The 72,089-nt window shown below is 38.0% G+C and overlaps 2 protein-coding genes across 2 annotated transcripts; one reads left to right on the top strand and one right to left on the bottom strand.

Moving 5' to 3' along the window:
• The first annotated feature begins 54,252 nt into the window (after positions 1-54,252).
• On the top strand, positions 54,253-56,222 carry GSTd3 (glutathione S-transferase delta 3). Its single transcript, XM_028314241.1, has 3 exons — positions 54,253-54,504; positions 55,161-55,366; positions 56,023-56,222. The coding sequence occupies exons 1-3, from the start codon at positions 54,268-54,270 to the stop codon at positions 56,132-56,134; spliced, it is 555 nt and encodes a 184-aa protein (XP_028170042.1). The 5' UTR covers positions 54,253-54,267; the 3' UTR covers positions 56,135-56,222.
• A 1,535-nt stretch (positions 56,223-57,757) lies between these two features.
• GSTd2 (glutathione S-transferase delta 2) lies at positions 57,758-71,440 on the bottom strand. Its single transcript, XM_028314240.1, has 5 exons — positions 71,151-71,440; positions 66,310-66,451; positions 59,250-59,450; positions 58,606-58,811; positions 57,758-58,079 (listed from the first exon to the last, which is right to left on the bottom strand). Exons 2-5 carry the CDS (start codon positions 66,445-66,447, stop codon positions 57,977-57,979), a joined length of 648 nt encoding a protein of 215 aa, XP_028170041.1. The 5' UTR covers positions 66,448-66,451; positions 71,151-71,440; the 3' UTR covers positions 57,758-57,976.
• Positions 71,441-72,089: the final 649 nt, after the last annotated feature.

Here is a 72,089-nt window from a genome sequence, read left to right as displayed (position 1 = left end):
TTAGGTGGCGCAACTCAGCCAAGAATTACGTTACACCTAAGTAATTGTTGACACTGTGTAATTTATTGCTGTTTTTTATGATTCGACACTTAGAAAAGTGACCAATTCCAATTTAAACCTAAGCATTTAGTACACGTTGATGAAAACTAACCATACTACATAATCATCATAGTTGCGCTATCATAGAATTATTATCATCTTTTGGTAAATCCATTTTGGTAAAAGCATTTTTCCTTATGAAGTTACTAATTATGACTTCCCATTCAACTGTCAACAACTTTATTTGCCAAAATAAAATATTACATAATAATCTTTAAAGTTAACTAAATTAACCTAGACTAAACCTAATTTAAAAATTAAACAAAATACAAGGCTCCTACTACTTTCCATTTGATTGCAATGTCCAGACAGTAAGTAAGGTAATATTTTACGGTAGAAATAGATGTGTTTCTACAACAAAAATTCATGGTCTGAAGTGTCTACTGTACTTAACGTAGAACACAAACTAGGTACTTATAAATGCTACTAAAGTACTAAATCATCAAGCCACGCTTCCCGGGTTTGGGTGCGTTGACACGTCATTTCCGACCTCATCATGGTAAATGTACCCACAGCAGCACATCAAATTGAACACTGTGACATCTAATGGAGATGGTAATAGATGCTATTTTGCAGCAAATTAAGTATAATCTGACGTGTTAAGATTTCGGCAAGATGTATCTGAAAAATAATTAGACCAATAAACATTTGAAATTGAAAGGTGACCGTTGCACTTATGCCCGTTTTTACCATCAATCCCTAATTGAAAACAAAATTCTTGTTATGTGTTACCACAGGGGTCACTTAAAAATTAGGGATTGATGGTGAAAAATAAATGTCTTTGGGTAATACAATCATCTTTTTTTTCTTTCTTTCAGCCAAATGACGTCCACTGCTGGACAAAGGCCTCCCCCAAGGTTTTCCACAATGAACGGTCCTGCGCTGCCCGCATCCAGGCTCTTCCCATCAATACAATTATATTATCTGGTTATTGAATTTCCTCTGTACTCTACTTAATCAGAGGCAAGGAATTGGCCTACTTTCCTTACGCTAGCCAGACGGGTTGGGGAGGCCTGATGTCATAGTGCCACTTGTGGTCTAAAGGACATCATCCACGTTTCATATATTTTTGGTCCAAAATCAAAAGTGCCGGCCAACAAAAAAAAGTGCTGTATTCTGACAGAATACGTCTGCCTTAGCATTTGTTACTATGACACCGAAGCTGTATCACCACTGTGCGTCGTAGTATTTGAGGTCAAAGTCAGTCGTTTCATATATTTTTAGAACTCAAATACTACGATGCACAGTGGTGCTACAGCTTTGGTGCCATAGTAAAAAATGCTAAGGCGGACGTATTCTATCAGAATACAGCACTTTTATTTTTTGGCCGGCACTTTTGATTTTGGACCAAAATGGATGATGTCCTTTAATAAATATTTTTGATTTTGATTTTTTGATTACGTTCACATACCTACCGCCTTATACGGCATTTATGGAAAAGTTTGAGTGTTTTTACCGTATTCTACTGTACTAAATTAAATACATTGTTCAACTTTTTTTCCACTCTCATTGTACGGAACTCCAGTCACACAATGGGTTCCACTGTCAATACAGAACCCTAAAGAGCGGAAAAACCCATCGCACCTTACAATTAGGGGTCCACAAAGAGCGTCGGAAGCCATCAGTCAGTTCTGGCGCCGGCCACCGGATGACATGTCCTCATGATTTACTGCCTCGTCGGTTTAGGCACAGAATAAGTAATAGTACAGGTACAGAAGGATTACTCCGCAAGACGATTTAAATAAATGCGAGTCTTGCTACGACGCGATACAGTGGAATTCAGCTCGCACAGCACTACGTACCTACAATTTTATTCACCTACAAGTTTTGTCTCTTTCTATCGCGTGCCTCTGAACTCTTCTTACGCTTTTAGGGTTGCTGTCTAGTAGTGTCTAGTAAAAAAATATTTAATCTACTTATTTGTAATGAGGTACGTATGTAGGTAAGTACGCATTCATTATGGAAAACCTTGGGAGTGGCCTTAGTCCAGCAGTGGACGTCATTTTTGGCTGAAACGAACGAACGCATTCTGAGCAGTAGTCATGGTAGGTTAGGTTCCTATACTATCCTAAGAATTATTGATTACCTACATGACTTACCTACCTACCTTTAAGCATCTTTGGGAAGCGAAAAAAAAGATAAATCCGGTAGATTTCTTTTCGAATTTAAACACCCGAACGCCGCACAATAATATTTCTTTCTCTTTATGTCCATTTTTAAATAATACTTCGATCATAGAATTAGGTACTACAACGCACGCCAGCGTCCTGACGGGCGCGCGCGTGACACTCGACTGATATAATACCCGCCGGCGGGGCGCTTCGCTGTAGGTAATTATCGGATGTACCGCGCGGAGTGAGCCAGGCCTGGTTTAGGTGAGGAGCTGGGGTACAGGTGAATTCAGGGATTTTTCCCGGGTAAAAAGTAAGTTTGAATTAGTCCGTCAGTTAACTTATCAATAAATATTCGACAGGTATTTTTCACTTTTTAAAACTAATGCAATATTGGAAGAGATAAAGTGCACCAAAGTTCTAAAGAAGAGGTCTGTGACGTCAAGGAGTGCTTAAAAGTGTAGCACTTTGTGACGTCACGCGGAACTTCATCGGAATATTTGATTAACAGGTGAATAATAATAATAAAAAAGACAATAGTCTTTTTTGCGTTCCCGTTAGTAATTGGGCCAAAAAACGTGAGACATGCAAGTGAAGGCCTTAAGAGTAAAATTATAACAAGCAAATATTAGAATCGTAAGATACTGGCAGAAAGACCCTTAGGGCCTTGCCACACTGGCGGATTAATTCCCATTGACACAGGTTCGTAAAAGGCAATAAGAAATATTACAGCAGGGACAATTATTAATTCACACTTTATACCACTACAAATCTACATGTAGTTCTTAAATTTCAAAAACCTGAACAAGTTGATTCATTCTAAGATATCAGCAGAATGTGTAGCTCCCCTGCGAATATTTCACGTGCCTACATACCGTGTTTCGAATCACGAAAAGGTGTAACTAACAAATTGGCGATATTGAGTTAAATTCACCATGAATGTTTTTAAATAAAAACATTCATTTTTTAACCTCACAAAAGATCGTAGCTGAAATCTTTATCAGAAAGTCAGACAGTTAAAAAGGGCCGAAATGCATATTGCACATTTTCCATACTTCAAATTATCTTTAAGGCGATTAGTGTCCTCAATCCGCGCTAAATGGGCATTTTGTAAAGCCTACTCCTCTTTTACTGCTGGACAGAAATAGTTGAAAAAAATATATGTTATACAACAGTTCAAGGACTACATTTGTGACGTTTGAATTTTCGCTACGTCTCTTTGTTTTGGATTAAAAAAATAAATACGGGACATCGATTTTTTACTTAAATTCCCTACTCCTCCAAAACGGCTATGTTAATTTAAAAGATTTTCGCACGAATAGATTGGGAATTCTTTAATCTTTAAATGACACGTTGCGTTTTTCAATCGAACATTACTTTCATTCATAAATTTTACTTTTGATAAATTCCGAACGTTTTGCTGTTGAGGGGGCCTTCGCGGGGTGCGGGCGGCAGTCGGCCGCTGGCCTTCAGACGGGGAGGTTGTGTCACTCGCTACAAACTGACATTAGCGATCAAAATGAATTTTTTCTTTGGCTAAGTTGCACCACCTGACGTGACCTAACTTTGACCGTAGCTTTGGCGATAACCGGTGTTTTTTGTATGGAGTTAGACAGACTTTTGACGCTTGTCAAAGTTGAAGTAAGATGGTGCATCAGGTAAATGGCAAATCCACCAGCGGTCGCTCGATGACACTAAGACAAATAGTTTTATAAAACGTCAACTAAGTTGGTTAGGTATTTGTATTGTAGATACTTATATACAAATGAACGTATAAAAAGAGTTTATTTTTAAAAGTATAGGTACAGGGTGGAAACGATAAGTGATTTCACTTTTTTTTTAATTATACAAGATATCGAGAAACTGTTTACTGTTCCTGTAAGTGCTTCATGAGCTCTTTAAAACAATAACAATAAATAGGTCAAAGAATAAACTGGATCTATGCGAAAATTCAATGTTTCCGAATTTCATACTAAATGTATGCCGCCAGCCATACCTACCATATTAGAAGTGTTAATTTTTTAAATTTAAAATTTTAATTGAGTAATATATTATTATAATAATCAAACAACAAACTCGTGAATTGCATTCTTATTTAAATTATTTACGGAAAACATGATTTTAGGTTTAACTTGCTACAATATCATCAAGAGATACTAATTAATAAATACTAAATAAACAGATAAAGGGGACGGCATTAAGGCACTCCGAATTCTCAGAAACCATTGATTTCGTGTTTGTTTGTAACTGTATTTAATGTATGAAAGCTGGAAATATAGGTTTTTTGAATAGATTCAGTTCGTTCTCAAACATATTGATGCCATTTGCTAGGTCTCATGAAGCACTTTTTCAGTAAGTAACCATTTGTTCGACATCTTGTATACCTACTATAAGAAATATTCGAGGGAGGTCACTTATCGATTTATTTTTGTCATCGTTATTTGTATTTAATTTAATTAAAATACACTAAGGCTGAGACACACCACCTAACTTTGACCCTAACTGACAATCAGGCGCGGATCCACCGTTGTGGGCACTGTGGGCATGCCTACAACCCTAATTTGCTTGTTTTAATTATGATCTATTGATCGATAGGCTGATGATAAAAACGGCTGACTGATGAGCCTTTAAAAAATCGAGCGTGAGTGAGTTCGTACTCCAATCCAACTCTCACATTGCTAATTTTTGGTGGCTGTGTGCCCACAACCTTTTTTGAGGGCTGGATCCGCGCCTGCTGACAATAACCGGTGTTTTATGTTAGACAGATTTTTGACATCCAAAATTTTGATGTCAATGTTAAAGTAAGACGGTGCAACACGGCCTAACAAATGTATCGTAGACAGTACTTTTTATTTTCTTCATAAAACTTTCTTTTCTTTGTAAAGCTATCTACAAGCTTTTATTTACTTTGACATCTGGAGTTATAAAATCTTGCAACTTAAAATTTACTTACTTCCCGTTTTCCCATTGAGCTGAAAGAAGAACGGTCATCTGTGACCCAGGCCCGACAGAAACGAGACATACCTCATTTTTTTTGTCATGTCTTACTTAGTTAAATTATATATTTTTTATATTCGAAATCTATGTATAACACCAAAATATTACCCTTTGTTTTTGTTCAGGCGTTATACAAAAACTAATACAAAATGNGCCTTAAATGTCGCTCCTGTAAAATTGACAAAAATCAGTTACGTCTTATCGTGATCACCTATCACGTCACGATACGTCACTCAAACAAATAACATTATCACTACTGCTAGTATTATTATTCTGTGGTAATATCACATTGTCTTGAGGCAACTTAAAAAGTACATTCTGTGTTTTTATTATTATTGAGGCAGTTAAATACTGCACAGTATTTAGTAAGTACACCATTTTCTTTATTTTCTTCCATCATACACAAGAATACGCGTGCGTGAGTCAATGCTCGCTCGTATGTGAGGCCTTTTCGAATAGTATCCTGTAGGTGGGCCATCGTGCGTGTTTTGTTATCGATGTAAACTCGCGGAGATGAACAGGCCTGGTATTACTGAGGCAGATGAATAACATAATAAACACTTGAGAATGATACCAATCAAGATGGATCTCAAAATATAGATAAACATGCGTTATGAGATAAAACCTATCTCAAAACGCATGACTATGATATTATTATTACTTAGATAATAGCCATGACACATGACACATGCTGAGCGGTGGCCAATTCTGGTTCTAACTACTTGTACTTACTTTTGTTATCTGTGTGTATTTAAGTTGGAACCAAAATAAATGTTTTTATTTCTATCCTTCTTACATAAAAAGGTTAAATAAACAAATATTCAGAAACTGCAGAATGATTATCAAAAAATATCTTCGTGCATTTGATAAATGTGACATTAGCAGATATTAAATGAAAAGACTTGGTCAACATTAATATGGAAATACAAGCGCCTAAAACAGAATGCTATTTCTATTTACACGAAATCCCGCGGTTTCACGCTATAAGTGGCACATTGAGTATAACTACAGGCCACGACCACTGTTGTTAACTACACAATGACCATGAGTGGAATTGGTGAAATTAATTGTGGGAAATCGCGAGAGCCGACCGCTTAAAGCTGGTGAGATTTACATGGTGCGACGCGACGCGACGTGACGACGAAAAGTGAAGTTTTCCCGAAAGATAGGGTTTTAAAAAGTTATGTTTTCAAATAGTTGATTTTCAATTAATTAGATTTTCGAACTTATTTTAAAGTTAGGTTTTAGAAAAGTTAGTCCTACTATTCCATGTATCATCATCACAAATACACTGGTCATCACAAAAATAGACCCTCCCGCGACAAGCACTTTCAAACGTATTACATGCTTCCCCACTCCCCACTAATATTTGCACCATTTAAAAGCCTAGTTCTAAACTTCATTTCATTAAAGGAAAGGTTTTTACCCCAAAAATGTGTCTGTAGAAGAATCCAGAGTCACTTCTTCAAAAAATAGGTAGTTACGCTTGAGCCAACTTTTATGGCTATAAAACTGTTAAGTTGGGATAAATCGCCTATCAATCTGTTAAAGAGGACACGTGAGATCATTATTTGGTTTTATAACCATAAAAATTGGTCTAATTGATCCCAGAGGTGAGCCCAAAGTGAGGTCTTTTTTCAAGTCACATTTATTGTATAATGTTAATCGTATAAATCGTTTATTAAGAAATTAAATGTGTTTTTCTTTAAAGATATTTATCGGGCTTTCAAATAACACCAATATTGTTGGGGCACCATGATTTTGTCAGTAGAAACGAGTTTTCCTGTAAAACGTAGGTGGGCCGATTTTCGTGATGACCAGAATATTAATTATTACTTTAATGAGAAAAACATCGTACACCAAATTGATGGCCGATGGGGCAGCAAGTTTCTAAAATGGAGGCCACATATCGGAAAACGCAGCGTGGGACATCCTACCCACAAGGTGAACCGACTCCCTCATAAAGGCTGGATGCAGGCCACTACCAACCGGGCGATGTGGAAATCATTGTGGGATGCCTAATGTTCAGCTAACGTCCTGTGGCTGAAATGATGATGAAAAACTCCTCAATAGTCTTCTCGTGTAAACCCATTCAGATTACAGTTTGCGGTGGACCGCCCATTTTGATCTGCCAATTCATAATTCGGGCAAATCTACACACAATAAAACGCATACAGCGCCACATTATTAGCGCATTAAGTAAAACTGGGCAATTTCAGAACTGTTAACGCAGTATGGTGTATAAATTCGAATGTTAGTGAAACATGTAGAGTCTTTCACAACTTTGCATGACAAAACTAGTAATTTTGAAGGTTACTAAACCTTTGTTTTGTCACCTGTCATCTGATTTGCACTGGAGGGAAGTCGAACCCTTACTTCGAACTCCTCCTATGTTCTTCTGATTAATTTCGCTGCGGATCCAATGACAGTTTAACTTTCCCTGGGACAAACTTGACCACTTGAACCAGTGAATGGTTGGGTTTTTATTGGCGGTCAAGCTGTAAATCTTGACTACACAGCATTTGCAGCAGTGGGAACGAGAGGTAGGAATAGTCCCGTTGTGAGTTTGAAAAGTCAATAAACTTATAAAAAACGGTAGGAATTATCGTGTATCCTTCTTCTGGCCATGCCCTTAAAAAGTGACCAAACCAAGAATATTCACAAAAAGATTGTTCAAAGTCTTGAATCAAATAAATTAACTAGAAAACTGATTCGTGTTTGACGAACTAATGATACACACGCGTATTAAATCTAGTTTCGCTTTTCTTTATCAATAAATTGTAGAGTAAATTAATAATCTTTATGGTATAAAATAAAAATAATTTATATTATTGACATTATCGACTTAACAATTTATATCCCAGTGGTCAATAAAAAGTGGCATGTTCCCCAAATGCTCTTACAATAATGACGTAATATCATTACAAAATCTTCATGCTAGCTTTTAGAGTATAACTTCATCAGTTAATTTCACATAGTGTTCCAAAACTTGCTGCAACATAGTTCAAACAGTTAGCTTGCCCCGACTTGACTTTGTGAACTGAGATTCATGCAAGTTTATATTAATGAACTAGATTTGATCATGCCTTTGTATTATGTTCCGGTTCGCTACATTTGAATGGGGTAGAAAAAAATATGGGGTCAGCATTTAATTACTAAGTAAATACAACCTAATTTTAATTACAATAATTATTTTGACTACAGGAAGACTGGAAATGAAAAATATTTAATCGTTTAAACTATAATTATGTTGGAAACAGTACAAAGTGACGTCACAAGAATGATGTGTTGTTTTTTAGCGAGATAAGTGACGTCAGGATATTTTTTATCTATTTGTGTTGATCTCTGAATAAGAATATCGCTGGATGAATTTATAATGTTATGGCTGAATACTGTAGTAAGAAATGATAAAATTGACTATTATTTATTGTAATAAGCAAATTATATGAACCACTGAGCTATGGTAACGTAGTGGGAACCAAAATATAACTTTTCCCAACTTCATACGTTTTGAATGTTTGCACGTACCTACTGATGACCCACTTGTTGAGAGACTTTACTGAGGCCATCGAGCATTGTGCTTAGATCCTCCACGGTCTCAGCCAAGACTACGATATCGTCTGCGAACCGAAGGTGGGTGATGAACTCGCCGTTGATATTTATGCCGAATACGCTCCAGTCCAAAAACTCGAAAACATTTCCCAGAAACATCTATGCAGTGGTAATTGTTGCTATTTTTCAACAAAAATAAATACTCCGATTCGCTCTCGTCAGTGCCATGGTGACGAGTAAATATCATTGATACTCCAACCAGAACCTGAGCGATTGAAGTGTGACAACAAATACAAAACAAATTCAAAACAATAGCCGTTCTAACAGCCTTCAAACTCGGACAAGTTTATAGAAATAGCTGACCATTTTTGCAGCAGCGATTTTGAGCCGCTTTTGTAGGACACAGTATAGAAACGAGACAGTATTTTAGTTTAGTTAGATTTAGTTGAAAAATTTTAGGAATAAACTAAGTCCTGTCTGTCTCAAAATACTCTCGACTCAACGTCCACCACTGTTTTGAAAAAAGCTTACAACTCAACGAGGAAGCTCTTGCCTGCGTCTCACCTGATAAAAATAATGATCAGGCCGGTGATGGAAGCTCTTCACCCGGATTACGTCGTCCTTAACACAGTAAAACTGGCTATCGTACTTTCAACTGACGGAATACTCAGAAGACAACAAGGCTGTTAACATTGTTGTTATAGCTACAGACTTGAGGTAGGATAGTGGTAGCCAGGTGGACCTATAATAAGCCCTACCACCACCCAAACCGAGCCGAATTTTGTCCCAACTGGGAATCGAACTCGGGACGTCTGAGTTTGAAGCAGGTGATCTTACTACTAGCTCAAAGAGGTGGTATATTATAAGTAGTGTCTCAAAAGCCCATGTTCAAATAATAAACGAATTATAATTGTATTTTATTAGCATAACATTTACTGTTAATCTTGACTGTGGCAGTGCGTTTCGGACCGTTGCTTTTAGTAGTCCCGTGTTCGCGAATAACGTTAAAACGTTACGGTTATTTGACTAATCTGTAAAACGTTTCCAGGCATGTTTAAATCAGTAGTTTTTCCAGTGCTTACATCTATTCCTGTTTCACTATTTATGCAAACAAAAATTATAAATACCTTTTTTACAGCATCACTATGTAAAGAGCGTAATACACGATAAAAATATTATAAAGAAAGCTATGTGCATTTTGTGTTTTATGTGTACTATACACATTCAATTCCATGTGTAGCACGGAATGGACGACATCACAACAGACTAAATACTGTTGCATCTTATTTAGTAGCTATACTAAGGCTGAGTTGCACCACCTAACTTTGACCGTAACTATAACGATAACCAGTGTTTATTTGTATGGAGATTAGCAGATTTTTGTCGTTTTTCAAAGTTAAAGTAAGATGGTGCAACTCAGCCTAAGTGTAACTTTTCATCATAAACTCGTTTAATATACTTTATTACTTTACTTTATAACTTTTAAGATATGATTTATAAACTTAATTACCCTAAACCTATTTTTTTTAAAGGTCTGCTCTCAATAAAATATTTATATAGATATGTGGACATTGTTGTTGGTCATAAAATAGTTTAGATAGATAAGTGCGATTCTAGACTAAGACCCATTGTAAGACTGTTTTTTGTCCCAAATAAATGAAAAAAAAAAATAAAAAAAATATACCGGCTTAGGCCCGATTTCTGAATTAAGATTCCCATCTGAAACGTGCTCATCTTGTACTCAATGATGAATTTATTCTAAAAAGTTCGTATTTCATTAGAAGGTGAGCATGCTCAAGCCAATAATCATAGTTCAGAAACCAAGCCTTAGAATCAGTAGCTCTTTAAAAAGTAAAGTAAGCAAAAACTTAACCCTCGCAAAAAACCCCTTTTTTCTGCAGCACTTTTTAAATGACAATCTACATGATTCTTAAACGCTTGTGTTCTTGAATAAATTCAAGTAAAACAAACTCTGATAAATCTTCCTCGTAAAAATGATCTACCCCGGGCAGTGCACCCTCTAATAAAGGTAAGCGTATGCAACGCCATCTGCTGCCGAATTTGAATCACAAACGACCTAATGTTGTGTGTTATTGCTTTAGTTTGCTGTAGCTAAAAGAGAACGGCCCGCTCGTATATACATCTAAATATATAAAAGGAGAAACTGACTGACTGACTGACAGATCAACGCACAGCCTAAACGGCTAAACGTAGGCACTTGAAATTTGGAAGGGACGTAGCTTAGGTACCGTAGAGGTGCACTAAGAAAGGAATTCTCGAAATTCCCACGGGAACGGGAATTAACGGGAAAAACGGGATTCACGCGTACGAAGTCGCGGGCGGCCGCTAGTTACTTTATATTAAAGAAGAAACTCAGTATTCTAAGAAGTAAGAACTCGAAAAAAAAGTATGTCCTATATTTTTTACAGATTTAAGATAAAGAAGACAAAATAATAGATTTATTCTTGCTTTCGTTCGTTTCAGCCAAATGATGTCCACTGGTGGACAAAGGCCTCCTCCAAGGTCCTGCGCTGGCCACATCCAGGCTCTTCCCGCGACCTTTACCAGATCGTCGGTCCACCTAGTATGAAGCCTGCCCACCAGCCCGTGGTCGCCACTCAAGAATTAGAGAGATATTTTTACTTATTACATAGTTATAAACTAGTAAAAAAAATGTTGAGAATTTGAGTAAAATGTGAGAAATCACTAAGGAAATTAGATAAATAATACAAAATAAAACAGTCATATTGATCTTGTGTAGATCTCAAGAAAAAGCGCAAAAAAGATAAAAGAGAAAGGTAGGTATAACGAATTACGAAGTTACAATAAATTACTATTAATTCGACTGGTTCACATTAATTTGCTTTTTGGTATTTAAACATTAGTTGTATGTTTAAGATACTATTAATCTACACGCAAATTTTAGAAAATAACCAAGTTATTTAAATGTCCATTTGAAATGAACTGGCTGTTCTATTTGCCAGCATCAGAGAACAAATTCTTATTCTCTCCAAATATAAGTAGCACTTATCTCCGTATCGTACGGTTTACTTTCGAGTAACTCAAGTGCTTTTATATTTAGGGTACATATAGTATAATTTTGCGCGATTCTTTCTACCAAGGGTCCAAATTAAATGCAGCGGGCAGAAATTATTTACACCCCAAATTGTGGGAGAAATGTCTGGGGGTGTAATGTGATTTGTCGGTGCATAATTTATGGCACCCTTCGATGGGTTCCAAAGGGAATTTGCCATTGGCTGTGTATTGGCATTTGGAGCATATTTTATGAACCCGCAAAATGAAAATAAGAAGGTACTTGAAAGAAATTTAAAGCTTTATTTACCGTTTAGTTATTCGTACAAACTTTAATAAAACTCGTAAGATCATCAAACCGTACTAAAACACTTTTTTGTTCAAAACAATCAGAAAACTTTTTACTTCGACCTGCCACGTGTATCCTTTTTATTCTATAAAGAAAACAAGAAGAAGAAAGTAAAAGTTTCTGTAATATTTAGGACAGAAACTTATGCCTTTAATCGATTTATACCTAGTAGCCCTACAAAAAATTAAAACAGAAGGTATGAAAAGAATAAGTATGAACCTACTTAAATGAACTGAGTTTGTTCCGGTGTTTCTTCTAAGCACTTGCCATAAATGTTTGTCTCGAAGAGCTGGTAGGTTCCAAAAGATGAGGAGACATGTAAAGTGCCCCTTAAGGGCTACCTTTTTTGTTTTTTTTTGTTTTTACGTTCACAAGTGCCAAAATATTGGTCTGTAATATTTAGGACAGAAACTTATGCCTTTAATCGATTTATACCTAGTAGCCCTACAAAAAATTAAAACAGAAGGTATGAAAAGAATAAGTAGGTATGAACCTACTTAAATGAACTGAGTTTGTTCCGGTGTTTCTTCTAAGCACTTGCCATAAATGTTTGTCTCGAAGAGCTGGTAGGTTCCAAAAGATGAGGAGACATGTAAAGTGCCCCTTAAGGGCTACCTTTTTTGTTTTTTTTTGTTTTTACGTTCACAAGTGCCAAAATATTGGTCTAAGCTGAATAAATATTTTTGATTTAGATTTTTTGATTTTGGATAGGGGCAGCGTTATAAAAATACTCGGTGGAGGCCTTTGTCCATGACGAACGTCATTTGGCTTAAAAAAACGAACGAATGAATCCATTAGCTAAACTGGTTACAAATATTGGTAAAGCACTATGCCTTTTCTATGTAGGTACGAGTTTGTGAGAATCAAACCCCGAACCTTGCTACACGAGAGAGACTCGTCAACCGCTAGTAGAACACTTGGCGACTAACATTTTAAAAGTTAGTCTTCAGTATTAAAATATTGATCCATCTATTAAGACAAGTTTTATAAGTCCAGACTTCGATGATTGAAAATATGATCCAAGAGAAGTGAAAAGCGAACTCACTTTAAAATCCATTAAGTGTTAAGTCCAAGGACTTAACTTTCAAATTTTAATACTTTGATTCTTATTTTTAAGCTTGGATTTAACGATTTACTTTATGGAAACAATGGTTTGGAAAGGTGCTGGGAAAAGTTTTACACTAAGTAAGATACTTATTTTACTACTACAAAAATAGACATGACATCATTATTATTATTTCAATAATACTTAACCCTTAAATGGTTTCTGTCCGTTATAAAGGACATGTCAAACAATTGCCTACAGAATCTAAATTAAAGCAATTTATCGACTTTCAAGGGATATTTTATAAAAAGCATGATATTTTATGTGAAACACGGGGCAGTAGTTCCATAAAAAACTGCGAATTTTAAAAATTAAGACTGTTGAATAACTGCAACAGCAAGGTCAAGTTTTCGCTGTTGATAAATATGGCAACACTGTGGGTATTACACTTGTTCTTGTGCTTTATTGACTGATTTTAGAATATTAACGAATAAAACTGACGATTATTGCCAAAACAGTAAAAAAATATCGATTTTTTTTCGTTCATTTCAAGGTTACAAATGTTATGTCACTTAAAACGGACAACGCCATGTATCAGTAATAAATACTCATGTTGATTTTTAGACGTTTTTACCCCATTTCCCCCTTTTAGGGGTTGAATTCTGAAATAACCTGCAACACGTGTTTATTAATTTATCCATAGGAGTACTCCTGTGAAGTTTCGAATTAAATAGTGCAAGTAATTTTGTTTCGCCCTACAAACTTTGGACCCCCATTTCACCCCCTTAGGGGGTAATTTTGGAAAAATCCTTTCTGATAACACCCTTAGACCCTAATAAGGAACCTACATGGCAAAATTTGTGTCTTTATACCCACCGGTTTGGGATTTATGTTGATATATCAGGCAGTCAGTTTCTCTTTTTATATGTCTGGGTATTTTTTGATAAATTTATGTAAAATCAACAGTAAATAGTGCGGATGGATTGCAAAAGGCGCTGGATTAGCCAGAGGCTGATTATCAGGGATTCCTGTATTGTTATTAATAAAAGTTGTTTTACGTTTGTTTTCCTAAACTGGCAATGTCCGCCCTAAGTGACATGGATGTAATGCTAAATAATTGGCAATGTCCGTTTTAAGTGACATGTCATAACTTCTATACTAATTGAAATTTTTTCAAAAAGAAAATATTTTTTTCTTAATCTATCAAAACAATACCTAAATCCCAAATTTGACCATTTTTGAAGCAAGGGTTCAATGAGTGCCAATTTAAGGGTTAAGAACACCCACACGTTACTGCCAAAAGCCCTAAGGCATGAATAATTGATAATCAACCACGACACGATTCGAGTGTAAGAATAACTTGCCTCCATCCATGTTTTGTTAAAGGTACAATAGGGATGTTTTCTGGGTAAAAAAGAAAGAGTTTGAATTAGTCCGTCGGTTATCTTATCAAAAATACTTGATACGTATTTTGGGTTGACTTACTTGACTTATGGTCCTATGTCCCCTAGATGGGGCAGAAGGCGTCCACAACAGTCCTCCATCGCGTTCGGTCTTGAGCTATGTGTTTGATCTCGCTCCAAGTCTTGCCGATCTTCTTCGCCTCGTCTGCCACAGTGCGCCGCCAAGTTTGCTTGGGGCGACCACGCTTGCGTTTTCCTTGGGGGTTCCAATCCAGAGCCTGCTTGGGGATGTGATCGGGATCCCTTCGGAGAGTGTGGCCAATCCAGTTCCACTTGCGGCGCTTGATCTGCTGGTCGATCGGAATTTCGTGGCAGCGTTCCAATAGCTCGACGTTGGAGATTTTCTCAGGCCAGCGGTTGACGAAGACCTGCAGCTGGTGCGAGATGACCTTGGTCACCTTCCACGAAAATTTTGATCTTGACCCTTCGGGTCAGTTTCCGTGACTGCCATACGGGGCGAAGTTGTGCGAAGGTGGCTCTAGCCTTGGCAATGCGCGAAGTGATGAAAGCCCGCCAAAGTTTAAAAGAAGAGGTCTATCACGTCAAGGAGTTCTTAAAAGTGTAGCACTTTGTGACGTCACGCGGAACGCATATTTTTTTAGGAAACTAGCCTATTGTCGCTAACGTGTAGAATAAAATTGAAGATAATTTATAATCACAAACCTTCTATCTTTTACCTTTTAAAAAGACTCAGTATTAGGTTCACTTGCATGCAATCATCACTGAAAGTTAATGCGGGTGAGTATACACAGTATACATACATGTTGGGGCATGCACTGCGCCGAAATAACGGTTCGTTTGTTCGTTGTTCAAGGATACCCACAACGACTGGTCTGCGCTGCCCATCCAGGTACTTCCTTCACCAGATCGTCGGTTCGTCTGAATTAAAATATTGTTTTCAAAATTGAAGTTTCTTAAAAATTCCCAACTGCATCATTTGCAGTTTATTATAACAAAGAAGCTGTCAAGGATTTTAAAAATCTCTTCATTTAAGCCAGTCTTCGTCTTAAAAAACAATTTACACCGGTTTATTCCAGACATTTAATAATTGCTCACAGGTTAAACCGGGCTTCTTTGAAGAATTTCAAAAGTACCCTCGCGGAATCGTGACCCAAATTGTATGAAAACTGAGTGACACAGTTCATATTTTTTTCACCCCGCGTTTTCTTTTTCGTGGCGTATAACGTAGTTCCGGAATTGAGACGCAGACTTTTGTACACACAGGTTTTTGTATGTACTCCGAGCTAAGAAGCGGGAAAGGAAATTATTTCTTTAGAAAAATAAACAATAATTCTTAGTGTATGGTTTATACTTTTCTTTGCAGTCAAGTGCAGTTCAAATGTATGTGCTTTCTAGACGACGGCATTAACAAGTTAAGCACTGTAGCATAGTCCAATGTGCAGTTAACTATTATGATAGTTTTTTGTTCTATAGGTAGGAACCAAAGTATCCAACATTGCCGCGTGGGCGGGGCATACGAGTATATCTCGTAGAGCTGATGGTTTCTGGGGCAGAAAAATTCTCGAGTGGCGACTACGAGCCGGAAGACGTAGTATTAGCATAGGTTTGACGGGCTGGTGAAGGTTGCGGGAAGTACCTGAACGCTGTGATGACGTCCACTGCTGGACGCCTTTGTTTACTGCTGCAGTAGACGTCATTTGGCTGAAACGAACAAACGAGAGTAGCAGGAAGGCGCTGGATGCAGGCCACTACCAATCGTGCGATGTGGAAGTCATTGGGGGAGGGGAGTGGACGACCTGTGGCAGAAATGATGCATGATGATGATGAACAAACGAAAGCATGTAGTCACAAAATAATGTAGTCTTGGCGTTACTAGGGTTAAATAAATTTGCCAAATCACTGAAATTCGCGAACCTATTTAATATTCTGGATATATCCAAAAGTTGCGGATCCCACAGTGACATTATTATTCAAATAAAAACTTGTGTGGAACAAATTTTGTTACGTGACTACACTTTAACTTAGTTTGGGGCTATCAAAGTGTATCCCGTAGGTCCCCAAGGAATTCTTTTCCAGTTATTTCAAAAATATCTTCACTATCACTTGTTATCCCCCAGGAGTGTATGAAACGATTTACTGATACGTTTATCATGCGTATGAAGTTAAAAAGGAAATCTAAAAATAAACAAAAATAAGTTATTTAGTTCAAAGTAGTAAAGTAATGAAGGAGTGGTGTTTTCTTCCACTAGTGTTGTTTTGTGGTAAAACTGACATACTTTTGCAAAATAATACCCTACGATGGTACACGATGGCGTTTGGGGACATAGTTATGGACAGATGAGGGATGATAAGTCCTAATCCTACTAATATTATAAAGGCGAAAGTTTGGATGTCTGGATGACTGGATAACTGCTGACAGCGCTGGACAAACTGCTGTTGACGTTGCGGTCCCGGGAAGCCGTGAAACGTCATCTATCAACATGGTACCTAACGGGGGTAAAACGAGGTCCACGCGTACGAAAGTCGCGGGCGGCCGCTAGTATAATAGTAATCGTAAATGGACATGATATACAGGTTGTCCCGCAACGCTGACACCAGAGACGCAATCTGGAGTCTACTATGATTATACTTCGTCGCTGCATCCTCGAGATTTTCATATTTACCAGGTAGTCCACTTCTCATTGTACTAGGCATCGAACATTTTAGAGCATACAATACAAAAAAGTACTTGTTGTGACTCGATATCCGGCGGTAGTGGGGCACGCTTACGTCACACCCCTCCAACCGTCGAGTCGTCATTCGCTTCGATAGTGCGGGCATCGTAACATCGAAATTTCTCGTTCGTGCCGCAAAAATTAAATTAAATTAAATTGGAATAAGTGTGTGCTTCGTGTGTGTTTAAATGTGAAAAGACCATAAAAGTAAACATTTCGATAAAATACACAGTTATTACGTCGTCTAGAGCGACGCGACATTTGGAGGATAATAATGGCTACCTGTTGGGGAATCAGGAGACCGGATCAAGGCCGCAAGTAAGTGCTCCGCCAACGAAAGTGCCTGCCAAGCTGCAGTCTGCGAGGAATCGCGCCGTATTGCAAAAAACATCACTCATCGTGAATCACAATGATGACTACGACCACTCTGGCAAGAGTGTACCGACCGAGAGGCAGATGAGTTTGGGGAATATTTAAAACAATTATTTTGTTTTTACCCAACTGTAAAAGGAATGGCAAAATGTTTTCGACTATGTTCAATCTGTGCTCCTACATAGGTACGTAATATATTGGATCCTAATTTAACACTGAGTTGTGCTGTGATGTGAGTTGTGCTGTGATGAAGTTCATACCGTGTTCATGGAATCTTACCTTAATGCTATTAAGGTAATCTATGTATTTCCTAAGAGTAGTGATGCGATTACTACCGAAATACCAAAATCGTAATAAAGAACCTCGATGCGATTGAGGTCAAATACGAATCTCTTAGAGTAGTGATGCGATTACTACCGAAATACCAAAATCTTAATAAAGAACCTCGATGCGATTGAGGTCAAATACGAGTTTCTTAGAGTAGTGATGCGATTACTACCGATTGAATTATATTCTTAAATTTTGAAGCAAGACCTTCTGCTTCGCATTTTGATAATACTTTACTTAACGATAATACCTATTATGTATAAATATTCTTTATAAAGGTCTTATTTATTTAAATAACGTATTTATCATAGTTTTGATTTCACTAAAGCTCTCTAAACATCTACCTGGTAAATATGAAAATCTCGAGGATGCAGCGACGAAGTATAATTTATGGTTAAACAAACTTACCTTAAGTGAAGTTTGACCGTAATTATACGAGTCGCTGCATCCGAAGAGATTTTCATTCCCGCCCTACCCCTAAGTTTACACTTAACTTACCCTTACTTAACTTTAGCGAAATCATACTCTGAAATGAATGACGACTCGACGGTTGGAGGGGTGTGACGTAAGCGTGCCCCACTACCGCCGGATATCGAGTCACAACAAGTACTTTTTTGTATTGTATGCTCTAAAATGTTCGATGCCTAGTACAATGAGAAGTGGACTACCTGGTAAATATGAAAATCTCTTCGGATGCAGCGACTCGTATAATTACGGTCAAACTTCACTTAAGGTAAGTTTGTTTAACCATAAATTATTGTGTGTAATATACTAGGTAGATCACTTTAGGAGACCACGACCTTTCCTAAATCACCAGAGGCAAGTGAAGGATGTAGCCTACATAGCATGTTATTTATTCTATCATTTATGTAATCTAAATATATAAAAGGAGAAACTGACTGACTGACTGACAGATCAACGCACAGCCTAAACGGCTAAACGTAGGCACTTGAAATTTGGAAGGGACATAGCTTAGGTACCGTAGAGGTGCACTAAGAAAGGAATTTCCGGAATTCCCACGGGAACGGGAATTAGCGGGAAAAACGGGATTCACGCGTACGAAGTCGCGGGCGGCCGCTAGTCTTATGTATGTAGGACGTAGGTATACTCGTATTATCCAAAATGATTTTTTTTGCACCGCCTTACTCTTTCTGCATGACCCGTGGTTGACTGGCAGAGAATATCATCCGGCATTAAGCCCGCCACAGTGCATTGTATGTATGTATGTGCTAAAAGTTTAAATAAATAATAAATAAATAAAAATAGCTTATGAGGATTGGTATTACTAGAGGTTGTTCTAAGTGCACCTACCATTTTTCTCTATCTTAGGCATAGGTACAAACTCTATAACTTTGATTTTTATATTGGACGGATTTGATCCTGATTAATCTTGTTCAATATTCGGCGCAGAATTTCGGTCTATCTAGGTCAGACCGGTCTGAACATACGAGAATAAATATCTTTATGAGTGTGCTATAAATTGGACGATGACCTCATAAAGGCAGGAAGGCGCTGGATGCAGGCCGCCAACAACCGACCATTGTGGAATCATTGGGGGAGGCCTATGTTCAGCAGTTGACGTTCTATGGCTGAAATGATGTTAATGATGATGAATAATGACGAGAATACTTGAAACTTTGACCTTCTGATAAAATTACGGGGAATATTCGCCGCAAAGCTACAAAAGAACAAAAAATATATAAATCTTAAGAGAATACTTATTTTCACAGAATCCATGAAAAATTAATGAACTAAAAACATCCACGCTTTTTTGTATGCTAATTTATCAACATTGGCAGAAATAAACCTCCCAAAGAGGTTGCCACTTAGGCAACAAAAACATTTACGGTATTTTTCTCTGTGCGTGGTTGTCACTCAACTTGACATGAATGCTTACCTGTCTTGTTATACGATGTTGACGGCTTAGTTAGACAATTCCTAGAAATTCGCTTTTTGTTTAACCTTATCAAGTTAACTGCGCGCCTCGCTATGCGACTCTCTCGCACACCTCCCCGTTTCGCGTTCGTACCAGTGCGTTCGAGCAATGGAAAGACAGATGCTTGGCGTCTCCCTACAAGATCACAAAACGAACGAGTGGATCAGAGAAAAGACGAGGATCAGCGACGTGGTGGAAGAGATAGAGAGCCGTAAATGGAGATGGGCAGGACACATTGCACGGATGAACCAGGATCGCTGGGCCAGAAAGACCCTGGAGTGGAGACCCCGCAACAACACCCGCGGCAGGGGAAGACCGCCTAAACGATGGACAGATGATATCCGGCAGCAGGCTGGAGTGAACTGGATGCGTGTGGCCAGGGACAGAAAACGGTGGAGGGTTGAAGAGGAGGCCTATGTTCGAAGGCGAACCCAAAGGCTGACATAGATAGATAGATAGATAGACCAGTGCGTTCATGTGACGTCACGGCAGCCAGGTGCGCAGTTAACTCAATCGAGTTGTAGAAATTCGCTTTGTGAACTTCTATAGTTAGTCGCTATCTCATCAAAACATATTATTCAACCTGTAGATTCACGTACTTATACACTAAATTTTGCCCCAAGTAGGATTCAAACCTAACATCAGTCAATCCTTTTCCGTATAAGGCTAACCGACCAAAACTAGTTATATTCTTATATTCGTAATTTCTGTGACGTCATAGTTTCAGTAATTCACAGGCTTGCACAATAACAACCGGCTTTTGAATCTGACGCCTGACAAAGATGCGTCGGGTTTGACAATAGGGATCAACTTTTATGATTGTTCGATTAATTTTGGAGAAAAAATACAACATGTGGCCTTTTGTGGCATGTCTAATACCGACCTGGCGACTTAGGCCCAGAACAGACGGTGAAACGCAACTGCAACGAAACTGCAACTTTCTGATGATTCTGATGAATGAAACTGAAACTGAAAGTTTCAAACTGGTCGCGTTATGTGTGGTCTTTCAACGGATTCTATGACAGAAACTTAGATGAAACTCAAAAGTAACTAGCAATTGCAGTTTCGTTGCAGTTGCGTTTCACCGTCTGTTCTGGGCCTTACTGTGTTGATGCGCAAACTCGAGAACGGCTGAACCAATTTCGACAAATTTTTCATATAACCTTCCATGTGCCTCATGGATTAATATTATTAAGTTCCATGAGGCACATGGAAGGTTATTCAAGGAACATTTGACATCGTTACCGTCAATCGAAACAAAACAAAGGCGCGTTTTTTGGCATTTTTCTATAAACTTCACTGCTGAACATATGTGACCCTATGATTTCCACAATGACCAGTTGGTAGCGGCCTGCATCCAGCGCTTTCCTGCTACCTTTATGAGGTCGTCGGACCACCTTGTGAGTGGACGTCCTACGCTGCTTTTTCCTGTACGTGGCCTCCACTCCAGAACCTTGCTGACCCATCGGCCGTCAGTTCTGCGTACTATGTGCCCTGCCCATTGCTACTTCAGCTTGCTAATCCGTCGGGTTATGTCAGGGTCTTTAGTTCGTCTACGGATCTCCTCATTTCTGATTCGATCTCGTAAAAAATACTGAGCTTAGCCCTCTCCATAGCTTTAACGCTATATTATCGAAAACTAATGGAGTTGCTTCCAGTATTAGTATACCAATGTTATTCTGCACCGTGCTCTTGACATGACAGCAGATTGACGTGATGACGGGTCGTCATTAACGTCATCAATACGCCGCATTGACTTAACATTGTATTAGAGAACGCGAACGTTCTAATTAGAATATTAACTGAAATTAATATTGATTTACCACATCTAGTTAGATAACTGGTTTTGATAATAATTCACTGTGCTTACTACATTATACGGGATTTCGGGAAGTTTTGTATATCTTTTGTATTAGATCATTCGATATTTTGATCGTTCGATGAAACGTGTTCAATGTTTTAATTTTCGATCATTTGTAATTCGATATGGTGAGGGTAACCCCAATATTGGGTAATGGGCATTGGGCTTTGTTTCCTTAAAAATCCAGTTTTATTGGCGCTGTAGGCCTGGACATTCAACACTAAATCAACACACAGAACCAGGAATACGCTAAATAATTACAGGCTTTTTACAGAATTTTTAACACGCCAATCTTCCTCAAAGTCATTCAAAATAGACGTAAATCCCATAAAGGATAAGTTAAAAAAAACATTTCCTTCCGTAATCCTTAAGAATTTGTCTTTGGGCGCAGAAAATGTCGCTTACCCTTCCCGGATCATCTTTTTAAGTAATCCCAAGGATTTTGCGGCTGTCTACAGTTTTAAAAAGCTTTGAGAGGAATAATATTTTTGTTGCTATTCCGTTTTTGCAGGCGGAAAATTGCCTTAATAGAGGCAAAGTGACATAGGGACTGGCAAAGATTGGGATATGTGCTTAGTTGAAAGAAAGGAAGAGACGTATGATACTATAAATAAATCTAACAATGCAAAGTCTATCAGAAACAGTTACACAAATTACCTAAAGAATGAAAAAAGGGCCTACTTACTTATGAGCAGTGACCCCTTGCAGAATCATCATAAAAACTACACATATTTCTTAACAATTCATTATGTCTTCTTGGTCCAGTCAGATTATATAAAAGATTTGTTATTATAGGACCAACGAAATATTTTTTTTTAAATTTTACTGTAGAAAAGTGAAGCTCGAAGTTCCTAACACAAGCAAAAGTGGTTGTTTAATAGGAAGCCCCAAACACTTACTTGTTACTGTTGAAATAAGTAAAAGTTACTGAAATAAACTTTATTATTTATTATTATTGTCTTTCTTGACTAAAAGGGTTTGATTATCTAAAGTCTAAAACGTACGTAATAAACTCTCTAAAACGCGTGTAATTTTTGCAGCAAACATAAAACAAAAGCTTGAATTAGGAATCCCTGAACCATTTTCACCACTATTGGATCATGAAATACTGTTACAAAGGAACACTAGAATTCCCCAAAATCCATGACCTAAATTTTGGCATTGCGATAATTGAATTGTCCAGTCCATCAACTAACTAGTCGGAGATTGACCTTTCCACTTGTTTGACAAGTATAAACAAGTAAGCTGACTTGAACTGACTTGGGAGATGGTTAAGTGAATAGAGTAACTGTTAGGTTGGGAGATAGTAAAAGTGAATAAACTATTTATTGAGTGATAGTTTGGAATTTTGATTGTAAAATAGACTGAAATTTGGGACTAGAAGACGCAACGTGGACCGACGATATAGGTCGCGAAAAGCACCTGTATATAGGCAGTGCAGGACCGGTCAAAGTCTAAGTCAAAGTTTTTATTCAGTTATGCTTCAACCACCACACCAACGCGTGCATCGCCATCGCCGGCGCAATCGCGGCGCGATCATAGGCCAATGACAGGTCGCGTGAACAGTCATGGTATACTATTACTTATTCTGTGGTCATGGGTCGCGCGACCTGTCATCGCGCCGCTGGCGATATGCACGCGTTGATGTGGTTGAAGCTTTAGGCCTTTTCAAGGCGCTTATACACGTCCAAAATATAGTTTGCCTTACCACCACATATGGCAACCAAACTGTGGAATGGACTGTCGTCTGCGGTGTTTCCGGACGGATACGACCTGCAAGCTTTCAAGAGGAGAGCGTATCTTTACCTTAAAGGCCGGCAACGCACCTGTAACGCCCCTGGGACTGCGGGTGTCTATGGGCGACGATAATCACTTACCATCAGGTGATCCGTCTGCTCGTTTGCCTCCTATCACATAAAAAAAAAATGGGCTGGTGCAGGTATGGTCGGTGTGGAAATTCTTGGGGCCTTTGTCCAGCAGTGGACGTCCTTTGGCTGAAATATACCAACCCAATGGGACCCTATTAATGAATATCCGCTGTCCATTTTTAATTAGTGGTTTTTAATACACTTTCATAGAAATTGTAGGAGGGTAGGATTGCTCAAAAGATGTTTTTCTGACAAATTATTACTTTATCTGATAATATTTTCTTAAGTACTAGGTATTTCTACGGACCATTTAGAAATGTTGTCATTCTAAAATAAGGATCAAAGTAAGATTATAATTATTTTTCCTAATTATAGCTAAGTTATTTCCTGCTGCTGATAATAATTAAGTTTTTTTGGCCTTGATGTAGTGTTTTTAGCAAATTGTATTTTAGAACTATTGGTGAATGGTAACATAATAACTTTCTTTTTTTAACATAATTTGTATTATTTGAGCGTATCATCATCATCATTTCAGCCACAGGACGTCCACTGCTGAACATGGCCTCCCCGAATGATTTCCACACGTACTGGAAAACGCAGTGTGTGTCGTTTACCCCAAGGTGGACCGACGATATCGTAAAGGTAGCAGGAAGGCGATGGAGGCAGGCCAATCGGGCAACATGCAAAGTATTGGGGGAGGGCTTTATTCAGCATGGACGTCCTATGGCTGAGATGATGATGATGATGATGAATTATTTCCACATCACCCGGTTGGTAGCGGCCTGTATCCTCGCCTTCTTACTAGCTTTATGTGGTCGTCGGTCCACCGTGAGCGTGTCAAAGTAAAGTTATTACTTAGAAACACTTGGATAATCCCATCGGAGCCATTTTGATGTCCAACGCGCTAAGTAAATAGGGATGTTCTTGGAGTTATTGAAATGTCGATACTGGATTTCTATAGATGTTTTGATAAGTGCAATATTGTAGATTTAAAAACTCATAAAAAACCTTGAAATTGGATTCTAAGAACAATACGAGTATTCAGAAACTAGCGGCCGCCCACGACTTCGTACGCGAGGACCCCGTTTTACCCCTTAGGGATTGAATTTTCGAAAATCCCGTCTTAGTGAGCATGTTCTTTAGAACCCCCATGCAAAATTTGAGACTCCTAGCACTTGTAGTTTCTGAGATTTCGTGATGAGTGAGTGAATCAGTCAGTGACTTTCGTGTTTATAGAAATAGATTGGTGTTTTTAACAAACTACCTGTAAAATATGTAGTTGAAAAAACCATTTCATTCTCGCTTAGGATTTAAAAACAAGATAAGCAACTACCTACCAGAAGAAAAAAACATAACCCTTCTGGCACGGTCGGGTAAAATAAATGACATAATCCGGTATCTTATGAGTAATTTCATACGCATTGATAATATTGACAATTGACTTAGAATAACAATTAAAAACTTTCAATTGAATGGTATCGATATTTGTGTCACAACACTAGCCGCAACACCCAAGGAAATTGGGGTAGTGCTATGGAAATTGGCCAACAAACAACTTTGGGAAACTTCCGCGACTGTCTCGATAACACAATGGTATCATTTCTAATTAAACCTAATAGTTCTGATATCTTCCGGTACGTAAAGGGTATCCATTTTCAGGTAGCGTAGAGCTAAATGTAAGACGGTAGTATTATTTTGATAGTAATGCTCATCAGCTATATACAGGGTGGAATTTTGTAATGCCACCTGGAGGGAAAGTACTCTTAATACTGTAGATGGAAAATTTTACTGAAAGAAAACATTCCTTTATTTTTTAAAAGAAACAGAACTGCATTCAAATATTTTTGAATTTTTTTCAAAAATTCACTACTATACCATAAAATTTTCTGTACATAATTAAAAGAACTTAATATTTCATGGTTTTCCTTTCATTTGATTAATCAAGTTTGTTAGAGAGATTTCATCCTTATACTTAACCCTAACGATCGATGCAATAAAAATACAGGATGTAATTTTTAACAAATTTTAGTGGTTCGATTCCCGGGTGTGGCAAACAAATTTTTAGAGATCTTTGAATGCAGTTCTATTTCTTTTCAAAAATAAAGGAATGTTTCCTTTGAGTAAATTTTTCTATCTACAGTATTCCACCCTGTATACAGTCCTGAGGGCCTAGTGTGTTTAAATCAAACGCGCTCGCCGTCAAAAATGACATTAAATGTATGACGGATTGTACAACGCCCCTAGCGGAAACTTTCAAGAACTAAAATTTTCATACATTTTTTAAACGCGCTTACTAGTGAGCGCGTTTGATATAAACTCACCCTCAGCCCACCGGTACGTAAAGGGTGATTAAATTTTCAGGTAGCGTAGAGCAAAATGTAAGACGGTAGTATTATTTCGAAAGTAATATTGACATTTGCTATCTAGCGATTAACCGAGTCAGTGCTTAAGATAATATGGGAGCGGTACGAGAGCTTCGAGAGGGTTGACATTGACACATTATACAGGGTGTTAGGTAAATGGGTATATGAGCCGACACTAGCCCATGTTAACATGGGCATATAAATGCTATGGTGAAGTCAGAAATTTGATATCATAATTTTATTTTTTTTATTTTCATACAAAATAAATTTTATAAAATCCGATTAGTATGAAAATTAAAATAATTAAAATGAAGATATCAATTTTCTGACTTCACCATAGCATTTATATGCCCATGTTAACATGGGCTAGTGTCGGCTCATATACCCATTTACCTAACACCCTGTATAATGTGTCAATGTCAACCCTCTCGAAGCTCTCGTACCGCTCCCATATTATCTTAAGCACTGACTCGGTTAATCGCTAGATAGCAAATGTCAATATTACTTTCGAAATAATACTACCGTCTTACATTTTGCTCTACGCTACCTGAAAATTTAATCACCCTTTACGTACCGGTGGGCTGAGGGTGAGTTTATATCAAACGCGCTCACTAGTAAGCGCGTTTAAAAAATGTATGAAAATTTTAGTTCTTGAAAGTTTCCGCTAGGGGCGTTGTACAATCCGTCATACATTTAATGTCATTTTTGACGGCGAGCGCGTTTGATTTAAACACACTAGGCCCTCAGGACTGTATACAGGGTGGAATACTGTAGATAGAAAAATTTACTCTACTTCTCACTCTACTACTTATCAATTTTCTGACTTCACCATACCATTTATATGACCATGTTAACATGGGCTAGTGTCGGCTCATATACCCATTTACCTAACACCCTGTATATTATAGCATACAAATCTGAAAGAAATCCGAAGTCTCGCTGACGTCCCGTGCCGCTCCCATGAGGTATCCCAGGCAACCTTAATTAATTGTATTGTTATTGTTTGTTCTATGTAGCTGTGCCTTAAATAAATAAATAAATAAACCTACAGTTTCTAAGATTTTAATTATAACTGACTAGCTTTCCGCCCGCGGCTTCGCCCGCGTGGAATTTTGTCTGTCACAGAAAACCTTTATCGCGCGCGTCCCTGTATCAAAACCGGGATAAAACTATCCTATGTCCTTTCCCGGGACTCAAACTATCTCATCAAAATCGGTTTAGACGTGAAAGCAAAACAGAAAATTAGACAGACAGACAAAAGAGAGTTACTTTCGCATTTATAATGTGAAGTATAGATTCTACAACTCGAAAACAAATCACAAATCACTTCAAAGAATAAAGTATACGTAACTTACAGATATGCCACTTCCTTGAAAATAGTTGTGCCTCCAAGCACGACGGCCGACGACCGTCAAAGCTGAGCTCATTTCCCGGCGCAGGAAACTGGATGCTAGCACCACTTCCCTGCCAAGGTCGCCGAGTGAAATTCACTTGGCAAAGAATATGAGATGCGTGTGCAGATGTGACATACTCTGACCTATTTCAAAGAAAGAGAAAGTCAGTAGAATTGTTTAAAGATGTTACTTCCCATTTACCGACTTCTCACTGTATCACGCTTAGGCTGAGTTGCACCACCTAACTTTGACCGTAACTTTGAGGATAACCGGTGTTTTTAGTACCTATGGAGTTTGTTTGATGATGGTGCAACTCAGCTTTAGTGTGCAAATAAATATAATATGAATATGAATATTAGGTACAACGAACGAAGTCGATTTATTTATTGGTTGTGCGAAATAAGTTGAATTGAAGTATTCATTAAGTAAAGAAACATTTTCAAAATCCTCTAAAGTGGCATGTCCGCAACGCACGTCTTGTATGTAACTCCTCTGAGGCTAAGGGTGTCTATAGGCCGCGGTAATCACTTCCATCAGATGATCCGTTGTCTAATTTGTCTCTTGTACCATAAAAAAATCGTAGGCAGTAAAGTGCGTTCAAAATTTGACCTCTGCGATGTTTCAGCACTCTTTGGGCTGTCCCCATTTATTTAGATGAAATATTTCCCGCGCACTTTCTGTTACGGTCAGTTTGCTGAACTGTAGTTCAGTGTAAAATGGGCTAAGAGCCAAAGTACACGAGGCGTTGCGGCTGCGGTGCGACGCCGGAGCTGTGTCGCTGCGTCGTCTTACATAGAAATGTCTGTTGCGGCACACGAGCGGTGCGGCGCGTCGCACGATATGGTGAAATCTTTGCGGTGCGGCGCCGCAACGTATCGTGTGCTTTGACTCTTACAGTTTGCTGGGACTGTAGTTCAGTGTGAAATGGGCTAAGAGCTAAAGCACACGATGCGTTGCGGCTGCGGTGCGACGTCCGGAGCGGTGTCGCTGCGTCGTCTTACATAGAAATATCTGTAGCGGTCACACGAGCGGTGTGGCGCCGCGACGCGCTATACGACGAAATCTTTGCGATGCGGCGCTGCAACGCATGTGCTTTGGCTCTCACAGTTTGCTGAGACTGTAGTTTAATGTAAAATTTGTTGAGAGCCAAAGCACACGGTGCGTTGCGGCGGTGGTGCGACGCCGGAGCGGTGTCGCTGCGTCGTCTTACATAGAAATATCTAACAGGCATGCGAGCGGAGCGGTGCGCCGCGTCGCGCGATACGACGAAATCTTTGCGGTACGGCGCCGCAATGCATCGTGTGTTCTGGCTCTTACAGTTTGCTGGGACTGTAGTTCAGTGTAAAATGGGCTAACTTTGCAATCTTCTGAAGAGCAGACGCCGAGTTTTGTCTGTCAGAACTTTAATTGCCATCTGCTTTTTATGGGGCTAATAAGATTTTCTTCGTATTATGTTTATAATAAGTAACATCCCAACGCCCGACGCATTAGCGAGCTGAAGTGGCAAAGGGCAGTGCATATAGCACGCAGGATTGTCGGCCGATAGGGCAGCAAGGGACTGATGGAGACCGCGTACTGGGGAGCGTAGCATGGGACAAGTTGGACAGATGACCTCTTCTTAAGTTGGATGCAGGCCACTGTCAACCGGCCAAGATGTCCTGCGGCTGAAATGTTGATGGTAATGATGTTATTCAACAGTAGGTAAGTCAAGAAAATCAAGTAGGTACTTAAATTGTGTTTAAACTAATCTTTAAAATGTTACTATCAGTCAGTATAAACTAATAAGGTGCTTTTGCAAGCAAATACCTGTTTGTTAACATTACTACGGCACCTAACGATTTCTAAGGCCAATATTTTTCTATAATTAACTTCAACATGCATCGCAATAGCAACGTGCGCTTAAACGTAAACAAAACAAGTGTATTGTTATGGTTGAATTTGCTGTACCCAAGTATAGCTCATGGAAAACAGCCTGCATTAATTTTAGTGAGCTAACTTGAGCCCATTCATCATCGTCAGGTCATTCAGTCTCCACTGCATCAACACGATCCTATCCAATTTTCCAGAAGTAAATAGAGGTAAATAGAGGTAAAGAGAGGAGGTCGCGGGAGGTGCCTGGTTGCAAGCGGCGCAGGACCGATCTTTGTGGAAATCCTTGGGGGAGGCCTTTGTTCAGCAGTGGACGTCTTTCGGCTGAAACGAACGAACGAAATAGAGGATTTGGCCTATACTCCACGCTGGCTATACGGGTCGGGAGGCCTGATGAAATCATCAAGTTGATGCTAACTCACTCGAAAAACCAAGTAGCTTTGAAAGACTAGTGGAGGATTTTGACCAGGTGTACGCTTAAATGACTTTATCCTTCTTGGATTTTTTAACAACTTAAATATCGAGAGATTAAAGATTAACATTGATGATTTTTTAAGGATATCAACTGCTCTCTCATTCTGATTTTGCTTCCATGAATCTCGATTTCGAGTTTTTCACTAACCACGGTTTGTTAGTTAGAGTATTTACCGTTTTCGATTGGCTACGAATGGAGCATCAAGTTAATTAATTGCAACTTAGTTTACTTTGAACAGCAAACTATGACAGGGGAAGAAAATTTCCTACGGACCATAGTTCTCGCACTAATAGTTATGGACGGGCTATAAGACTTCATTATTATTAGAAAGATATTTTCTTGCAAGCTTATGAAAGCTGCTTTAAAATTAAGCTGCTATTTTATATTCAACCGACTTAAATAAAGGAGGAGTTTCAATGTTTTGATTGTGATTTGATTTTAATTCGATAGACAGAATTTAATGAGCGCGGATTGACCTACTATTTTTTGGTAGGTACTAGGTACTGGACAATGGCTAAACTCTGTTCTGTGTAGGTACTTACCATGAGTATAAGTTACGTGTGATCGCTAGCGACTGCGTAAAAAAATGACATATGTATGATAGATTGTACAGCGCCCCTAGCGGCTACTTTCAAGAACTTAAATCTTCATAAATTTTTTGACATACTTAACGTCAACTCATGGTAAGCACACAGTTCAGGAATGGAGGCCACGTCATAACGATGGCACTCTTAAAGATGGATGGAGGATGGCGCTGGATGCGGGCCAATCAGGAAATCATTTGGTGGAGGTATGTGTGTAAACTAAAGTCGCTGACATAGCCCGACGGATTAGCAAGCTGAAGTGGCAATGGGCAGGGCATATAGTACGCAGAACTGACGGCCGATGGAGCAGCAAGGTTCTGGAATGGAGGCCGCGTACCGGAAAACGCAGCGTGGGACGTCCACCTACAAGGTGGACCGACGACATCGTAAAGGTAGCAGGGAAGCGCTGGATGCAGGCCGCTACCAATCGATCAACGTGGAAAGCATTAGGGGAGGCCTATGTTCAGCAGTGGACGTCCTATGGCTGAAATGATGATGATGATGATGTGTGTAGCAGTGGACGTGCTTTGGCTAAAACTATTATGAAGTTCCAAAATACTAGTAATTTTTTTTCCATTTTTTTGGTGATGAATTTTGAGCTGATAATTATGATTTCTAACCCTAGAACGTACTCGTGAATTTCTATTACGTAATTTTCATCGTCTTGATGTACATTTTACTGACTTGACCATCAAAATTAATAATTCTGTTAGAAATGTGTGAATTACGTGAAACTTGATGTCCTAATAGCATTGTGTATTTGGGTCAAATGATGTTGTCCGAGCGATCCCGGTTCGGTGCGGCGGAGTGACAGATCGACGATGATGAAGTAAGGCACTGGGCACACATGGAACAAAGTAATTTGAATATTATATTTTTGAGTTATATTATTAAGCCGTGTGGTGACGGCAGAGTAGATTATATTTGTCACCCACCCCGGGTGTATCGTACGAGGCGACTTAGGGACCACATCAAACAGAGAACGGGCAGCAGCGGTCTCTGAAAAACATCAATCTTTTAAACTGCGATCTCCAACCCGCCTGTCAAGCTTGGAGATTATGGCAAAACCCTCCACTATAGTGAAGGAGGCTCCTAGTCCAGCAGTGGACTGTAAAGGGCTGTTGATGATGAGTTATTATTATTAATTCTCTTCTTCCTTTTCAACCAAAATACGAATACTGTCGAGCAATAAGCTCTCCCAAGATTTTTTAAGTCCTCCTTAAGATCTCCTCATTTAATTTGTTCTAAGCTAACAATGATATTTAATTACAATTAGTTGCTATACTTTTGACAGAAGCAAAGTTTCCCGTTTTATATATTTTTTTAAAGAATAGATATTTACAAGATGTGCAACTGTACATTGATTTTCATCAATAAAGCGTTAACTGTCGCTTTTTGGTTCCTCTCTATTTTCAATAGTAGACTAAGCCGAAAAGATATCATAATTTTAGTCAGACAAGTTCTCCTATTAAGTTACCAGCTATTAAGAATGTAGAAGACTAACAGTTCTAAGCTAACTCATTGAAAAGTGTTGCATAAGCTGAATCAGATCCGCAGTTAAATTATAATGGTTCAGGCAAACTGTTGCAACTAAACTGTATAACTTCATAAGTTATTACAAGAAGTAGTAGTTTTACCACAGTTCGACTGGTCTGCGAAGCTGTGGCCTAACGTAATAATTAGTTGGATTTTAGTATGCTATTAACACTTGGAGAAATGTTCAAACTACAGGTTTCAAATTTAAACTTGTCATAAAACGCCCTTAGAAGTACATTTGAATTCAAACTTTAATAAGCCTGTGAATGCAAATGTAGATTAATCGCGAGTATAAAACGATTCATGAATTTTTTCATGCTTGAGGAACGCGTCACAAAACATTCGTTAGAATAGGCCATAGTAACTTTAAATCTAATCAATTAAAAAATATAATATGATATTTTCTTAATGCTGGACACTTTAGATTGCTAATTTGATCAATGGAGTTGCACAATAAATGTTATGTAAGAGAGAATACATTGTGGAAATAATTGGGGGAGGCCTATTTTCAGCAGTGCATGTCCTATGGCTGAAATGATGATGATGAAGAGAGAATAGCTTTTTAATAGCTTTGAAAAAATATTCAACAGCTTAGTGATGTCATAAAAATGTCAACATGATCTCCCAGTGTGTCCTGGACCTTGACATAAAGTCATTTAATTTCGTATTTAAGCTGAAATCGTGAGTGGCACACGGCAGTAAAGTCCCAACGATATCCGTCCATTTGCCACTCTAGGTCGTAATGCCGTATTACTGGGTACTTGTAACGTAGTTTAGTGCTATGACTACTATAACCATTGTCTTCTTAAGCGATAGATGATAGAGTTAGAAAGCATAAACTTTTTAGTTATTTATCTACTAGATTACTAGCGATTTGGTTTGAAGACTATAACCATTTTCTTCGTAAACGCTTGAAGATAGAGTTAGAAACACAGATCACAGAAACTAAAGGGAGATGTGACAAGGGGGCGGGGCGGTGTCGCAGCAATATGCCCAAAAATAGAACACATTGACGGATAAGCAAGCTGAAGTGGCAATAGGCAGGGCACATAGTACGCAGAACTGACGACCGATGGGACAGCAAGGTTCTGAAATATAGGCCGCGTACCGGAAAACGCAGCGTGGGACGTCCACCCACTAGGTGGACCGACGATATTATAAAGGTAGCAGTCAAGTACTGGACGCAGGCCGTTACCAATCGATCAACATGGAAAGCATTGGGGGAGGCTTATGTTCAGCAGTGGACGTCCTATGGCTGAAATGATGATGTTGATGATGACTGAATTAAAAACCTCGTTTTCTAACTTAAGAATTAAACAAATTCCTTTAGAATTAAAAAGTCACCTTTTAAAATGTTCACCGAACATCACAGCAGTGTGTCAGCACCCGTCAAACACATCAACCGCATTACCGACACAATGCAACAGTGATTGATGAATCGAGTCAACGATTCGATGCATCGATTCTGCCAAATCTATTCGATTCTTAGACGTGATTGATTCTTAACCCATTGTTTGGGATGTCAAGATGGGTCTTTATTTGTGATCATACTTATTCCTACTTCCTATCCTGCCCTATATGGGATGGGTGGATATTTATTATGTCTCTCACCCAAAAAACTACTGAACTGATATTGATGAAATCTTACAGATTGTAATAGTACTTACTGCTTCCATCTTCGTTTAAAGTAATTAAAGTACTTTTTATTTAATTATTTTGACGTTCACAAGACTGCTCAGATTGATAAAATATTTTTGATTTGATTTGAAATAAAGGACTTAAGTAAAATAAAGGAGAACAACGTCATTCAAACTTACAAAGTTTTCATGTAGGTACTACGTAATAAGGCTCAGTTGCACCACCTAACAGAACATAACTATAACGATAACCGGTATTTTTTGTATGGAGTTTGACAGAATTTTGACGTTTGTCAAAGACAAAGTAAGGTGGTGAAACCCAGCCTAAGAGTCGCGTTTGAGACCTGTTAATCTCAATTTTAGCTTTTATAGTTTTAGTTTATCAACATGTTACATGCTAGTGTTACTAACTCCACTTTTTCACGTAATGTTAGCTTTAGCACATAAAGCATTAAGATACATACAAAGTCGATTCGTTCAAAAAATGTTCTCAAAGTTGCAAGCGCCAACGACTATAATAAAGGCTTAAAGAGAGTAATTTATGTCTGACTGTACACAAAATCGCGCTGTTCTTTATAGCCAGGGACGTATTAAGGGCTGCGGAAGGGAGGCGTAAAAGATTATAATTTCATCATCAGAGGTGGAATTATGTAAAGCCATCGTAATATCGTAATAACGACTTCTTTACACAATTCCACATTCTGGTCACTTACGCCCGTATTCACAAACTATGCTTGCTTGTGTGAAGCAGCAAATCGAACGCAAAGCGTTGAATGAGCTCTGTGATTAGTTCCTGTGTCACCCTGTACATCCACGCGCACTGTGAGACCTCATATAATTTTTGACATTTAATATTTGTGAATACGGGCGTGGCACGCGTTGGTGTGGTTAAAGCTTTAGTCTTTACTGCTGTTCTCTCCAATTTACCCACCCTTGCTGGTTGAGGAGTCCATTGTAAGCATATACGTCCTTTATGGTATGACAGGACCACCAACACATTTTACGTGGATGTCGTAAGAAGACAAATCTGCCAAAATTAGTACTATTTGCTTATGTTTTTTTTTCACAAATATTTATGTAGCAAAGTACAAAACCCTGGTGCAAAAGCTCACTAAATTTTTTAAATTGTTTTTACCTATGGGAACCTATAAGTGGTTTACTCGTTGCCTATCTTATGTCATTATTACACACTGTAAAACCCTGGTTTTCCTAAATAAATAAATAAATAAACACCGTGATATTTTATTATGTTAAGATAATGAACACAACACAGAACAGTGCAAACATCTTGTCCAAGACGTGTTCTACCCTACATTGGCGTATACTAAGTAATTCCAACTTGGATATAGGTCACCTTAGCGAAGTGATTCAAATTGTTAAGTGGCTCCTAAACTAAGTTTGGCGTTCACGGCATAGCATTCACAACACAGCCAATCAAGATGGCGATGATTGTCTTGATAGTAAGGGAAACTAGAGCGGTGTTTTAATTTAAATTTCGGATACTCAAGTGAGCGTGGTGGGATAATGAAGAAAACTACCGCTTCCTTGCGATAAGATTGCTAAAATCGGGGCGCCATTTTTTTTTTATTTATCTCTGTTTTTAAGTCGTATTAAGTGTATTCTATCTACCTACATTCTCCAACCCCTACTCTTCCCGCGGGTGTCGTAAGAGGCGACTTAGGGACTACACATCAAACAGAGAACGGGCAGCAGCGCTCTCTGAAAAACATCAATCTTTTAAACTGCGATCTCCAACCCGCCTGCCAGGCGTGGGGATTATGGCAAAAACCTCCACTATAGTGGAGGAGGCTTATAGTCCAGTAGTGGACTGTAAAGGGCTGTTGATGATGATGATCTACATTCTAAGCCTAAAATTTAACTAGATATTCGCTAATTATACAAATTGCATCCTAAGTTTTCTTGCTACCTTTAAGGGGTCGTCTGTCCACCTTGTAGGTGGAGTCCTCAAACGCTGTGACCTCCATTTCAGAACTAGTTGGGTTTCTATTGCCGGTCAAGCTGTATTCTGGCTACACAGGAGTTGCATAGGAGGTGTAGGTGGGAACGAGAGATGGGAATATTCCCGTAAATCTCTCAAAATAATGTCTGAATCCGTCCCTGTATTTTTTCAAGAAAATGAGCGAGCATTAGAATGCGCAAAAGTCTAGACCGGCTACGTGACGACGGGAAATATAGGATTTCTCCACCCGACGTGTTTCGCCATTCCTTTGAGTTTTAAATAATTACTTACGGAGTCACGAATGGAAATGTATAGAAGCGTAAAACAAGGTAATGTGCAGGGCACATAGCACGCAGAACTGACGGCTGATGGGGCAGAAAAGTTCTGGAATAGAAGCCACGGAGCGTAGGATCATGACCATGACCATTTGGTAGGACGTCCCTATAAGGTAGATGACCTAATAAAGGTTGCAGAAAGGCGCTGGATGCGGGTCGCTCCAACCGGTCAGTCTGGAAATTATTGAGAGAGGTCCATGTTCAGCAGTAGGCTGAAATTAATGATGATGGTGGTATAAAACGCTGGGGTTGAAGTTAGTTCCCAATAACCTACTATTATCACAATAAAATCGCGTGGTTACAGGCTAAGGGTAAGTTGAACCATCTTACCTTAACCTATTATGTATTCTGTGCTTTAACTTTGACAAACGTCAAAAATTGTCATACTCCATACTAAAAACACCGGTTATCGTTGTAGTTACGGTCAAAGTTAGGAGTTGCAACTCAGCCTAAGTTACAGCAAGATGTGACTAAGTTTAGTAATGACAAACTATTTCTATTTCTATGCTTTTTAGCTCTCTTCTTAGAAGTAACTCGACATGAAATGAAGTAGGTAGGGTAGGTAAGAGTCTGCAGTCCTTTGTTAACTGTTGTAATCAATTTTCTTTGCAAACTACCTGCTACTTACCCTCAGTTTTGCATTAAGATTTAGAAGCACGGATTTAATAGGAACCTCTTCGTTTTATGGGGTTTAGCACTTTTAAAGCGAGTTGAATCGTTAAATAATTTTAAATTTAACAGACTTTTTTATTAAGAAAACGATTACATTGAGGACTTAAAGCTATACTTTGAGGACTTATTTAATAGTTGTTTTGAAAGTAAAGACAACTATTTATTTAGATTCCCACCGCTGCAACTCCTGTGTAACCAGGATCTACAGCTTGACCGCCAATAAAACCCAACCAGTGAGGGTCAAGTTTGTCCTGGAGAAAGTTAAACTGTCATTGGACCCGCAAAGAAATTATTGAGAAGAACATAGGAGTTTGAAGTTAAGGTTCAACTTTCCTTCAGTGCAAAGCAAATAACAGGTGACAAACAAAGCTTTAGTAACCTTTATGAAAAGATATACACCATGGACAAGAAACATCAATAAAGGGGACCTATCTTATGAGAGGTGACAAAACAAAATGGATTCACAGCAATAAACCAAAAAGGGTAATAAAACCAGCAAATACAGCCTTTCTGTGACACTGGTAACTAACAAAATGTATCTACTAGATAGTTTCCACTTTTTCCCATGTTGCTCATTCGAATTAGCTCCAAACTTTTAGGGCATCCTTTAGTCCGCTAGTTCATATACAGGATGAATTTAAATTATGTACGAACCGAAAAACTGCCAGCAAATTATTCATGTAAACGAATGCGTACGCCGCACAAATTATGCCGTAGTGTTGTTCGTCAATGAGCACTCAAATGTTGCGATTGTATCGATGTCGACGTTGATATTTATGAGCAGTAAGCACAACGAGTATGCTACATCTTTTTAACGTGCATTGCTAAGGAATGGAATGCTCTGCCAGCATCTGTGATCCCGAAACTATAAACTTTCCCTAAGACTTTCAAGCTACGATGGAATTGGAATCATTTGGGCAATTTAAGCTTGCTCCGTCATGGATCGCATATGTACCCAAATAAGTGAGAATAATACCAAGAGAGACTGGAGCACGGCCTCCCCTAAGGAGGTCCACCTAGAACTAGATAGGTGCTTCTCGCGACCTTCACTAGATCGTCGGTCTATTTAGTGGGAGGCCAAGCTACGTCTACGTACGCGAGCCTTTGGCCGTCTGGTCTCCACTCGAGAAGGTTTTTGCCCCAACAGAGCCGATTAATATCGATATGAAATTACTCAACACTCGACAACACTAATGAAGTTCGGACCTTTTGGTATGTAACGAATTCACAACAAGGGATTTAAAATTCAAATCGAGATAGGCTTAGAAAGCCCCGGCTGTAAACAATATCGAATTAATTTTTGTTTTGTTTTAGAGATCATGGATCACTGGGCATCGATCGGAAAATCTGAATATCGGAGGAATTTATTACATTTTAATAGATTTCACAATGGCATATCATGTTAAATAGATATACTTTTGTTAAGCTGATATAAAAGGAACGCTAGAATTTGTCTCTTATATCTTGGGTCCAATCAAAGTATAACTTTCTCCTGGGATAAACTTGGCCATTGTCCACCCACGAGGTAGACAGATGACCTCTTATAGGTAGCTGATGAAGGGAGCTGGATGCAGGTCGCTACCAACCGGCCAATCTAGATGTGGGGGAGGCCTATGTTCAGCAGTGGACGTCCTGTGGGCTTTGGCTGAAATGATGAAGATGATGATGAAGTACTCAGCTTGTGTCAAAATCGAGGGTAGAAATAAACACATAACTCTGGTTTTCGGTCGAAACTGCTGTTGAAAAGCGACCCTTTATAGAAAGGTAGAAACCATTGTTTCTAAATTAGATTGATAGATGAAAGCCAGAAAAGAAGACAAATATCTATTCATGCTATTTATACAGCTTATTAAATATTAATCACGGCGAATACATATTCAACATCATTGTTGGTAACGCATACTACTCAGTTATACCATTAAACATTAATTTATTACTTACGTAAACCACAGTTAAAGTTTAAGCAGTTGGCGCTCTAAATCTAACAGTAGAATTCCCAGAAAATATGAAAAAAGGATTTTCAAAGTGAACAGACGACCTCATAAAGCTAGCAGAAAAGAACTGGAAGCTAACCGGTCAATTTGGAAATCATTGGAGGAGGCCTATGATTATCGGATGTTTGCAAAACGAACATTTTCAAATCATCATCATCATCTTTTCAGCCAGTACGTCATCACTGAACATAGGCCTCCCCTAATGATTTCCACATCGCCCAATTGGTAGCGGCTTGCATCCAGCGCCTTCCTGCTACCTTTATGAGGTCGTGTTAGACACACGTTGTGGATGGACGTTCCACTCTACGTTTTCCTGTACGTGGCTTCCACTCCAGAACCTTGTTGCTACATACAAGTATACTACATATTATCATCATCATCATCATCTCAGCCATAGGACGTCCACTGCTGAACATAGGCCTCCCCCAATTCTTTCCATGTAGCGTCTTCCTGCTTCCTGCTACCTTTATGATGTCGTTGTTCCACCTTATGGGTGGACGTCCCATACTAAAGAAAATACTATGGCGTCTTGAAGTTTAAGTACTGCACCTTTCTCCATTTGTGCTAACCACGATATAGACATTCAATTTGAATATTGTTTCGTAAACAGACCGTTATTTGGAGCAAATTAGAATCCTAATTGAATTTATATACCTACATTTACTTTTTATAAAACGTTGTAATGAATTCCATGAACTTACCTCTATGTAAAAATAAATTAATTTGTTCAGGTTAACGTTTTCTGAGCAAACCACCAAAACACCAAATGATATTTATTTGGACTTAAGTAAAAATTTCCAGGTATTTATAATAATATCGAATTTTCAAGGTGAATTCTTTGGAAGATGTTACAATAAAATATATACGATAAGTTTATACGGTACGGCAAGGTTCTGGAGTGGAGGCCGCGTACCGGGAAACGCAGCGTGGGACGTCCACCCACAAGGTGGACCGACGACAACATAAAGGTAGCAGGAAAGCGCTGGATGCAAGCCGCCACCAACCGGGTAACATGGAAAGCATTGGGGAGACCTATGTTCAGCAGTGGACGTCCTATGGCTGAGATGATGATGATGATGATGAAGTTTTTACGGAACCCTCATTGCGCGTGTTACACTCGCACTACGGTTGTTCTTTATCATAGTCATAGTTATTTATTCCATAAAGAATAACATCGTATTGGAAACTAAGATATTCAAACTTTCTGAGAGCATAACTCAATAAGAAAAGTTTGGGGTTGGATATTCGGCCTCGATTGTTATTTCAATCATTCAGAAGTGTGTTAAATACATAATGAACTTTATAGACTTTCGGAAAGTGGAAAGCTAGGTTTGTAAAACAAGCCATTAGAGTGGAATTGCTTTGTCTGGGATCGTGAATTATAGAGTCACACATTTGGGTCCCTTGTGATCTCTGAGTACCTAGTTTAATTAACTTTGAAGAAAGTCACACTCATACGGTAATAATAAATGTAAGTAGCGGAGTAATCGTTTACTGTGACATTGAGAGATTTAGAGGTCAATATCCTTCAGTTTTTCTTCTTTTCGTGTTGACAACAAACCTACATAGTGTTAGCCCAAAACTCCGCCACAAGAGTGGCGTTGTCAGTAGCACTCATCAAATCCTCCTGAGTGCAGTTGCTTGGGCACTTAAGGCACGACATCAGGTGCTTCATCGACTGGGGAATAAAACCGCACCTGCACTCCATGTTTAAGCCGTCCAAGAATCCTTCAGTTTTTTTTTTGCATGACAGACATATTTTTAACGTGATGAGCAGTTCCATTGGCTTTTTCTTAAGAAACATCTTTTTAATGATAACTTTTCGATTGTTCATCTTTAAGTACCAGTTTTGCTCTGAACTAAAAGAAAACCCTATTTTATTTTTAATCCGCTAAGTTACAAATTAAGTTGTGTAACAGCCAAGAAATTAATTTATTTTTAATTGAGATAGAGAAAATCTGAGTTCAGTATCTAGTTGAAGTACCTAAAGAAATTATAACCGCTTTGAAATGGTTCTTGATTTTTATTTATTTAACTGTAATTGGATTGGATTCAGGTAAGTTAGGTAGAAGACTTAGCAAAATAAGCCATAATATATTAGATAAAAATATTACCTATTCATACTCTTTCTGTTATGCGGCAAAATGCAAACAATTCTATAAAAGCAAGTCTAAAAAAACTTCAATGTTTACCTAAAATGTTGTTATTGTATAAGTATGCGCTAACTTTTGCCTAAATAAAGCCTTATTCATCTATTTATTACTAGCTGACCCGGCGNCAACGCTTCGTTAACAACAAAACTGAAAATGGCTCTAGATTTGTAATTTTGATAAAGACAAGTTAGATTTCAAATAAAAACAAAAGATTTCGAAGTAAAATAAGCATTTTAGTTAAAATTAAAATTGTCTCTACCTGTAGCGGAGAATAATGTTGTGGCAGGCCTTTGTTCAAACGATCATAGCAAATGTTGTGATAGGGATAGAGACATGCGATTTTAGGTTTTACAAAGATAATACGATAGAAAACAATACAAAGTAATAAAAACCACCGGTTATAGGGGCATTTTTTGGAGAAATTTATCAAATAACCTAAAAAACACGAATTTTTAAGCAGATTTTTTTCAAAAAGTATATTTTTTTATTATTTTTTGGCCTTTTTTGTGTAATTTATGTATTTTTTTAGTATTGCCTGTTATTTAGCATTATTACTGTTTTTATTTTATCAGGATATACCGCTTAGTTTAAAAGTTATTACGTTTTCTTTACAATAAGTAATTGGAAGAAAAATAATTCTATAAAAAATTTAAAAAAAATCTCAAAAAAATTTTGACCTCTTTTTTGTCGATAAAAACAGGTCTAGTTTTATCTATTTTCATATGTACACTTTAACGTGACTCACACTGTATAGCGCTCGAAATATTCCTATGGAGTTTTAATATCTCCTGGATCATCAACAGCATCTCCTGGAAGATGTTGACGATTGAAGGGCATCGTCTGCTACTTATGTCGCTTGCATACTCACAGGTATGTATCGTCATGAATTTCTGAGCCTTCATCAGAAGAAGAGGAGTAGTTCATCTGAAGTAGTCGAAACTAGCTTTTGTCGTTGTCATCGCTCTCATCCCCAGATGCATTGAGCATCTCTGCGATAGTAGCGTAGTTTAAAATCGGAAACATGGTGCGGAAACCATGAAAAATTAATAATATTACGAGAAACTTAAAATACGCATATGGTATTGTAGGGCCCACGTCGATACAATTGTGTCAGTAAAGTTCGTTAAGCCGTTACGCCAAAGCCTTTACTTACAAGTAGTCACTATTATCACAAAAATATGCTATTTTTAACTATTTGTCTAATCAATAACTTGTATATATTACTACAATTACAAAATAAAACCATAGTAGGTACTTTCTTTCGCCAAGTCGGGGAGCGCAATCAGTCATGAACTGTACAGGTTGTAACCTGCTCACCAACTACATACNAAGTCCAAGCACCTTATTATTTAAACTACAATTACTAAAACACAGCAAATGTTCGTGGTTTGAATTGCGTTTGAGATAAAGTTTTCTTTCAGCTTTTACTTACACAAAGGCGCAATTATTGCGCTCCGTTTACGTTACAACTTCGTTTGAACTAGCTGTTTAAACGGACAGTATGGATTTGTGCAAAGAGCTGATTTTCGCTGATTGAAACCAAGAAACCGAGCAGAAAGATTTGGCAATAATACCAGTGGGCTGAGTGTGAGTACATCAAACGCGCTCACTAGTTCTTGAACGTTTCCGCTGTACAATCCGTCTTACATCGTGATGAAAACTCACAGTGAGTCACACTCAGCCCTTAATAATATTGGGAATCGAGCCCAGAACTAGAACAATGGGTAATTAAAGGTCATAGCACACTTATCAACCCGGAAAGGTACCGTATCGCCTTCCGCCGCTCTGACAACCCCGCGAGTCGAGGCGTTTACGTTGCGGTGAGGATAAGTGCGTTGTAATACGGAGTTTCGTACAAAGAATACTGACCACCTCGAGTTGATACGGTTACGATCCGTTTCCGGGTTGATAAGTGTGCTTAGTCCTCTGTAGTAATGTGATACTTAGGTCGGGCTGTTAATCAGTATGGAAGTGCGCACATTACACCGATTTGGCATCGGCCGATTCTTTAGACAAATCACACGACCAAACTACATAATTAGGCCGACTAAAAATCTGCGAGGTTTAGGGTTTTTAGTAATTGAAACAATATTGACACAAATACTTATATATGCATTTTATTTTTAAAGTAAGTGTTACATTCTTTCAAGGCTTAAAAACCTGGATACATTAAATGTATTAGAAATAAACTATTACATACAAAACGAGATATTTCTATCAGATGGATAGATACTTAATAGTAAATGCAAGAAAAGTAAGGCACTTTAAAGAATACCACTGGCTTAAATTCTGACAGTTGACAAATTCAAACAATAATGAAAACTTAAATGACATTATGATTTTTGCCTCACTAACGCCCGTTTCCCATACTCAATCCTTGTCCAAATCTGGATTTCAACTGTCAATTTCAATCAGTTTTTGATCAAATATCCACAATTTTTGATGCGTTTACGCTTTCTAATTGTTAAAATAGTCATAAAAACAACATGAATCTGTAAAAACTTCGAAAACCGTAGAGATTTTTATTATTATTGTTACGTTTTCTTTATTTTTACTCGAAGTCCCTATGGTCTTCGGTTTTAACCATAACTCACGGGCTCATGCCAAGTGAGTTAAGTTTTCAGAATTGATAGCGGAGTTGGAGTCGTCCTGCATGAACTTTCTGACGATACGACAGGTGTTGAGAATCGCAGCCTTTTGCATAGTCATATAAATATTTTCTTTAATGTCTAAATTGCGTAGGGCAGTTAGCAAGTGGTTTGGGATGACACCCGTGCTGGAGAGCACCAACGGTATAATGTATACTTTTTCCATTTTCCATATTTTCAAAATTTCTTCTTTAAGCTCGGTATATTTATGTATTTTTTCTGTTATGGTTTTATGCAAATTGTGTGTGTTGGGAACGGCTATGTCTATAATATGTACTGTTTTATTTTGTTTGTCAATTAAGGTGATATCTGGTCTATTATTGTGTATAGTTCGATCGGTAAGTATGGCACGGTCAAAGTATATCTTGCAGGTGCTGCTCTCCAGCACTGGCTTTGGGCTGTATTGGTAATATGGCAGTGGTTTTCCGGCTAAAAGTTTATGTTTGAATGCTAGCTTCTGGTGTATAATGTTGCAAATTTGGTTATGACGATGGGTGTAATCTGTTTGAGTTAAATTTGGGCAAGCACTTGTGATGTGTTGGATTGTTTCCGACTGTCGGTTGCATTTGCGGCATTTATCAGTGGTAAGGTTTTTGTCTTTTATAATGTATTTTCTGTAGTTGCGGGTATTTATGACTTGATCCTGAATTGCTATCATAAAACCTTCAGTTTCAGGAAAAAGAGCGCCTAGTTTTAACCACTTGTTGGAAGCAATACTATTTATGTGAGGTTGTTCAAGGTCGTGACGATGTCTACCGTGCAGTTCTTTCCGGCGCCATGCTGCTAGTTTATCCGCTTCTTGTTGTTTTTTGCTTAAAAACTCTTTATTGTTATCATGTAAGTCAAGTGGTGTATATTTATCATCTAAATCTGTTGCTGCTGAGTGTATTTGACTTGATGTTGATTTTGATAGGAAGAAACTCCTCATTCTTTCTATTTGTCCTTCCCATAATACCTTTAAATCTATCAGGCCTCTTCCCCCCTCTTCTCTTTTAAGTGTTGTTCTTTGTATTGCAGATTTAGGATGTAGGTAATTGTGCTTAGTAAGTGTAGTTCTTGTTTTAATTTCTAACTTATTGATGTCTGTTTTGGTCCATTTTATAATGCCGAATGAATATGTTAACACTGGTACCGCAAATGTATTTATGGCTTTAAAAAGGTTTTTTGCGTAAAGTTGTTTTTTGCATATCAAGTTAAGGCGTCGGAAATATTCAAGTGTTAGATCTTTTTTTATTTTAACGTGGTGAATTCCCTTATCTTGTTGAATGCCGAGGTATTTGTAAGTTTCTGTTTCGTCCATTGTTACAAAATTACTGGAGTCGTTGCTGTTACTTGTAGGCTTTACTTTACCTTTCACTACTCTGAGCTTTCTGCACTTGTCAAGACCGAACGTCATATTAATGTCCTTGCTGAATTTTTCTGTTAACGCTATTAGGGTTTTCATGGATTGTTCTGTGTTTGAGAAGAGTTTGATGTCATCCATATACATTAAATGAGATATGGATGTGGTGTTTGTTAGCTTGTAACCGTTATTTGAATTGTTTAGCAAGTTTGAGAGAGGGTTCAGAGCAAGACAAAACCATAGTGGGCTTAAAGAATCCCCTTGGAAAATGCCATTTTTGATAGAGATTTCTTCTGTGCTGATGGTGTTGCAATTGTTGTTTAAAAAGAGAGAGGTTTTCCAATCTGCCATGGCATTTTCCAAGAAGGTTATTACTGTTGGATTTACTTTATATATTTGCAAAACTCTAATTAACCAAGAATGCGGTACGCTGTCGAATGCCTTTTTATAATCAATGTAGGTAATGTTAATATTTTTCTTTCGTTTGTGAGCATGTTTAAGAATAATTGAATCTATAACTAGCTGTTCCTTGCAGCCCAGATGGTTTCGTCTGCAGCCTTTTTGTTCCTCGGACAGGATGTTGTTGTGTTCTATGTGTGTATTGAGTTTATTGGTGATACAAGATGTTATTAACTTATAAAGGGTTGGTAGGCACGTAATAGGTCTGTACTGTGAGGGGTCTTCCGTATTGCGGCTTTTTGGTAACATATAAGTGATTCCTTTGGTTAAAAACGCTGGCATGTTACTTTCTTCCTTTATAACGTCAGTGATAGTGTTTCCTAAGATGTTATGTAGGTTGTTAAGTTTCTTATACCAGAAACAGTGAATTCCGTCAACCCCGGCAGCTCTCCAACTCTTCATTTTTCGCGTAACTGCCTGTATATCTTCTCCGTCGATGTCTTGGAACTCCATCTCTTCAATATCCTTCCATTTGTTTTCCTCCTCTCTAATCCAGTCCGCTTGGTTGTTATATTCTGCGTCGATTCCCCATATTTTCCCCCAGTAGTTTTTTAATTCGTCAGGTGAAGGAATTTTATTTTGTGTCTGTTCTGTTATTTAGTATTTTATTTAGTGGCAACCAAATCTCTGGGAGGCTTATTTCTGCCAATGTCGAGTGAAAAATTGACATAATTTATCAATAGAACGTGGGTGTTTCAGTTCTATTGATTTTTCATGGATTCCGTGGAGTTAGAGATATTTTGACCAAATACATTGAAATTTGACAGTTGACGGAGGGATAAGGATAGAAAACCGGCACTAGACGAAACCTTTAAATGTAAACTATAATTTATGTGTTAATCAGAAGTCTTAAATACGATACAGCTCTTTTTCATTTTCATTGGATGACGTTATGATTTTTGTCTCACATTAAACGAAGTGCTAGTTGTACTATCCATCTGTTTTTATTCTAAGGTACAACTACTTTCGATTCTATCCGTCAATGGCGATTTCTGAAGGCAGTGAAGACACAGGGATTAGCTTCGGGGGTCCGTCGCTGTCGCAAGTGCAGAAGCAATTCTTCTGGTTTCTGCCATTTGGCAGAATCAACACCTTCAAGTTCATGCTTGACTCCAAAGCGTGGACGATGTCTGAAAAAAAAAATTAATAGTTAAACCCAAAAAAGTAAGCAAAATTCGGTCACTATTTCTTTTGGAGTTACTCGTAGATTAAGAATCTATACTAATATTATAAATGCGAAAGTAACTCTGTCTGTCTGTCTTGCTTTCACGCCTAAACCACTGGACCGATTTCGATGAAATTTGGCATAGAGATAGTTTGAGTCCCGGGAAAGGACATAGGTTTTACCCGGTTTTTGAAACAGGGACGCGCGCGATAAAGTTTTTGTGTGACAGACAAATTACCACTCGGGCGAAGCCGCGGGCGGACAGTAGTTATAAATAACTTGAAAAAATCCAAAAGATTAGGAAAAATAAACATGTTTTTGTTTAAAACCTATCGATTGTACTCAAAAGACTGTGCCTTTTGTTATCACAGATAACTTATGATAACAGATAAATGATTTAAAATGAACTAACTTCATATTATTATTATACCTACCTAACAACATTATAAAGCTGAAGAGTTTGTTTGCTTCAACGCACTAATCTCAAAATCAAAATCAAAAATATTTTATTCAATTTAGACCAGTGGTGGCATAGTCCAGTAGAATTAGCTTTTAAATCGGAAATAATTCTACAAAAGATTTTATTGTTTTAATGGCGAGGCGAGACGTTTACGTTACGGTGCGGATAAGTGAGCGTTGCAGTATGGAGTTTCATACAGAATACTGACCGCCTCGAGTTGATACGGTTATTCCCTTTCCGTGTTGATAATAAATGCTACCTACGTCAATAATTTCGGTTTCCTCGCAGCTTGGGGGATTCCCCACATATTGACAATCTTTAGCGATTATAAGACATTCAAGTACCTAAGTACCTACCTAAGTGATTCAGCGCTGCATGTTTTATGTTTGGTTAGACGACAGAACTGATTATTTGCTGCAGCGAATTTGAGTTCTAATTCTTTCCAAAATAAATCAAGAATTTTGCTTACGATAGCTTACTCCTTTTTATTTACTAACTATGCTTGCGACTTCGTACGCCTGGAAATACACTCAACATCAAATAAACCGCACCTTCCGCGATGCGAACTTCAAAGATTTTCTTCTGACACAATCATGGTACCCCAACAATATTGGTGTTATTTGAAAGCCCAATAAATATCCTTTAAGAAAAACACATTTAATTTCTTAATAAGTGATTAGCATATACCATAAATGTGACTTGAATAAAGACCTCACTTTGGGCTTACCTCTGGGATCAATTAGACCAAAATTTATGGTTATAAAACCAAAAATAATGATCACACGTGTCCTCTTTAACAGATGGATAGCAATTAATCCCAACTTAATAGTTTTATAACCATAAAAGTTGTCCTATTTTTTGAAAAAGTGACCTTGGATCCTTCTAAAGACACATTTTTGGGGTAAAAACCTTTCCTTTAATGAAATGGAGTTAAGAACTAGGCTTTTAAATGGTGCCAATATTGGTGGGAAGTGGGGATGCATACGTTTGAAAGTGCTTGTCGCGGGAGGTGCGATTTATTTGATGCCGAGTGTAGTTTGAGTAATATTTCCCGCTTTTGCATCATTTTTCTTTACTGCTCCGCCCCTATTAGCTGTAGGGCGATGTTTATAGCCTAAAGCCTTCCTCGATAAATCGGTTATCCAACGCAAAATGATTTTTGAAATCGGACCAGTTGTTCCTGAGATTAGCGCGCATTTAAACAAACTCTTCAGCTTTATAATATTCAGGCTGGGTTGCACCATCTTACTTTAACTTTGACAAACGTCAAAAATCTGTCATACTAACGTGCCCTTTTTCATCATCATCATCATCATCATCATTTCAGCCATAGGACGTCCACTGCTGAACATAGGCCTCCCCTAATGCTTTCCACGTTGATCGATTGGTAGCGGCCTGCATCCAGCGCTTCCCTGCTACCTTTACGATGTCGTCAGTCCACCTTGTAGGTGGACGTCTCACGCTGCGTTTTCCGGTACGCGGTGCTCTTTTTGTTTTCCGGAAATTTTAGGGGTATATTCTATAAATAAAAACTAGTTAAAGAGTCTTAGGAATATGTTTCTAAAAGCATATTTTTGAAGATATTGTGGATTCTAGATTTAGAAGATACTTAGTTGATTTAGATTAGTACTTATCATCAATCTAGATTTTTTTTCTAAATTGTCACCTAGTCTTTTTGTGCAGACGTTTTATTGATAAGTGTATGTAAATTATAAATTATTTCAATGAAAAAATAAGTTTTTAAATAATTTAGCATGAAAAAATAAGTCGAAAAAAATTGTTGAATTTAACAAAAAATGTAATGCCATTCCATTCTTTGAAGTGGTCTTATTAATACCCTAGAGTTCCAGGAAATCAAAAGCACGTTGTACTTATAAATGTCAACGTGAAATTGTGAACTCTGTCAGTTTATAATATAACGCGTTAGATTGTAAACTAACAGTGGGTTAGGTTAGGTTAGATTGTAATTTAACTACATCAGATTATAATCTGACGGAATTCACAATTTTACGGTAACATAATATACAAAATACATAAAGTCATGATTAAAATAGGGTGGTGCAACTCACCCTAAGTAAGTAATAGTAAATCAACACTTACCACGTCTTCCTTGTTGAATTCCTAGTTTACCGCCAAGTCTGCCTGGACGACCTGGGCGACCTGGTTGAAATAAAACAATGTATAATTATTTTATTTATTTTTGTATACAGCACTAGCTTATGCCCGCGGCTTCACCCGCGTGAAAAGTTTACACAGATCGTCATAAATTATAGCCATGTTATTCTGGTTTATACACCGTTGATTTTTCGTCGGCCAATAGTTTAGTCGGGCTGTTGATCAGTATTAGCATGTATGGGAGTGCGCACACTACGCCGATTCGATTTGGCCGATTCTTCATACAATTTGAAATCGGGAACAACTATCGGCCAACTAAAAATCAACGGTGTGCGCCTACTCTAATACTGTGAAGTTAATAATACTCCGGTTAGTAGTTTTTTCATGATTTTCTTATTAAAAGGGTCAATAATTCTTTGCGAAAAGTGTTCAAGCTGGCGTCTCTTAACTTTTTTGGCAATTTACTATAAACTTTAGGAGTCATACAGTAAAAGCTTTTCCTTTTAACGCGGTTTGACGTCTACTTGATAGAGTGGGAAACAGATGTAGATTTCTCTTGACAAAGACCGCAGTCTCGTAAATGTAGAGCGAGGGTACAGTTAGTATTTTTAATTCCTTGAAGTGTGGTTTGCAGCTGTCCCTCCACTTCAAGGATTTTATAGCTCTGATGCATTTCTTTTGAGCTCTGAAAACTTGCAGTTTATCGGTGCAGTTGCCCCAGAAAATAATTCCGTATCTTAAATTAGATGAGACATATCCGTGGTAAGCTGTTAGTACCGTTTCTAGATTTGCTATTCTGGATAATGTTTTTAATGCATATGTTACGGTCAAAGTGATAAATGTGAAAATTATGAATAATCGCCGGTTATTATGAATAATTACCGCATGACTTGGTAAATGTGATTAATACGAGGTCATTTATGTGTGTATAAAACTAAATAGGCGGCTTAGGGGTGGCCCAAGGGCCCCCCCCGCCGCACCTTAACCTATTTTTCACTTTAAATCAAAACATTATGTTATAGGCATCATGGAAAAGTAATATTATGCAAGAAACATTCCAAACTCATTATGCCAAATTATATTAATATATGATATCAAAACGTTCAAAAGTTTGGCTGTACACGAACACGTACACAAGATGTTGTTCTCTTTTATGAAANCTGTTCTGTATTTTCTCCGTCAGTAACTTTAGCTGATATTTTTCTGTAGAATATTTTTTCGTTTTTCAAAAATAATTGGTTATCTTCTTTGCGCTGTAATGCTTTCTTATATCTTCTTAGTCTTTGTGCCTTAAGGGCTAACTTTTGTTTGAGTGTGTCAAGAAATTCTTCAGGTCTGCTGTTATTTTTTTCATGGGTAGAATGTATTTGATATTTTTGAAATATTATGTCAACTCTTGTACGCAGCTTATCGGATATGTTTTCATTCGCAATATATTGTGTTACCCGCCCTATGTCAGTTCTTAGTTTACTTATATCTCTTTCAATCCTAATTTGCCATGCTGGTTTTTTAGATGATTGTTTATAGTTACGTTTGTGTCCTATTGGTGATTCAACTTTATGTCCAAGGTGTTTACAAATAACAAAAGCCGTGCAATATATTAAGGTATGTATGTGAGTTATGTTTGAGTCTGTGGAATAAAATTTGCTTAGAATGTGGTTGTTAAATATATACAGTATTTGATAGAGGTTTTTGTCTTCGCGTAGTTTTGGTAGTTTAGGTCTCGTAGTTGGGTCTGTTCCGGTATATTCTATTAGAGCTGTTTGTAACTCGTCTGTCAACTTTTGAATTAGTGTATCTAGTTGGGTATCATTGCCACCATTTGCAGCTCTTTCTTCTTGTGCTATATTATGACTCGGGGAGTTTGGGGTAGACTGTGTATTAGGGAAATCTACATTTTGCATGTGTGTGTCCTGTGATGGAGAATTTGATGACNGATCTTCGTTGGTTTTGGGAAGCTGACTACATAGTGTTTGTCGTCCAGTTGCTCAAGGGCTTCTCGATCGAGTAGAACCGTGGTGAGCTTGCATGTGATGTCCAGTTTCTGGGTAGCGATGAGAGTCTGGATGCAGTCAACTTGATCTTGTGGCTTGTAGTTTATTCTTATCTCGCAGAGATACCAAGTATTGGACTTCGGACATTCTGTCTCTATGTAGATGAAATCATTTCTATGTATTGCTATATAAGGAGAGGATGGGATGAGAACATTATGGTGTTTATTGGGAACAATGGCTAATTTATACAGATCATAGGAATGTGGGATAGCGATCGGAATCTTGAACACTATAACTATTTTATTTTTAGTGTAGTAAGAACCTAGTTTTATAATATCGTAATATTCTCTAAGATTGACTTCAATAACTTCGTCTTTGTTATATAAAGTCTTTAACTTATCTAACATTGATCTTAAAACTTCTAAACTTAACATAGAATGGTGCGTGCTCGATGCACGGATAAATGCTAAGAGGTTTTCTAACTTAACTAACTCCTCTGCAAGATCTTCTATATTATCTCCTAAGATTAAAAGTAACTGAGCCAGATGGGCGTATTTTACTAAATCTGTATCTCTACTTGCTTCGCTATTAATAATTAGATTAAGTACGTTCTCAATCTTTATTTGATTTTTAGAAATAGTCTCTAGTATGTTAGTGTGTTCAGTCATCCATTCTTTACTTAGACTTATGTGACTGTTAAATTCTGAAACTAATTTTTCTTCGTTACTTTGTAAAGACTTAAGAGCATTATCGTAACGCACAGCATCTGTATAATCTAGGTTTCCTGAGATGCTTTTTATGACTGATCCTAATCCGTCTATCAATCCTCGTTTAACGCGATTCATTTCAAACGTTTGCAACTGGTCAGCAACCTTTTCTAGCTTCTTACTCAGATAATCAATATGTGGTTCGTACAAGTTTAAAGTCTTATTATTTAACTGAGGCCGAACATCATTTAACTGTGATCTAACTAAATTTACCTTAGACTGTATGTAATCGATATCAATAAATTGGAGAAAGGAATGATAGTGGGATATTATTTTGGTAGGACCTAGTTTGAAAGGGAGAATGCCTGGACCGTCTTCTAAGCTGTCAAGTAGGATCTCTTGTGCGACTGCTGCCCGGAGCAGGATCATCATTATTATCCTGCAACAAGCGTGCACTATTAGGGACTCTCTTTAACCTAGACTTAGCCACGGGACCACGCTTTTTCTTAGTGTAAATATGTATAGGGAGATCGGCTAAAACAGTATCGTGAGTGTATCGCGGTGCTAGTTTCTGACGACTGGCCATAGGGTTTTTAACAAAAACGTTTTGCTCGGGATTATACGTTTCTTCGGCCTCTCTAGTTTTATTACGATTCTCCATGATCTCAGTACGGAGGCGTAGAGATGAATCTTGTATCATCTCATAAGCCTTGCTCATCTTAGCGCGATGATCTATGATATATTGTTGCAATAAATGCTCTGTTAACTCGATATCTATTGGGTCGCGGGGATCGAAGTGACCAGTAATAACCTCTAAGGGTCTACATTTAGTTAAACTGTGTATCGAGCTATTGTACGCTAAGATCGCATAAGATATAAGATTTACTACCGATTCGCTGCGATGCTGCAGTTTTAATAATCGCAAGTGCTCTAACAACGTCGAGTGAAAGCGTTCTACTATTCCGTTTTCGTTTGGAGCATGAGCTAAGATCTTGTGATGCTGGATCTTATGAACGCGAGTGAACTCTAAGAAAAGCTGGTTTGTAAATTCAGTGCCACGATCTGATACTATAATTGAAGGGATTCCATGATGGGTACAAAACTTTAATACAGCCTGTACTACACTAATAGCAGTGCCATCGCGAAGATGGTACGCCTGGGCATACTTAGAAAAAGCATCAACTAGTGTTAGGTATTTTTCTGTATCAACTGTGAATAAGTCAATGTGCAAGATTTCAAAAGGCTTGGTGGGCGGAGGAACTATGTGAAACTGTTGCTTGATTGGACTACGGTCGTATTTAGCTTGACCGCAAATATTACACTCATTGATATATTTCGAGATGCTATCTTTCATCTTAGGCCAAAAATATTTATTTGACAAAGCTAAGTAACATTCAGTAATACCGCGATGGTTAGTTTTTCCTTCGTGGTATTTCTGTATTAACTCTTGCTGTCTTAGATACTCTTTAATGTTCTCAAGTTCAGTTTTAGTAAGTACAATGTTCATAGCGGAACTTTTAAAGTGGGTTTGAATANATCTAAATATTTGGTAATAAGTAGGATTATAGCTATAATTCTTCGTTATCTTAAAGATTAATATTCATCCTTCAAAATTGTGTGTGTGTTTTTTTTGTGTGATGATTTATAAATATAAAACTTTTGAACTGTTTCGAAGCACACTTTTTTTTTTCAAAATGTACACTTTTTTTGAGAAATACTCATTTGCACGAGCTGTTCTAAGTGAGTTTAAAGGAAGGTTGTCTTCAAAGCTAGAGTCACGCGAATGTGCCAATATTGTGTTCATTTCAAGTTCTGGGGTTGATAGTAACTCTGCCTCTAATTCAAGCTGTTCTTTTACTTCTAATTTGATTTTTTCTATGGTGTCGTCGGAGAGTAATTTATTTCGAATTATAACTCTACGTTGATCTGCGATTCTTTGTCCCGAAACATCAAGATTGGGGTATTTAAGTCTAAACCTGTCGTATAAGTTTTTGCAGTACATGGTACGATCTGTCTCTAATTTTGTGATGTGATAGTATGTGCGCATGATGAAAGTATTTATTTCGTCATCCCATCTCATGCGCACTCTGGGTTTACCAGCCTTAGTGGTCGCAAGATTAGTGGCTCGTGCCTCTTGCGAAACATCTTCGGTTGGCGTTACTGAGCAATTATTTTGTTGCTGTGAGAATTGGGTGAACTCGCATTGTTCAGGTTTCCCACCTAAAGCAGGTCCCCCGGCAGAGGGCCGTCCACCTAAACCCCCGCCACCGATGGCTCGTATGCTGTGGCGCCCAGCATCGGCTCCAGGCGCGCCCCGGCGATCGCCCCCGGGAAGCGGCATTATACGTTTACCTTTACTTCTTAACTCCATCTTGATGGGTTTGCCCTTGCCTTGTTGGTCACCCGCATGGTAAATTCATTGCGAGTGTCCGCCCCCCACGTGGCTCAGCTGGTCGAGCTCGGACGAAAGGTTGGACTATGGGGGGCTTATTATTATTATTATTATAAAAGTGGCTAGACAACCGGCGTCTACTAAGACCGCATTTCATCCTTTAAAAAAAAGCTGCTAAATTTAGGTATGCTTGTGTTATGATGGGTATACGGTCACCTTTAGCGTCCTCTCGAATCAGCTAGACCGATGCCTAAATCTAAGGGCTAAAGCGCCTCTAATATTATTGCTGTATCTTACTCTAGTAGTCTAGTAAAAACCCAGTTAAATGGAGGAATTACTAACCACCATAATATTATGTCCCCAGCTGAACCCACAACACACAGTTCCCACTATCGTAGACGACGGTTTCTCGCTATGGGAATCGCGCGCCATCAGCAGATACCTCGTCAACAAGTACGGAGGGGAAGCCCTGTACCCTGAGGATCCGAAGGCGAGGGCTTTGGTGGACCAGAGACTGGACTTCGACTTGGGTACACTGTACCCCAGATTTGCTGCGTACTTTGTAAGTTCTTTTTACAATAGGTAAATGTGTTTTTGCCTTCTCTAAGTTGTAGCTCATTTTGAATATTTACTAGCATAGGTGTAATTAGACAACCAATAGTATTTTTCTTCTAAACGGCCTTCTATCTATACTTCTATACTTAATATTGTAAATGCGAAAGTAACTCTGTCTGTCTGTCTGTCTCGCTTTCACGCCTAAACCACTGAACCGATTTTGATGAAATTTGGCATAGAGATAGTTTGAGTCCCGGGAAAGGACATAGGATAGTTTTTATCCCGGTTTTTGAAACAGGGACGCGCGCGATAAAGTTGTTCTGTGACAGATAAATTTACACGCGGGCGAATAAGCGGGCGGAAAGCTAGTTTATTTATATAACACTTTTATTGCACACAAAAAAATAACTACGAAAGGCGAACTTAATGCCATATGACATTCTCTACCAGTTATCGTTTGGTCCAAACAGTAGTAGGCGTATTTTAGCAGACAGGGCGCGTATTTGAGTAAGGCTATGTTGGAGAGCAGTGGACTTCTAAGCTGCTACTGCTGATGATAAAGATGAAGAATATTAATTAGCTAGTTTTTTTCTTTATACCTATATTTTATTACACTGTTATGTTACTTAAATGATATTATTATATTTTGTCAATTGTCCATAGTATCCCCAAGTCTTCGGCGGTGCTCCTGCTGATGAAGCCTTGTTGAAGAAGCTGGAAGAGGCTCTCAAGTTCCTGGACACCTTCCTCGAGGGTCAGAAGTACTCGGCAGGCTCAGAACTGACCTTGGCTGACCTGTCGCTCGTGGCTACTGTGTCTACTATTGACGCTGCTGGCATATCAATCGAATCCTACCAGAATGTCAACAAGTAAGTCATCAAATGCTTTGTACTTTTAACATCGGCTATCTGCGATTTTGCGACTGTCGATGCAGCATCACAATTTCCACTTTATATAGGGTGGAAACGATAAGTGATCTCACTACATTATTTCTAAATTATACAAGATATCAAAAAACTAGTTACTGATCCTGAAAGTGCTTCATGAGCTCTATCAAACGGTACCAATAATAGGTTACAGAATAAACTGGATCTATTCGATAATTCAATGATTCCGGCTTCGGCGATTACGATAGCTGATGCTAAAAGTAGGAGCAACTGTCAAGGCATGTATCAACATTGAGGCTACAAACTCGCGGTGCATCAAACGAGCAAACTTGTATGCCTCGCAATGTCAATGTTACACGTGTTTTTTTTCTAGTGGTTTAATATTCAAGCGTTGTTTTGTTCATTCTAAAAACCTCAAAATACAGTAGGTACATCATTAATAAGGATAAGATCATTTGAATTTCCGACGAGTATCGTCACGTGTAGCAGAATAGTCAAAACCACAGTCAAAGCAAATAAGCACCTTCTATGTGAATCTTTAAATACTGAAGAATAGGCGCGTCAGTAGTCAAATCTAGAAACCTTGTGTATTATTAAATACTGATTACATTAGTTCTAAAACGTTATTTATTTTACAGGTGGTTCGAGTTGGTCAAATCTACTGCCCCCAAATACGACGAAGCGAACGGCCAAGGCGTAGAAATGTTTAGAGCCTTCGTGGCACAGCTCAAAGCCAAGACGGAGCTGTAATCGTGAGACTGGTATAGTGCATAGTTTTATATTAAGTAAATGTTTGATACATAAGTGAATAATAAATTGAAATTTAAAAGTAAATAAAGTGTCATGATTTTGCATGCGATTGCTCATCCACGATCACTGAAGGTAGATATTAGATAATATTATTATGTAGATTAGTTGTAGATATGTAGGTAGATATTATATGAAAACGAAATAGTTTATTCAGTAGGTACATAGGCCTTTTCTAGGGCACTTTTACACGCCCCAAATATAGCTTGCCCTACCACCACTTCGGGATATTCTTTTTTTATGACGCCTTCATGTATAAACACCTAAGCTGTCCTTGTACCTTGTGTAGGAGGGACAATGCAGGAAGTGGGGCTCTATAGTACTTTGATACAGAACCCCGCAATTTAATTAAACTCGTTATTTTTTTGCTTAAGGCAACAATAGACCAACGTTATCACCGTTGTCGGGGTACCACCAACGCTGCTAGTTTGATCCCCGTTGACCGCTGGATTTTTGTGGCGAACCTACTCATATCACAAGCATCTGGGGGCACGGCAGTGCCCCCACCAAGTCGAGCAAAAAAGCGGCACGGCCGTACCATCCTTTTCTCGAAGCAATTCAGGCCATTTTCGACCGCCTGTAACTTCGTTGTGGATAAAACTAGAAGGCTGAATTTTCATTAGCCATGCAGGCATTGTAAAGACACGGTATATTTAAAATTTCATTCAATTTGAACCAGTAGTTTAATAATTTTGTCACTCACTGACTCACTGACTGACTCACCGATCATCAAAATTCTAAGGCACTTCTAGCAGACATAGAAGCTTCAAAGAAGAACGGTCATCTGTGACCCAGGCCCGACAGAAACGAGACATACCTCAGTTTTTTTGTCATGTCTTAATTAGTTAAATTATATATTTTTTATATTCGAAATCTATGTATAACACCAAAATATTACCCTTTGTTTTTGTTAAGGCGTTAAGTATACAAAAACTAATACAAAATGCCTATTTATCACCAAAATTGGTAAATGTATGTACCTAAATGTCTATTACAGCTGCTATGGAATGTATCTAGGTGACCTGGAGATACAGCCGGATTATACCAAATTATTTAGTGCGATGGCCAAGTCAATAATTTATGTAAAACGTTAGAGATTTCCTGGCCTGGACATGGTATTACATGGATCTCACAACTTTTTACCGTAGAACAACTGAGTTGCGAGACTTGGTTTTTTTGACAAGTATTGTTTTTGATGGGATAATAGTTTACTGGAAGTGGTTAACAGGGGTAACTATTTAGTAATATCTATATATATAAAAGAAAGTCGTGTTAGTTACTTCGCTTATAACTCAAAAACGGCTGAACCGATTTAGCTGAAAATTGTCAGGGAGGTAGTTTAGAGCCAGGAGAAGGAGATAGGATACTTTTTATCCCGATCGAAATTAAAAAAAAGTCTGCTTATTTATTGCCATTAAGGCGGAACAAAGTTCGCCGGGTCACCTAGTTTTTAATAAAAGGTCGAGCCTTCGTCATGCCTCATTATGGCAGATTCATTTAGGTTCATTCAGTTAGATTCATATTATTTTCAGGACAGTTTAATAAGGTTTAATAACAACAACGAAATGTGTTTTTATATAATTTATTTGTGCCTTACACTTACATCATAACTTAAAAACAGTAGGTACAACTGTACAAATCGAGCAGTGATAGAATTTGGAATGAAAAACACGATGGTGGGTGCACACAAACTGACAACAACATATTTCATTTGATGATTTACGATTTTGTGACCTCTTGTGTCCACCATAAAGATTATTCAAGAAGGTAGATCCTAAGTCGGTTTTACTTCTTCAGCATGTTGTTGACCAGTTCCTTGAACGCGATCAGACCTTTGCCATTGGCCTCTTCGTATCCGGGTGCTGTGCTCTTCACTGTCTCGTACCATCTGGAAAAAAATATCGTTAGAACCTGTGTTATACTTCGGAATTGAGAGTAAAGTTCTATCGACTATGTTATATTTTTCCCCAAACTGAATCGCAATAAATCTAATTNGCTTTATTGACTGGACTAAATACATAATGTCCTTGCGTGATATTGGCTGATTTCCGATAAACCTATACTTTTTGCCCTTCAAAAGACAATCGATCTTGTATTTATGGCTAAGCTCTAGGCATATAAACTCTTATTTTAGAGTTGTGACGGGAGAAATTTAAATTCTTTATAGTATAAAAGGTACCTTAAGGGAATTAGATAGGTACATGTCTTAAATATAACTTGCCCAAAACAAAAATACAACAAGTGGATATTGTGTCAACGTTGTGGACGTCATTTGTTTTTTCAGGACACTTATGCCCGTTTTTACCACCAATCCCTAATTTTTAAGTGACCCCTATGGTAACACATAACAGAAATTTTGTTTTCAAAGGGGTAGGTAGCAACTAAACTACAACTCAGTGGGATTTGAATCTCACCTCTTAACATTAGGGTATTTGAGGAAGTTGATGTCGGATGCCTCGAAGCTGGAGACTGAGGCGATGAGACTCAGATCAGCGACTGTCAGGTTGTTGCCGGCAGCGTACTTGTGTCCCTCCAGAAATGTGTCGAACAGCTTGAGGGCATTCTCTACAGCTGTCAACTTCTCCTTGTCTGCTGGGGCGCCGCCGAACACTTGTGGGTACTGGAAGAAATATAGACAGTTTGTAATTCGCTCGACAACACTGGCACATACCATACATATTGCTTAACCTGCCTCCTGTTCTTACTGCTGTTCCTGTGTAGCCAGGACTTAACTGCCAAAAAATTGTACCAGAATCTGTTACTGGAATTACAAGCATATACTTCAGGATCAGGACCGACTCATTCGAAAAGTTTTGAGTGCATCTATAAAGATTGTACTTGCATTGAAAGCGTTTATTCGTGGGTTGGTTGGTAAAATCAAGTATGATTCTTGGAGTGATAGTTGTAAAATACCATGGTAGAACTTTAGTGACGTCGATCTTTGGCGCTTCCATCACAATTATTTTAAGACATAAAACTATGGAGTTTCGCTCCAACAACTTTATGGCAATGTCAGCTCTAGTAACTCCTGGTTTTGATTGCTACTAAAAATACTTACGAAGTATTCCGAGAACTTCTGGTACAGTGTGCCGATATCGAAGTACAGGCGTTGGTCCACCACCGCGCGCGCCTTCGGGTCCTCAGGGTACAAGGAATTGCCCTTGGCATACTTGTTCACGAGGTAGGTGATGATGGCGCGTGACTCCCAGATTGATAGCCCGTCGTCTACCAGGGTGGGCACTGTGTGTTGGGGGTTTAGCTGTGGACAATGGAAAATAGGTTTTAGAAAGAGAAATCTTGATTGATGTCTTTTCTGAACACTGTTCGATCGTTTCAGCCAAATGACGTCCACTTCTGGACAAAGACTTCCACCAAGGTTTTCCATAATGAACGGTTCTCGAATGGCGACCACGGGCTGGAAGACGTAGCGTGGGCAGGCCTCCTACTAGGTGGACCGACAATCTGGTAAAGGTCGCGGGAAGAGCCTGGACGCGGCAACGCTGGATCTTGTAATCCGGTCCTTTTCAAGGTGAGAGTAAATAGGCATTTACTGGGCAGGTCAAAGCTTTTATTCAGTACTTATTTGTTTTTCCAGGGCGCTCATATAGCTTGCCCTACCACCACTTCGGGACAGCATATGGGCCGTATGTATACCACCTTAGGCTGCATCTCACTTAACATCAGTCAGCAGGTGCGATTGCGGTCGTAACCTGTCTTTTTGTGCATTAAAAGAACTAGTTTCTTTGTGGTTGACGATTCCGGGTGAACCTCGCTTCCACCTTCGGCCTAATCGTGACGTAGATTAATAAAATCGATTTAAAAAGTTTATAGATACACACTGCGTGATATACCACAGTTGTTATCAAGGCTAGGCGGTTAGAATACCTGTACCGTGTGAAAATAACTTGGAGGAATACCTGGTAGAGTTTGTGGTTAGTTTAAAGCAACCTTGACCGTGAAAATCCCTTTACTATTGTCATAGCTATTGTGTGGTTATAATATACATAGAGCCCTAAACGACACGATGACTAGTGTTATGCAAAACTACATTTTTATTATAATCTAGCTGTGCCCGCGACTTCGTACGCGTGAAAACCAGTTTTCGCAACATTTTTCATTGTTGATCTGCTATTCTGCTCCTTTTGATTGTAGCGTGATGTTGTTGTAGCCTATAGCCTTCCTCGATAAATGGGCTATCTAACACTGAAAGAATTTTTCAAATCGGACCAGTAGTTCCGGAGATTAGCGCGTTCAAGTAAACAAACAAACTCTTCAGCTTTATAATATTAGTATTAGTATAGATGTTAGGCCTGTATTCAATACACGTCCAAATACATAATACTTTAATTAATACAAAACCTTCAAGGCTGTTAAAAATAATTTGATTCTAACAAAGCGTGGCCATAACGATTTGTTGATTGTAGATAGTTATGTTATTATAATAATGGCCCTGAAATCGATCGATACAGAAGGGCACCCTTTGCTTTCACTGACCTACTAACATTCCTCACCATAACAGGCTTTTTAAAGCCGTAAAACATGGTGTTTTGTCTATGGTTAAAGTAAAAATTTAAAGAATCGAATAGAATAGAAGACACATCTATAGGTGCACAGGATGAACATGATGGGATTTATTTATTTAATAAATTTTTAATAATAATAAATATTTAATAATTTAATAAACCAAACCTTGTATGCCCTGCTGTATGTAAAGACGTCTGATTAGGTACTTGCATCATAACCATAATATTTTCAGAACATTCTTACGTGTTTGCATACTATAATTTTACATAACTTTGTATAACTTTTTACTCGATCTCAAACAAAAATGGGAGCGAAGTTAATAATATACACACGCTATGTTTTCAGCGAAATCGAAAATGAGTTTTTTCCGTCTGTTGCCAACGAGTGGAACCGGCCACAATATTACGTAATTACAAGTTATGAACCGGTTCAAGGGAATTTTGGTACCTGCGGACAGAGTCATGATGTTTGAGTTGAATTGACTCTAAACTTTAGAGTCTAAAGGATTACTAAGATAGATTTTAAGAATTGATATCAATAGCAATCAAATTCAAAGCTAAATACCGTAATTAACTGAAGTAGATGTTAACTGATGTGTCTCCGCTGGGGCAGAAAAGTTCTTGAGTGGCGACCACGAGCTGGAAGACGTAGCGTGGGCAGGCCTCCCACTAGGTGGACCGACGATCTGGTGAAGGTCGCGGGAAGTACCTGGATGCAAGCGGCGCAGGACCGGTCTTTGTGGAAATCCTTGGGGGAGGCCTTTGTCCAGCAGTGGACGTCTTTCGGCTGAAACGAACGAACGAACGAACTAAACCTAGAATATTAAACACCATATTAGAGCAGTTAAAGTAAGCCCAAAAAATTGTTGTCAGACGTTAAAAATTCTACAATAATTGGGTTAATTAAACCTCCCAGATATAGATCTGGGAGGTCTAATTAATCACTGAATGAGTTACAATTATACTAGAAGTATAAAATAAATTGTTCAGGTGTTTGCAATTTCTGTTCTAGTCCCTGTGCTGTCTTCCAGCTAGACCAAGCTGTAGACTAAGATCGTAGCTATACAAGTTGCAATGATAAGTATCATCTGTCTCATATCACAGACAACGCATAGCTACGACAATGCCTAATTTATAATATTTTGTATTGAACAGCCTTGAACTTGAATTCGTAGTCTTCGTGTGAATACTAGTTAATGTGGAATCGCCTTGTGAATACTAATTTTGGAAAGCCATAAAAGAGATTGGTCGACCGCCCAAAAGTGCCCATTTTATAATATTCCTTTTGAGGCTAGAGCGTTTGTTAAAGTTATATTAGTAGTTAGTTTTAGTTTATAGTTAGGTTTTATTGTTGAATTGATAACAATATTTACTTTTTAAGCCAATAGGTATAATAATATGTAGTTACTACCTAACATGTTTTAAAAATATATTAGAACCTCTACCTACGGTGGGGTACTTGACAACAAACATATTTTATAACCATGTAGGTAAATAAAGATAACTAAACCACAGGAAAAAGCCTTTGAAAACGTAAGTGTTAATGCTATTTGTAGTAGTTTATTTGCGGCACTTTATCATACAGTAAATATTGTTTATTTCCCTCTAAGCATCATTGTTTGTAACTAGGTACGCGGGTTCTACGAAAGCAACTTCACGCAGTAATTCCAATAAAATAGGTGTTTACGAAAATATTTTAAGATTCTTTGAGATTATCAAGCAGTAAATAAATAAATAAATAATAAATAAATAAATCTTTGGACAATTTCACACAGCGCCAGCTAGCCCCAAAGTAAGCAACTTAATGCTTGTGTTATGGGTGCTAGCTTAACGGATATACTACTTATATACTTTTTTTTTTAAATACATAAATATTATACATAGTCACACCCAGACCCGTCACAGAAATTAAAATTTATCATTTCAATTTCTGCCCGACCGGGAATCGAACCCGGGACCTCTCGGCATAGTACTCCGTTCTGAACCACTACACCAAACGGCCGACTAAGTAGTTAGTATGATGTTTATAATAATGACCCTGTAGTGGGCTTGGTGTCGTGCATTGCGGGAGAACATTATCCAGTCCAGCGGTGGGCAACTGTTAACTGATGATTGAAGAGACGTTGGTAAACTTATTGAGTCTTTAAATAAAAAGTACACATAAGAACTTAATTTACTCTATGTATACTAGTAGAACGTAACGTAATGAATGTAACGAAAGACTCGTTACGCATCTAGATTAGAGTGTGTGGTCCTATTATTATTCTGTGGTCCTACTACATCTCATTATAGCGTGACAAAACCCACTAAGTACTTTACAACTTTGCTCCCATAAAGGTTCGTTGCCCTGCGAATTCCAGCTGCAGTATTACATCACGTACTATTTGGCCTTGGTTTCCCATTCTGCAATTTAATACCTAAAAGCAATTGACCAAAGTGCATATTCGTTTATACCCTTATGGGAATTGGATAGGAAACGCTGGCTATTAGCCAAGTTATTTAGACACGAAGGAAATCTCATTAAAATCAGTAAAGCTTCTCAGTTAAATGTATGAGAGAAGTTGTTCGTTCATATCTTTTTAATCTAGTGATAGATTTTAGAGCAGTAGTATTAATACTACAGCTACTACTTGTACAACTATGTGCATCGATACTCGTTTGAGTTGTCGAATGAAAAAATATTTTCAGTCAAGTGATTTCTTTAGAATTATAAAGTAAAATATAATCATAAGAATCATACATCTAATATATTGATTAAATTATTAAAATAATGAATAAAATAAGTAGGTATCCTAAAAATGCGTGCGCGTGGATGTCTTAAACACTGATCTTTATTTTTACAAATATTATTTACATCATTTCAAGAACTAAAATTTCATAGTTAATTCAATTAAAATACTAATTATGGCATTTAAAGCAACAAATTGAAATAGGCTAGTTGCCTAAAAAAATTTTTTTAGTCCGTAATGTTTAATATCAAAAAATATTGGACACATATATTTTTATTTGTCAATCTAACAAATAATTACATAGTTATGGTGCGTTGAAGTTGCGCACGACGTCACAACGTGCGGCATTTTTAAGCAAGCGTTGACGTCACGGGCCTCTTCTTATGAACTTTGGGGCGCTTTATCTCTTTAAATTTTCATTAGTTTGAAAAAGTGAAAAATACGTGTAGAGTATTTTTTGATAATTTAACTGGCGGACTAATTAAAACTCTTGCTTTTTGACCCAGGCAACATCCCCATTGAAGATGTAAAATGTGTATGTGTAGGTTCGATCCCTCTTCTATTTCCTTCCCTATTATTGTTTGTTTTATCTTCCTTCGGGTAAAACTAATCAGGGTGTCCACATTCTGGAAAGTCAGGGAAAGTCAGGGAAAAGTCAGGGAAGCTCATAGCAGTCAGGGAAAGTCAGTGAAATAGAGGGGTCACCTGGAAAGTCAGGGAAACATTGAGATTTTGTCTACCAAAACACTGTTTGTCTCCCGAAATTTCTCAGTGATTGTAAAATGAGGGATTTAATTATTTATGCTCTAGAAATACCTTTGATCTTGACTATCGAAGCATTTTTTTTTCAGGTTTGGAGTGATCTACATTATGACTTTGTTTTTAGTCATAATTATATTACTCCTTTTTAGTTTTTTATCTAATGAAGTGGATTGATCTAAATTATGACATAATTTTGTTCATAATAAGATTACTTTCATATAGTTTTTTTTTTCAGGATTAGAGTGATCTATGTTATGATTTTTTTTGTCATAACTAGATTACTCCTTTTTGTTTTAATAGTTGTACTTTTTTGTTTCAGTAAAATGATACATTTTCTATTGTCGATGTGAAAGTGCAACTTATAACTTATGTTTATTTATATTTTTTTTATAATTATTTATTGATTTGATTACACTGGTCAACACATGTTTTTTTTCCTTTAATTTTTTTTCTGTTATTGGGTATTTCTATGGCCCTGATTTTGAAAAAAATACTGGGAGATCGCCAACAGCTTTACTTTTTAAAATATAGAGTTTTNCGTGGTAATGTAAAATATCATAAGGGGTGTCAATTTTCGTTGAATTTCATAATTTATTGTGTAAGTTAAAAAATAATTGAGATAGATTTTTTTCCTTATTTTTCCTAAAGTAGTCATGACTATGTCCATCCTGTGGCGTCGGCTTATCCTTGAATTCTGGGACACGTTGTATACATAGTTGGTCAGGGAATTTTGAAAAAAATGTCAGGGAAAGTCAGGGAAAAGTCAGGGAATTTTTTCGAACATTTGCAGTGGACACCCTGACTAATACTTAATTAAAGTAAATTCGATAGATGGTATGAGGTAGGCTTTGATAAATGTTACTACTTTTGTTTTTTGTAGAAGTGTAGGTAGGTACCTAAATCGAAAAGTCATCATTGAGTGATAAAATAGTAACATGGTGCAATAATCAAATACTTACATATTGTATTTGTTATCTCCATAAAATCACTCTTACTTCGATAACCCACTGTTGTCAAGCATGACTTTTATTTTGTAAATTAGTTCAGCATGACTTGTGAGATATTAGTTAAAACAATTAACTACAAATAGGTATTTACAAATTGTTGCGCTATTGTTTCATCAGCAATCGTACTCATCACCCTTCATCTATGGTTGAATGAATAGTTCACACAGAGCTGTGCATTCTCCTGATGAGTTGTAGTAGACAGTTCATATTGGAGAATATTCAAAAAAATTGCTTTTTAAAGCATAATATGTTAAATTTAGCAGGCCTCCTACTAGGTGGACCGACGATCTGGTAAAGGTCGCGGGAAGAGCCTGGATGCGGGCAGCGCAGGACCGTTCATTGTGGAAAACCTTGGGGGAGGCCTTTGTCCAGCAGTGGACGTCATTTGGCTGAAACGAATGAACGATGTTAAATTCAGTATTGTATCAAATATCAATTTTTTTATCCACAACGAGAAAGCTCTTGGCCTGTATCTCACCTGATGGTAAGTGACGATCAGGCCGAAGGTGGAAGCGAGCTTCACCCGGAATCCTCAACCACGGAGGAACTGGCTATCTTACCTCTAACTGTCGGAACACAACAATGTTACTATCTATTTGTTACTTTTGAACCCTTTTTCGTCGGGAGTTTGTATGACGCAGATTCTCTAGCGCAGCGGTTCCCGAATGGTGGTCCGCGGAACCCTGGGGTTCCGTGGAAAGGCCGCAAAGGTTCCGTAAAAAATATTATCCCACGTTTCGTGACCGACGTTGTTCGCTCGCACCGACTTGTTTACGCACAAGGGAGGGGCAGGGCGTGCGGGCGGAGTAGAAGGGGGTTCCGCTAGGAAAAGTATAATCAATTAGGGTTCCTTGACAAAATAAACATTGGGAAACCCTTCTCTAGCGTAGGGTCAAAGGAGTGTTGATGTTGTCCTAATGGATCAGGTGTTGTACCTATTTGGAAAATGGTCTATCCATATACGCCGTCGAGTTATGTGGACCTTCTCAATAAAAACTGGAGCTACTCACTAAAAACTGCTGCGTTTTCACTATCGCTAAATGGAGGACGTGGTCTTCTCTCCCTACTCTTTCGTAGGCTGTCGTATTCGGACCTACCTTCAGGTACTCTGGCTTGAGGTGCTCCCCATGGTGGAGGTCCACCAGTTTGAGGTTGAGGTTTATGTTTAGCGCTCTGGCGGTCAGCAGAACCGCGCGGCAAGGGGCGGATCCGGGCACGTAGTACAGGTCTGGCATGGTGCTGGAAGAATAGTAATAGTTAGAATTGCTGGATAGTCGGAGAAGTGAAATATGCTGGGGAAGATCGCAAGTCTTTGGTTTTACTCTGGATCGAATGATAGGACCAGTTAGAATTGGCAGATGATCGGAGAAATGAAATATACTGGGGACGATCGGCAGTCTTTCGTTTTACTCTGGAATGATAGGACCCGTTACAATGAGGGCTATCGTTTTTATACTTAACAGTTGGCACCCCTGGCGATTGACAGGACCTTACTCTACAGTGGCGCCATCTTGATGAGCGCAACTACCATAGTCCTCCTACCACTTTCGCGCTCACCAGCCGGCGCCACTGTCTTCGCTACTAGCAAGTGACAGGACCTTACTCTACAGTGGCGCCAACTGGTGAGCGCTAAAACGATAGCCCTCATTGCCAGATGATCAGAGAAGTTTAATATGCTGGAGAAGATCGAAAGTCTTTCTTCTTACTGCGAAGTCCAGATTAAGTACATATCGAAAAAGTAAGGCATAAGAAAACTTGAAATGGCGTGAAAAGGTTTGACGCAGTACGCAGACCGTCCCATTTACATTTCGTCACGAAGTCATAAATGGTTCCATTCGCACTCGAATGCAAAAGGACGGGCTGCCAAAAAATGGTCTGTCAAACCCGGCGTGAATGGAAGTGTGTGTCCATATCATACCGAGCGTAATAGCACCGTAAGAAATCAAGATTAAAGAGGTAAAATGTCAAGTCAAGAATTATTTTACGATGGTCTAGCTTTTGCTGAATACCTAAAAGGTATAAAGGTGACTCCTTATTGATTGCCAGGGTTTCATGACAAACATTTAGTAAGTGCTGATAAGAATCGCAAAGACAAACACAGACACCAATGGCAGTCGGTTAAAAAACATAAATATTTTTGCAGTAACTCGTTAGGTAAAATGACTCATTCATGGAACCATTACTCAACACAAACTCATAATAGGCCTGCCTGCATTTTTATTCTGAATGGTCTCGCTAGTTGGTCTAATTTAATTGTTATACAGCTATTCTCCATTATGCTACGGCTACGGGCCTAGGCTATTCAAGTCTGGCCTACCTACAATTTTGCGAGTTTTCCCCTCCTGAAAATGTGTCACGTTTTTTTTAATTGTACTTGTAAAGAATTTGCTGCATACTTGTTGCTAGTGAATGCCACCAATCGAATTTTCATGACAATCGAATTGCACGGAAGCAATCGATATCCAATCGGTTCCAGTTCACCATTCAACCGATTCGTAGCAAAGGTCACGTAAAAGGCTTTACTTTTATCAACAAAGAAAAATTCGGGGCAAGTTCGTTTGACAAACATTGAGGTGTTATTACTGGTCAAGGTCTCTCCTGATTGATGTATAACAACAAGGTGCCTAAATGAATGACGTGGGAGTGTGGGAGCAAGGCAATTTTAGTAATGGTACCTCGTACATATACGACTGGTGTTACAAAAGGTAATAACAAACACTTCATTTGGAAATGGTCACACATATGAACAAGCAACACTAAAGTTAATAGCTAGCTAACACATTTTATTGGACGTTATTATTCATTAAGTTTAACACGGTAAATACTTAATGCTTTTTTATGTATGACACATACAGGCAGCAAAAGCTCAAAATGTGTAACTTTTCGTTAAAAGAACTTACAGTGTCATGATTATAAATTAAAACTTTTAACTTGTCAGTTCTGTTGCTCAGTTAAAAAAACTTTAGCATTGCATGACGCACACGCGTGGACTTCGTTTTACTCCCTTAGGGGTTGAACTTTACAAAATCCCTTCTTAGGGTCTACGTCATAAAAGGAACTCCCATGCAAAATTTGAGACTCCTAGCACTTTAGTTTCTGAGATTTCGTGAGTGAGTCAGTCAATGAGTGACATTTCGCTTTTATAGATATAGGTAACTAGATTCACACGGAAATATTGATTCGTGTCTTGTTGTTCTACCTAGGAACTAATACAAAATAACTCCTCATTCTACAAATGAATTATCTTAGTTGATGATATTCTTAGGTCATTATATCACTACAGACTGTTTATGTCAAGCCCAATCATACGAGTACATTACAATCAGTTAACGAGTGTCTGTTAAAATACCCATAACTACATGTTAACAAGTAGGTACTACTTGAACAATGAGTATTCATCAATTGAGTTCTAACGTTAATGGTGGAAATAAAAACCATAAGCTATGTGTAGAAATAATACACAAGTACCACATAGCTCTACCAGTACCTAATAAACATTGTAGAGATTGTACAGTATGTCCCGAGGTGGGTCACCACGACCAAGGCCGATGTCAATTACCGGTTAGTCATGCAAAAAGCTATGAGAAAAACCGGATAATGACTGGCGAATTCTTTTGTTACTATTAAGCTAACTCTATGCCTACTCCACGTCATCTGTGGGTTAGTTTTAGAACCCTAGTGGTGGCAAACAGATTATAATCTGGCCAGTATCACAGAATAAGTCCAGTATGTGCCAAGGGCTTTGCAAATTTGTAAATATGCGCATGCAATCTCAGGATTTGCCATTTGTTTTTGCGTAAATTGTGATAACTGATAACTCGAATGCGCTACACACTTGCGGGGAAAAAGGTTTCATTTACATTTCTAGTGAAAACACACGCAATAAACTTAATAATGAAATATTAGTTAATCCATTAATCCGTCATATTCCATTAGTGACATTCAGGACATTATTAAAACGGATTAACCACCACTCCCACGCACGTTTGATTGAACTATTAAAATATCAATTATGTAGTTATGGTAAGTTGTAAACAAAAAAAATATTGGAACTGAGTAGGAAATGTAAATTCCAATTTTTTTGTTACCTTTATGAATTTGGAAAAAAACGATTTCCTGGTTCAAGTCTCGATGATTTGGTTACTTAGGCCATACTTAGATGTTCGGTAACTAATCCGGAATCAAACCTGGGACTGTTGCCTCTATCTATCTCTATCCAAACGAGCATTTATTACCTACGTAGTAGGTATAACATGACGTGTATTTATGTACCTACTGCCATACACAAAACAAACGAAAAAGATTACACAAAATTACATTATTGACCTTGGTAAAGCGCGATAAAAACATTTGAAAACACAAGTCTAGCTAATGGTTAAAGAAACGCTGTGGTTATTCGTAGCTCGGATCAGATTCAGAGAAAATTATAATAAGCTTAAACTTCAGTTAAAGTTAATGACAATAATAAGGAAGACAACATTAGTGAATTAGCAGGAAAATGTAATCTGATGTCCTGTTGACTTTATAGCAGCATTCCTATTTCATTTCATCACAATAATGTGGATATTGAAAGTAATCATCAGTTTTGCTTTTGTTAGCCATGACCATAATATCGTATTAAACATGCCAGCAGTTTCACAAGGGAACGTTTATATTTCCGAATATTCTTCTGTATGTTTCCGCAGACAAATGGGCGTCTAGCCATCTGCCAACAAACAAAAACGCCGGCCGGCCGGCCTTTCTGGAAAAACCCATGATCCACTCAACGATTGCATCAATTACACAATCTTGTGTTCTACACACGCACCCATACCACTTTAAACACAGTAATTAGCAGAATATTATGTAGTAACTAAACGAATAATACCTACTCTTAGGTCTCTGTTTATTTTGAAGTTTTCCTGAAAGTGTGGAGCAGTCTTTTAGAATAATGCCCGTTTTCACCATCAATCCCTAATTTTTAAGTCACCCCTATGTAAACAAAATTCCTGTTATTTGTTACTATAGGGGTCACTTAAAAATTAGGGATAGATGGTGAAAATAGGCTTAAGAGTCCTAAAATAGTTTTGTAGTAGGTAGGTGTACTCATATTTTCGTAGCACATAACGAATTGGGATACATTAATATTGTCGATTTAGATTAGGTCCTTGAAAATAACTCAAAATTCGTGCCCAATTAATTTTTACAATACAAAAACTGTGACTGTAAATGCTAATCCTTTTAACTTGTCATGTCTTTTTTTTTCGGAAATTGATATGTTATTTTGCCCAATGACGTGTGTTGTGCTCAAAAAACATAGTTTTAGTAATTACTTATGCATTGTGTGTCTTTGTACCTACGATAAAATTAATTAGACTATCAACTCAAAATGGTTTTGCGTGGGGAAAATAATTAAGAGTCAGTGATGTCAATATTTTTGGAAAGTTAACTGGAGCACTTGGAACTCGACAAACACCTTTCACTCGTATTGTTTGGGAGCAAGCCTTACTAAGTACCCACATTACTACAATACAGAAAAGATGTGATTATTTTTAGACTACTAATACAAAATATTTTGAATAATTTTAAACGAATTGATGAAAAGAGGCGCAACTGTAGAGATTATGAAAAATATTAAAAGTAATCAGGGAGGTAGCTTAGAGCCAGGAGAAGGACATAGGATACTTTTTATCCCGTTCGAAATTAAAAAAAAAGTCTGCTTATTTATTGCCATTAAGGCGGAACAAAGTTCGCCGGGTCAGCTAGTTTTAATAAAAATCAAAGTGAAAGCTCGCCGCTTGGTGAAACAATTTTTAAAATATCCCGAAAATAATTCCAGTTTTTAATTGGGCTTGATGACCAAACCAAACATCCATAAAATATCAAATCACGTGTTTCAATTTAATACTGTCGGTTATAACTTATACCGTTATATTTTAAAAATAAAAACTAAACTCACCTTAGAAAAGGTTTGTTTTTAAAAAGTTATGAAACAGAAGCGCACCGGTCACTGTACACAGAGTAACTGCGGCGCGGTAGTGGAGGGAACGCTTATATACCAGCAGTGGCGGCGTTATAAACACAGATATCAGATATTCAGTGTTCTCCAGGTTTTTCCTACTCTTCATGATTCAGGGACTATTTGGGAACGGTCAACTTCCCGTTATTTCTATAGAAATATAATTTCCCCCTAAACTTGGGCGTGGCTATAGGAAATAACGGGATGTTAATATTAATTTGCTATGTGCGTTCCCCCATATCATATGGTAGGTACTGTAGCATGGTGCTTGTTAATCATGACTTGACATTAACAATCATCATGACTAAATTATTTACCGAGTACAAAAATAATCATATTGAATACTTCATTACTTACGTGGTTTTAACGGTCCTCCTACTCGAAAATTCTCAAACGATAATGTAACAATGATGAAAGTTAGTTAGGATGTTAAAAAAACGATTTAATTGATCGTAAAATTAGATCAATACTGTGATAATAACGGTATTAACAGAGAGCAGTTCAAATAAGTAGCTGCATGTAGGAGTAGATTAAAACTCATGTATGTATTATTACTATTTATTATGTTAACTGTTAAAAATAGCTGTTGGGGGAGTAGGTACGATATTGTGATAAAAATTTAAAATACTGTCTTTCAAGGTTTCTGACTGGATATCACATAAGTATTCATTACTTGTTTTTGTGTATCATATAGGTACCTACTTAGGATGACTTTGCAAGTAGCTATCTTAGCCCCTCATTTACATTTTAATTACATGAAATGTGTGTTATTCATAAATACGATAGTTTCATGACAAGATAGTTTGGTGAACAATTCTGAAACTTAGAAAATTACCTGAACTCACTAAATCCCAAATTGTGGTGTGCTCACTCGTGCGT

This window comes from Ostrinia furnacalis, unplaced genomic scaffold (genome assembly GCF_004193835.3).
Source record: "Ostrinia furnacalis isolate ACB-3 unplaced genomic scaffold, ASM419383v2 OfSCF4654, whole genome shotgun sequence".
NCBI lineage: Eukaryota > Metazoa > Arthropoda > Insecta > Lepidoptera > Crambidae > Ostrinia > Ostrinia furnacalis.
This window is presented reverse-complemented; position numbering and strand designations above follow the sequence as displayed.

What these genes read in the sequence shown, in the direction of transcription:
- GSTd3 (XM_028314241.1), top strand. Translation starts at nt 54,268, where the DNA reads ATGGAGGAATTACTAACCACCATAATATTATGTCCCCAGCTGAACCCA. An exon ending in CCAGATTTGCTGCGTACTTT is followed by an intron (nt 54,505 to 55,160) that starts GTAAGTTCTTTT and finishes AATTGTCCATAG; the next exon opens with TATCCCCAAGTCTTCGGCGG. An exon ending in TCCTACCAGAATGTCAACAA is followed by an intron (nt 55,367 to 56,022) that starts GTAAGTCATCAA and finishes TTTATTTTACAG; the next exon opens with GTGGTTCGAGTTGGTCAAAT.
- GSTd2 (XM_028314240.1), bottom strand. Translation starts at nt 66,447, where the DNA reads ATGCCAGACCTGTACTACGTGCCCGGATCCGCCCCTTGCCGCGCGGTT. An exon ending in TCAAGCCAGAGTACCTGAAG is followed by an intron (nt 59,451 to 66,309) that starts GTAGGTCCGAAT and finishes CATTGTCCACAG; the next exon opens with CTAAACCCCCAACACACAGT. An exon ending in AGAAGTTCTCGGAATACTTC is followed by an intron (nt 58,812 to 59,249) that starts GTAAGTATTTTT and finishes TATTTCTTCCAG; the next exon opens with TACCCACAAGTGTTCGGCGG.